This window comes from Sparus aurata, chromosome 14 (genome assembly GCF_900880675.1).
Source record: "Sparus aurata chromosome 14, fSpaAur1.1, whole genome shotgun sequence".
Lineage (NCBI taxonomy): Eukaryota > Metazoa > Chordata > Actinopteri > Spariformes > Sparidae > Sparus > Sparus aurata.
The window spans coordinates 23,318,109-23,383,148 of record NC_044200.1 but is presented as its reverse complement, the minus strand read 5'-3'; the positions used below and the strand labels follow the sequence as shown (position 1 = coordinate 23,383,148).

General features: G+C 42.0%; 3 protein-coding genes across 9 annotated transcripts; 2 read left to right on the top strand and 1 right to left on the bottom strand.

The window, feature by feature from the left end:
- Nucleotides 1-7,511: 7,511 nt before the first annotated feature.
- Nucleotides 7,512-10,849, top strand: LOC115595366 (interferon gamma 1-like). Its single transcript, XM_030439762.1, has 4 exons — nt 7,512-7,719; nt 8,945-9,019; nt 9,573-9,818; nt 10,639-10,849. The coding sequence occupies exons 1-4, from the start codon at nt 7,594-7,596 to the stop codon at nt 10,726-10,728; spliced, it is 537 nt and encodes a 178-aa protein (XP_030295622.1). The 5' UTR covers nt 7,512-7,593; the 3' UTR covers nt 10,729-10,849.
- An 11,228-nt stretch (nt 10,850-22,077) lies between these two features.
- On the top strand, nt 22,078-27,410 carry LOC115595365 (interferon gamma-like). Its single transcript, XM_030439761.1, is given in 5 exon segments — nt 22,078-22,328; nt 23,483-23,554; nt 25,590-25,706; nt 25,708-25,845; nt 26,583-27,410. Coding segments are annotated over 5 exon segments (588 nt in total). The 5' UTR covers nt 22,078-22,208; the 3' UTR covers nt 26,724-27,410.
- Nucleotides 27,411-44,668: 17,258 nt separating this feature from the next.
- dyrk2 (dual-specificity tyrosine-(Y)-phosphorylation regulated kinase 2) lies at nt 44,669-64,829 on the bottom strand. Of its 7 annotated transcripts, none has more exons than XM_030439746.1 (8): nt 63,178-63,451; nt 57,212-57,442; nt 55,181-55,284; nt 50,962-51,304; nt 50,709-50,872; nt 49,893-50,282; nt 49,711-49,801; nt 44,669-48,971 (listed from the first exon to the last, which is right to left on the bottom strand). In XM_030439746.1, exons 4-8 carry the CDS (start codon nt 51,284-51,286, stop codon nt 48,322-48,324), a joined length of 1,620 nt encoding a protein of 539 aa, XP_030295606.1. In that variant the 5' UTR covers nt 51,287-51,304; nt 55,181-55,284; nt 57,212-57,442; nt 63,178-63,451; the 3' UTR covers nt 44,669-48,321. The 7 variants fall into 7 exon arrangements, with proteins under 7 accessions (XP_030295606.1, XP_030295603.1, XP_030295604.1 ...); XM_030439743.1 differs by lacking the exon at nt 63,178-63,451 and adding an exon at nt 62,115-62,189; XM_030439744.1 differs by lacking the exon at nt 63,178-63,451 and adding an exon at nt 62,115-62,189 and having other exon boundaries at nt 57,295-57,442.
- Nucleotides 64,830-65,040: the final 211 nt, after the last annotated feature.

The window sequence follows — 65,040 nt, the reverse complement described above, 5'->3', positions numbered from 1 at the left end:
ATAATAGTTCAAACTTAGTAATAGTTAAGCTCGAATCAGCTCCAGCCATCCTGCAGCTCTTTAAAAGTCAATCAGTCCAAGTTAATGGATCCATGGACAGAGAATTTGGTATGATGCTGCAGTTTAAGGCCTTTTCTCTTTAAGCTGGTTTCTGGGTACGCTGGTAACAATGTGTCAGACATGTTGTTCCTCTTGTTGCCATGGTCACTCGAAAGCAGCGGTGAGATTTAAGAGAGGGGGGAATTCAAGAAGTCAACTCAGGAGGTCGCAGCACATTTAGATGTACAATTACATACAAACCATAAATGATAAATACTCATTACGTCTGATTTTGATTAAAGGGCAAATCAAGGTTGTTGGGTAATTCCTAGAGATCATTTTTCATACCCATACTACTGACATTTGTGCCCACAGTGATGATTCAGGTTTCATTGCTTGCCTCTGTGGTGGCGTTTCCACCAGCAGCGATGATGCAGGTAGGTGCTTCTTCCTGCTGTTACGACATTCTCACCAGCGACACTTTTACCTCCAGAATCATATTTCCACATGTAGAGAGGCATCAGTGCCCACAGAAATGAACACATTTCTTCCTCCTGCAGTGATGATTCTGCAACATTAATGCAGAAAGAAGACCAAAAGTATGTGGACACACTAAAATTATACCTGTTTGACCTTTAAAACAGATCATTCTGACCCCAAGCACATCTTTCTAGATATTGTGATAAAATCGTTATCCTGAATTTCTTTTGCTACGATAATCTTCCAGTAAAAATCTGATATTGTGACAGTCCTAGACACAAGTGACGAGAGTCAACAGTGTCACTGCTACTTTCTTTGTTTTGAAACTAAATCAAAATCAGTTTCATGGTCCACAAAACTTTTTCTGGAGCTTCACAGTGAAGCAGAGTTGAAGCTCATGCACCCAAACACTAACGTTTTAAGATTTTGGCTTAATAAGGGTGTAAAATATGTCTTTTTAATCAATTTGGGATCTCTGGACTTTAACCTACTTGTTTAGGGTTAGAAAAGTGAGAGTCTGTATCAGGACTTGTACTATTTTGGTCGCCATGATCACGGATGGAGATGGCCCAACTTCCTGTGAGAAAAAGTCAGTTTTGTCACTTTGTCGCTACAGACACGTCTTGGATCGTCTCGAGGTTTCCTTACAAATGATGCAACTTGAACTGCGGTTGATGTTTTGTCGCATTGTTGGCTGTAATAACGGCGCCACCATCCGCTCAACCTCCTGCTGCAACAGGCTGATGTGAATATATTGGGAAGTTTCGATGCTGTAAGTTCATTTAGGTTCCAGACAAATTACATACTTAATCATCAAGTTTAACTTTATTCATCTATAAAATCATGGAAATTCAAGTGTTACCGTCCAAATCAACCAACACGATTACAGAATGAACGCTAAAGAGAACCCGTGTATTAAGCCAGTGTTTAGCTTAGCTTAGCACAAAGACTGACAGCAGGGGGAAACTGCTAGCATTGCTCCATGAAAAAAAAGACAGTAAAGGCCCATTCACAATTCCAAAGCTACGTGGTTTACTTGAGAAACAGAGAGTAGGGGCTTTCTAATGACTCTGACGCAGCATGTACAGACCACAGCTTTATGGGGTCCAAACACTCTCAGGTAAAAGGTTAAAAACAGCCTCTCTGACCTTTTTTACAACATCCTGAGGCTGGTCTTTGTCTCTCCTCTTTGACCACGTGTTGTATAGAGATGACTGTTGGAATAACTTATCAAAAGGACATTATTGATGATACAACAGACTATTACGCATGATGGAGCATGTTGTGGTGAATTAGAACAGATTGGTGTGAGGAGATTAGGGCAGATTAACTGACGGGAACTAAATCAAATGAAATTTATCTCCACCGCGATCAGCTGCAACAGCAAAATGGTGCATTCAAGAACCCATAACGTTGATACATGATGATAAAATTAATACAGAAGCCGTTCAATAAGGTCTGATTACTGCTTCCAAGACGTCATTATTCGACTGCGACCATGTAGATGTTTTTAAGTTAAAGGGCAGTTCCATCAGCATTTCCTCAACGTTAATTACGTCTTGGTATGTAAGATATTGATGCTGTTCAACAGTATTTGCAATTTGTCAAACTGCTTCAAAAGTCTTGTGCTTCTTGTTGTGCTCAAACTAAAGTCCAAAAAACAAAGAACAGAAAAAGCAGCAAATCCTCACATTGAAGAACCTGAATCCAAAGATTGAGACCAGAAGTGTGAAGTTACCAAGTACACATATTGTGTTTCTGTATTTCAGTGGATGATTCAGGTTTAAGAACTTTATTTTAACTTTGGATATTTCCTCCCTTCATCTGAACACAAATATCTGAACTGATGAGGTTTTATTTAACCACTCACACACACACACACACAATGAGACACTCAGGGATCTGTATATATAGACCCACAGGTCAACAGATAACATCAGTAATTAGTCAACCAGCTCCTCAGCTTTGCTCGGAGGTTGATCTTTTCTGTGCTACATTTAAACGCAGTTCATACAGAAGTGGTCCATCATGTCTTCGTGCTGTGGTTCAGTTTCTCTACTGGTCTTACTGGGAGTTTTGTTTGCAGCTGGGAGTCCTGCCCGGTATGTCTTTGAGAAATTGAGACAAACCCATGAGTCCATCGCGGCGGTGCTGGTGAGTTTGGCTGTGGCGTACCACAAGGCTCGATACTCGATCCTCTACAGGTCTTTGTGCAGCTCGTGTTTAAAGGGTTTAAACTGCTGAATTTATCCGTCTGTGTCTTGTAAGATCACACAGTTGTTGATTTGAGCTCATAGTCAGTGTGTTTAACATGTTGAAATGATGCTGTGTACAGCGAGGCTTCTGCGACTCAATCATTCAGGAGTGACTCAGGAGTCCACATTAACCTGCCACTGTATGTTGGGCATATGTTCTGCCTGGGTCACGTCAGCTAGAAGGACGCGAATATCAGAGGTTTCATTTACATTAACGTTTGAATCGGTGTCCGTGTGTGTGTGTGTGTCTGCACAGCTAGGTTTCAATTAACCGCGAGGTCGCCTTTAAACTTAGCAAACAGGCACGCCACAAGAGAGTGTCCCCCAAAATGATCAGGGCGATGGAGAAACAAATGTACGCCATCGTGAGTGACAGCAGAGATGAGGAGTTTGCCGGGAGTGCTGGTTGGCCGAATCGTTTCCTCCGCCACAACAACTTGACTTGCAGAAGACAACTATTGCCCAGAAGGATGCCAGAGAATTCACAGAGAAGCTGGAGAAGTTTGTGACATTTTCATCCTGGATTTTTGTGAGGAAGGAATTAAACGCCTGTCCCAAATTGCCGCCTGGTCTGTTAAGTGATTGAAACAAATAAATGCCCCAGCTATTATTTGGTCATTTATGGTATGTTTGTTTGGTAATTACGTGCAGCCAGGATTTCTTAATAACGAAACGTGGACATAAGAGACTTCTTTAGAAGTCAAAGTGTAAGTTACTCAACGAAATGCATTACACCTTCACTGGCTCCCAATAAAGCAGCATATCCAATTCAAGATCCTTCTCATCGATTACAAAGCTCTCAATAATCTTGTAACGTGTCTGAGTTTTATTGAAAATGCTGATGAATAAAATGTATTATTATTATTATTATTATTATGATGATTATTATTATAACTGTAGAGCCTCAACAAGGCGAAGAGTATAAAAAAGCTTATATTTAATGCCACAGAGATACACTAATTTTCATGTATTATTTTTATTTTGGAAGGCAGCAACTGTTTAAGAAAAACACCAACAATGAAAAATTTAGGGGAAAATACAGTAAAACCTCGGATTACAAATGAGATTTTATACATCCAAACTCATTAGAATTGTGAAACTAAGTTTTTTCTTCTATAACCGTATCATCAAAATTGATGACTGTTGCACCCTAAATTGTCCCACTGTTCATGTTATGCATCAATATATTTTTGTCAGGTGACGGATAGTAGAGATGCAGAAGGAGATACAGGAGGAGAAGCTGGGGGAGGTGGAGGAGGAGAAGCTGGGGGAGGTGGAGGAGGAGAAGCTGGAGGAGATGGAGGAGGAGAAGCTGGAGGAGCTTGAGTAGGAGAAGCTGGAGGAGATGTAGGAGGAGAAGCTGGAGGAGATGTAGGAGGAGAAGCTGGAGGAGATGTAGGAGGAGAAGCTGGAGGAGATGTAGGAGGAGAAGCTGGAGGAGCTTGAGTAGGAGAAGCTGGAGGAGATGTAGGAGGAGAAGCTGGAGGAGCTTGAGTAGGAGAAGCTGGAGGAGATGTAGGAGGAGAAGCTGGAGGAGATGTAGGAGGAGAAGCTGGAGGCTCACAGGTGAGGTTGGAAGAATAAACATGTTTGTCATGAGATTAAGCATTGTGACAGATGTTGGGGTGATGATAATCTGTATCAGAGCTTTCAAAGTTCAAACACCATGTATCTATATATTTTGTCTGATTAAAAATAAAACAGATTACGATCAAAAAAATGCATGAAAATATATTTATACTTCAGTTTTTTTACTCAACCTTTCACTCAAGCACGATTAATATAAGTGACTTTGACTTTCACGAAAGTAAAGTGTAACAATAGCTAAAACCACGGCCTCTATAACCATATATTTAATCTTATGAACAACTATTTCTACACACTATTTAATCAGCCAGAGTTGTGATACTGGTCTCATGTGAATCAGCAACTAAGTATTGTTTTGTTGTTTGTTCTGTTTGATGTATAAATCCACCTTTCAAAACTAGATAATTACTAAAACAGCTGAAATACACCTGGAGTACGTCTGTATGAAAGTACAGTCCGGCTACAGACGCCTCAACATCACAGCTTGTATATGTACATGTTGTAAACTTGAATATTAATAGAAAGTAATAAAATGTTTTCTTTTATTAATCTGTGTTTCAGAGTTTGACGCAGCCGGAAATCATCACCAGTCCTCTCTTCAGTTCTGTCATCAGCAGCCTCAACACCTCCTGCCAGGTACACAACGCAACGCCCACAGAAGAGTTAACATCGTTCAGGGAAAGAGTAACTAATGATTAAGTAATTAGTCATTAATGAGTCATCACTACGTTGTAACAATCAGAATGTGGTTCATGATTAATTGAGTACAACTGAAGAAGAAAGCCGTCTGGATGTTCTTCACAGATATTTATGAATACTGAAGTAAATGACTCATTAACGATTTATTACTTAGTGTGTTTGATTAAAAATCAGAAGTCAGAAATCAGCATCGACTTAGTTTCGTTTTCCATTTTTTAACTGCAGAATATTTCAACCTCCATCTTTTCAGCTGCTTGCTGCAGTTTTCTCACAGCAAACGTCTGATATTTGCAGGTTTCAGTTGTGTTCTGGTCACAGCTGTGAAATGATAACAGTGCTGGTGAAGTCGAACTCCTGACAAAAAGTCAAAAGTATAGAAGAGTCCAAACGTCAGAGAATAGTTCTGAGTAAAAGTCAGTGATATGAACAGTTTGAGTGAATCTTGGTCGATGAACGTCAGGATGTCAGCATGATATGACAGCGTGCACTCGAGCTGGCATGGACTCCACAAGTCGCCAGGAGAAAGGAAACGTTTTCTGCAAACATCAGATGCGTCCACATGCACGCATCATCTGTACAAAACGTGTCGTATCGCGTTAACGTGTTAACCAGCCGACCTTCATCTGGAGACACGGAGGGCTGGAGGAGGAGTCGCAGGCTGAAAAACCAGCATTGCTCCATGAAAATAAAGACAGTAAAGGCCCATTCACAATTCCAAAGCTACGTGGTTTACTTGAGAAACAGAGAGAAGGGGCTTTCTAATGACTCTGACGCAGCATGTACAGACCACAGCTTTATGGGGTCCAAACACTCTCAGGTGAAAAGTTATAAACAGCCTCTCTGACCTTTTTTACAACATCCTGAGGCTGGTCTGTGTCTTTCCTCTCTGACTACGTGTTGTATAGAGATGACTGTTGAATAACTAATCAAAAGAACATAATTGATGTGATACCACAGACTATTACGCATGATGGAGCATGTTGTGGTGAATTAGAACAGATTGTTGTGAAGAGATTACGGCAGATTAACTGACGGGAAATAAATCTAATGAAATTTATCTCCACCGCGATCAGCTGTAACAGCAAAATGGTGCATTCAAGAACCCATAACGTTGATACGTGATGATAAAATGAATACAGAAGCCGTTCAATAAGGTCTGATTACTTCTTCCAAGACGTCATTATTCTAGTTCGACCACTTAGACGTTTTTAAGTTAAAGGGCAGTTCCATCAGCATTTCCTCAGCGGGAAAACATACAAAGTTCGTTGGTGCAGGTGAACTTATGTGAGGTTGCAACCAAAATAAACACTTTTCATTTTAATGCCGCAACCACCGATTATTCTCATCATCCATTAATCTTTAATCTTGGTATGTAAGCTAATCATGCTGTTCAACAATATTTGCAATTTGTCAAACTGCTTCAAAGTCTTGTGCTTCTTGTTTTGCTCGACCAAAAGTCCAAAAACCAAAAAGATTCATTTTACACAGAGAACTGAAAAAGCAGCAAATCCTCACATTGAAGAAGCTGAATCCAAACTCTGAGACCAGAAGTGTGAAGTTACCAAGTACACATATTTTGTTTCTGTACTTCAGTGGATGATTCTGGTTTCTGAACTGTATCTAACATTTGATATTTCCTCCCTTCATCTAAACACAAATATCTGACCACAAATTTAAAAAACCTTTTACTCTGATATCTGAGTACATGTCAGAGCCTGTACTCTATTACTTTTACAGGAGTAAAGAAGCTGAATCAGGACTTCTACTTTTACCAGAGTATATGCACATTACTAATATTTTGAACAATAGAAAATAAAGTTAACCACTAAAGAGTAAAACGAGGAGGTCATAGATGCATTAATGTTTCGGGCCATTTCTGCACAGCGTTGCAGCGCGCTTGCAAACATTTACATGCACAACAGCTTGCATACAAAATGCAAACAGGTCTGTTAAGTTTCAAAGCTAAGATGAGGTTTTAATGAACCACTCACTCTCTCTCTCACACACACACGCACACAGTGATGTTACTGGCACGACTGGTTCAGCTCAGGTTTGCTTGGTGTGCACTGCGACACACACAGGTTTCTAGGTAAATCTTGCTTTTAAGATGAACTGGTCTCCCTCCAGTTAAACCACTCTGACCAGGGAGTCTACTAGCTGTGTGTGTGTGTGTGTGTGTGTGTGTGTGTTCAGAGGACGGAAGTCAATGGAAACCTGACCAGGGAGTCTCCTGTGTGTGACATTTAGCAGCAGCAGAGTAAGTTTTAGAGGAAAACTGGTGTCGATGCTGCCGTTTCTGGTGCTGCACTGAAAGCCCACAGACCACAGACACACACACACACACACACACACACACACACACACACACACACACACTTATGCACACACATAATGAGACACTCAGGGATCTGTATATATAGACCCACGGGTCAACAGATAACATCAGTAATTAGTCAACCAGCTCCTCAGCTTTGCTCGGAGGTTGATCTTTCTCTGCTACAATCGAACGCAGTTCATACAGAAGTGGTCCATCATGTCTTCGTGCTGTGGTTCAGTGTCTCTACTGGTCTTACTGGGGGTTGTGTTTGCAGCTGGGAGTCCTGCCCGGTATGTCTCTGAGAACATGAGACAAACCCATGAGTCCATCGCGGCGGTGCTGGTGAGTTTGGCTGTGGCGTACCACAAGGCTCGATACTCGATCCTCTACAGGTCTTTGTGCAGCTCGTGTTTAAAGGGTTTAAACTGCTGAATTTGTCCGTCTGTGTCTTGTAAGATCACACAGTTGTTGATTTGAGCTCATAGTTAGTGTGTTTAACATGTTAAAATGATGCTGTGAACAGCGAGGCCTCTGCAACTCTCTAAAAAAAGACAGAGTCACACTAGATTACAATCACAGACGTTCTGTGCAGCGATGCAGGCTTTCACTTTCAGATATTTGCTTTTCAGTTACACTATCTTTTTCGACAGCTAATGAGATGTTGAATTGACAAACTGCATTATTTAATATCTTAACATGATGAAATGTAACTTAGTACAGTGCGAGTACAGTTTTGAGGTACTTTACTTTAGTATTTTCAATTTTCTGACACTCTTTACTTCCACTCTACATTTTGGAGGCAAATATTGTTCTTTTTATGACACAACACTTATTAGATAACTAAAAGGCAGAGAACGCGATTTTGAAGGCATTGAGTTGATTGGCAAACTCGTTACCAGGTCGTCAAATAACGACACTTGGTTAAAATTTTGGGCTGATTACCGACCAACAGAGTCGCGATATGATGATCTCAGAAAGAGACTCAACAACCGACTATCTGTCGTCAGACCTGATCATAAGCCATGCTGATAATCGGTTGACCCTTAAAACACACATACATGTAAATATGTGTATAATTTACATGTACTTTACTACGTCTATTGTAAGAAAACTACATTTAATACGTTGAATATCAGAAACTTTAACGGTCCAATTTATAAGAAAGTTGATTTTTGTGACTCCGCTTTTGGGATGGCGACCGACCGGACCTACAACGCCAATGCCTCAAATACTGACGTGTCGGGAAACATATTGTACTTTTAAATTAATTTATTGTATAATTTAATTGTTTATTTGAAGTTGAGCCCAGTCTGATTAAAAATAAAACAGATTACGATCAGAAAAATGCATGAAAATGTATTTATACATCAGTTTTTTTATTCAATCTCTTTTTTCGATTAATATAAGTGACTTTGACTTTCATGAAAGTAAAGTGTAACAATAATTAAAACCACGGCCTCTATAACCATATATTTAATCTTATGAACAACTATTTCTACACATATTTAATCAGCCAGAGTTGTGATACTGGTCTCAATGGTTTTTTTTTTATTAATCTGTGTTTCAGAGTTTGAAGCAGCCGGAAATCATCACCAATCCTCTCTTCAGTTCTGTCATCAGGAGCCTCAACACCTCCTGCCAGGTACGCAACGCAACGCAACGCCCACAGAAGCGTTAACGTCGTTCAGGGAAAGAGTAACTAATGATTAAGTAATTAGTCATTAATGAGTCATCACTACGTTGTGCCAATCAGAATGTGGTTCATGATTAATTGAGTAAAACTGAAGAAGAAAGCCGCCCGGATGTTGTTCACAGATATTTATGAATACTGAAGGAAATGACTCATTAACGATTGATTACTTAGTGTGTTTGATTAAAAATAACCTTGCAGGAATAAAATAAACCTGCAGAATCAAAGTCGTGCAAAGAGCACAGATTTGTTTAAGCTATTAAAAGACACTTTAAGTTCTGATTAAGTCGGCGTAAAACCAGACTTCTTTCCTCTCTTCATCGTCAAATCAGTCAGAATCTTTTATAATAACCGTAACTACGTAAAAGAAGATGCATTTCAGTCGTCAAAATTAAGACTGATGATTTATAAAATGCAGCAGAATGAAGACTGAAGTCCGGTTCTGCTCTCTGTTCTGTCTCATCTTCTGTTGTATGAATGTCTAAACTCCGCCGCTCCTCCACAGGGAAGAGAAGAGCTCAAGCTGATGAACGTCACTCTGGACATCTACATGCGGATCTTCTCCAGCATCCTGCACCACCAGCACAAGACCGGCACCCCGGCTCTGCTGGATCAGGTGCCCGACTCTGAGAGGTCCAAGGTAAAGGAGGATCTGAAGGTGATCCGGGGGAAGATGGAGGCACTGAAGAGACACCTGAACCATCCGAGCCACGACAGAGAGGACGTCATCAGCAAGCTGAACATGATAAAGGTGAGAGGAGCCTGTCTGCCTCCTTCAGTCACTACAGACTTTGTATCTCTGATCTCGTTCAGTCTGTGAACTTCTGGCTGATCAGTTATGTTTCTGTTCTTTCTTCTGAAGAAATGGAAACTCTCTCTTTTGTTTTTCTGGCGAGTAGGTGTTAGAGATCTGTGCAGTGTCACGTTCGTGTCGTGTTTCTCATGCATCTGTTTTAATTTGCAAAAAACTTCATATTTGACAGCTGCATAAAGTCACGTAGTGCTCAGTGGTGTTGCACAGGGTGCAAGTTAGTTTAATTGATGTTTGCTGATGACTCAGCTGCGTATACGCGGAGCTGAGAGAGAATGTGGGTGATAGTTTTTGTTTTTGTTTCTCTTGTGGCTTGTTGTAGTTGGAAGCTTCGTATGTGGTCTGTGTTTGTGTTGTAGTTGATACTACACGTCAAACAACAAACAACTTCATATTCTGATTTAATGCTCAATTTACAAGAAGGCATCAATGATTTAGAGTCTGTTGTAGCCGTTTCATAAAGTCTGTTAAGTTCAAGTGTCAATAACTCTTAAAACGAGTGATTTGTGAAGGGAGTCTGGTGATGTTGGGCATCCCGTCGCTATAACAACCATCATGTCCTGCACTGATGACGCTGATATTACAACTTTGTTTATTTTATGGAGTTGTAAAGAAAAAAATACATGTTCATTTTCAGTGTACATATCATATTCTGCCAAAAAGATGTCATTAAATCCAAATAATAAACATTTGGAGACTTTCTCTGATTTCTGGAACAGAACATTAACTGGACCTGAACTCTTTTCTTCCGTCTCTGCAGGTGGACGACCCGCTGGTTCAGAAAAAGGCTCTGGCTGAGTTCAAAGAGGTGTACCAGGCAGCGTCCGTGGTTGCGGGCCGCCGTTGTTGACCCGGCCACGCCCACTTCTCTGCTAAATGACGGCGATGACGACACACGTGATGACGATCGACTGGATCACCTGCTGGAAATTGGATTCCCCCTCTCATTAGTTTAATCTAATCTAGTTTTGTTTTGTGTTTAATTTAATGTATTTTAATTTATGATTAATTTAACGTAATTTATTTCTTTGTTGTCATTTTCATCGATTTATTTGAATAAAAGCAGAAATCAGCATCGACTTTAAGTTTCATTTTCCATTTTTTAACAGCAGAATATTTCAACCTCCATCTTTTCAGCCGCTTGCTGCAGTTTTCTCACAGCAAACAGGTTTCACACGTCTGATATTTGCAGGTTTCAGTTGTATTCTGGTCACAGTTGTGAAAATGTTAATGATGCTGGTGAGCTGAGAAGTCAAACTCCTGACAAAAAGCCAAATATAGAAGAGTCCAAACGTCAGAGACTAGTTCTGAGTCAGTGACATTAACAGTTGAACATCAGGATGTCAGCATGATATGACAGTGTGCACTCAAGCTGTCATCTGGAGGCCTGACAGACAGCTCAGGTCAGCCGGGCGCGCTCGATGGTGGACCACGATGTTTCCAGACACCAGCTGGATCTGTAGCAACAGAACTGTTCTGAACTGAGACCTCCAGACACGGATAACGGATATTTTTGATGGGAAATTGAGCAACTCCAGCCATGTTTATGCTGACAGATGGATATTTTTAGGACACTTGTGTTTTTAACTTCAGGATGCTTCCAGCCGTGTTTGTGCCGACAGAAATGGATATTTTTCACAGGAAGTCGGGCGTCTTCAGCCGTGAGTGTGGCAACAAAACCAGGTGTTTTCAATGATTCTCCAGTCGCTTCCTCCCTCATTTGTAGAAACCAAACCGTGTGTTTTAAACGAGTCGTCAGGACCATTTTAGTGGCGACAGTAAAGGGATATTTTGAAGGAGACCTGGGGACACTTCCAGCTGTGACTGTGGTGACAAAAGCAAATGTTTTCACTGAGACGTGGGCCGTCTCCAGCTGGTTCACCATCAGAAAGCTGATATTGTGTAAGTTAAATCGGGCAACTTAAGTCGCTGGTTTGTCAAACAAATCCCTCAGCAAACCTCCAGCTGTGTTTGTGGCTACCAAAACAGGTTTTTTGAGTTAAACTATGATGTTTTCTAACCGAGTGGTTTCTGTCTCTGGACCAGAACCTGAACAGCGTCACACCAAGAGAAACACTTTAACTTAAAGAAATGTAAAAACAGTTTTAACTCCACCGCTCAAACAGGAGCGACACCATCAGAAGATCAATAGATAGAAAAACAACAGAAACAGGATTTACTGAATAAACAACACGAGAGTCCAGTCAGTTCAGATCCTGTCAGAACCGGGCTGTTCTGTGTCTGCGGGTCTGAACCTCTTTCATTGCAGTGACACGTGGAGGTGGAATATGTAAATCTGGGGTTTCTCTCTTTCTGTGTGTGGAATCACTGTCGAGTCATTCCTGTGACATCACGCTGACATCACAGTGCTCCCCGGCCCCTGCACCAATCGTACAGAGGGACTTCCCCTTGCCTCATGATGTAACGAGGCGGTAACAGGATGGACCCGTGGTTACAGCTCTGGTTTGAAACATGAGTCAGAGCCGCGACCCCGACCCGTCCACACCGACCAGCTCGTTAACCAACCTCGTTAATCAATAACTCACATGAATCAGCAGTTTGTAATATCTGACTACATTATGTGTTTCTATTAAAGTGTTTGGAATCCTATCTGATGTAATTTAATTTCATCTAAGAATTAAATCTGTTGGATGTTAAAGTTATGACTTTAATAACTTTTATAAATTATTGAGTATTTCTTGTTCAGTTTCTCAATTAAAAGATAGTAAAAGATATTAAATTAATTAATTAAAATTCTTGGTCACAAGATTGTTTTTCCTTATTTTTAATATTTTTTAATGCCTTAAATGAATTTTACCACCTTTTTATCCCTAATATGCAACTTTACAGTCTAAAGATTATGTGTTTATTTGTTCCTGCTCTTAAAAGGGGCGTTATGGAGTTCTGGAGAAGAAATTAAAACTCAGTATTTTAATGTTTACAATGTAAGACAAAAATCTATTTTTCTATAAGTAAACAAACAAGCTGCCTGGAGTGAAAAATGACATGTTGTCACTTTAGACACGACATGAAGTGTTGTTATATGAAAAATGACTGAAACATTTAAAAAATACTTGCCAACTAACTGGAAGTTGATCTTTCGAGCTGCAATCGTAGAAACTGTTCGGTACCTTCATTTAGAATGAAACAAAAATTCATTTGTAATGTGTGCCGCAACCAAGGCCCTGTTGCCATGACAACTGTGTTTCCTAAAGCAGGAAAAGTTTTTTCTTCTTTCACATTTTAACTGAACTTCTGTGTTCATACGATGGAGTTGTGCACGCGGATCAGCAGACGAACTGGAGGTGCAGCGGAAGCAGAAAAGCTCGTAAAACAGAGAATTGTGTTTGTATGTGTTTTGTTGAGTTGTTACTGAGTGTGAACACGGAATATAAAAATCTAAAGCTCAAGAAAATGTTTGCTGGAGCAGAAATTACATAGATACCTTGAAGGCTTTTCACCTGCAACTTTGGGCTCGACGTGACAGTTTACATAAAGAAGGAACATGGTTTTAGAAGATATAGTTTTAAAGCCCCTAAAGCACAAAAATGAATAAAACAACACTGTCGTGTAAACAGCCTCTAGTACAGTATTTCCCTCTGACATGGACTGAAGTGGAGGGATGAAGTAACGAATAAAATACTCAGTTTCAACATTTGTAGAAGTTCTTTCTACTTATTTCACTTAAATCTGGAACCTTCACAATCATCCGGAGCTGATGAAGAGCAAACTGGCAGGTCTGAACTACATTTTAAACCACAGCTCATGTCAGGTGTCATGTGTGGAGGGGTTTCCCCTCACAGCGACTCCGAGGACGGGACTTTACTCTGTCAGAGAAAAAAGGTGACGTCACCTGAAGAAAAAGGTCCGGATCGCTCAAGTGTTTGGAAAATCTGAATCATGGTTCTGACAGACGGACATGGACAGACTGAGTTAGTTTGAATTCTCCCTTTGAGTCACTACAGACCTCAACACATCCCAAACTGTTTACACTCAAATAAACTGTGACCTAAATATAGAATGATAAAGATATTATGTGAAAGATTTCTGCATTAATATCTAAAAGCAACTGGACCTTTGTTCTACATGAGTTGGGTTCTTTACATTCTCTCAAATGTTTCCAACGATGTTCAAAATAGAGAAATCCACAAGTATACTCCAGGTAACGTTATGATCCGGCTGGTGGGAAGTCAGAGAACAAGACTTTACATAACGACGATAAACTTTGGATCTCTGAGCGCTCGTCCCGGCGCAGAGCAGTTTATTCCTCCAGAAGGCCTTTGGACATTCAGCCTGTTGCCAAGAGACACTCCAACCCGAAACGTGGTTCTGGAGGAGGAGTTTGATCCAAGTAGAGCAGCAGCCGGCTGGTCAGAAGGGACTGCGACTGTAGAAGAGGGCGATGTGTTTACTGGGGAAACAACACATCAAGATCCCGGATGTTCTGATTGTATGTGGCACAAATATTGCAGATGTTTTATAATTATTATAATTATATAATACTATAATGTTTTTTATAATCCATCAGTTCTCCTCCCATCGGTCAACCTCTCCGGGTCAGAGACTCCAGATGTTTATTCCTCCAGCAGCTCCGGCTCCACCCGACTCTCCTCCAGATCTCCCCCACAAACATCTTTTGTTTTGTTTTGATTGAGAGATCTCACAGCGGCATAAATTACGTATTGTGAGCTTAACACACCAACTTGAAACTGTTGTTGGTCAGAAATTATAATTCAACTTCAGTTTCCTGTCAGAGTTGGCTGTTTGACTGTGAGCTAAAGCGGTAAAGGTATTCTATATATATATATTTACAGCAAATACTTAAGCTGATATTGGCATGTTTTTTCATTGGTGGGCCTTTTCTAGAGGTGGCTAATGTACGCTGACTACGGATGAGAACCTCTTACAAAACCTTAATGATCTAATAATGTTAAAGAAACACAGTTTTGGACGGTTAAAGGAAGAATTCAGTTCACAATGAAACATTTTTTACAAGATCAAAAAATCCTAAAAGTTAACGCAAGACACCATGATTCCTCCAGAAGGCCTTTGGACATTCAGCCAGTCGCCAAGAGACACTCTGACCCGAAACGCCAGTTCTGGAGGAGGAGTTTGATCCAAGTAGAGCAGCAGCCGGCCGGTCAGGAGGGACTGCGACCGTGGAAGAGGGCGGTGTGTTTACTGGGGAAACAACACATCAAGATCCCGGATGTTCTGATTGTATGTGGCACAAAAACGGATTTTTAAAAAAAAACTTTTTTATAATCCATCAGCTCTCCTCCCGTCGGTCAACATCTCCGGGTCAGAGCAGAATCTGATGAGACTCCAGATGTTAATTCCTCCAGGAGCTCCGACTCTACCCGACTCTCTCCTCCAGAGCTATCACTAAATCGTCTTTTGTTTTGTTTTGATTAGAGATCTGATAGCGGCATAAATTACATATTGTGAGCTTAACACATCAACTCAGAAACTGTTTGACTGCGAGTTAAAGTGGTGAAAATATTATATACATAGCAAATACTTTTTTGGTGGACATGATGATGATTATGGATGAGTATCTCTTTACGATCTAATAATGTTAAAAAAATGAAAAATTTTGAAAAATGTTTTACGAGATCAAAAAAACTTAAAAGTTACCTCTTGTAATAACTAATATCTGCCACCATGATCACAGGTCATTATCAGAAAGGGAACTTTTTAAGTGAAGTTGTTGTTCCACTCTGAGGACTTTCACACATTTTGCAAGACTTCAGCAGAAATTCAGAAGAAAATCGTTCATGTTGATATTTGTAGAAAAAAGTCTATGAATTCCTCCAAACAGAGACGAACTTCACGGGTGAAACCTCTTCCTGTGTTTGTGTGAGTAGGGGATACCCATGTGCTCTACTCTTTAACACCTGAACATCAACACCAAAATCTACCTGTCTGCTTCCTGTTTGTCTTCCTGTTTCCTGAATGTCTACTTCCTGCTCAGTTCAACACGAACTTCAGTTTCACTTTTAAAGCTGCAGCCAAAATAAAGAGCTCAAAGGTCAGAGGACGATGGCTTGTAAGCTGTCTGTTGATCTATCTGAAGGTAAATCTAAAGGGAGGATTAGAATAATAATAATAAACATTTTACACAAAATAAAGTTAGATTTCTTTAGTTTTTTAAAGTGAAATGTGTCTTAAAAAAGTCCTTCAACATGATATCTATCAGCGTTCCCAAAACAACGAGCCTGCTGCTTAACAAAATATCATGGTTTGTTTAAAACGACGCCTTCAGGAGGTTTTATTGTTGGTGTTTCTGTCGGAATTCAACTGGATCGTTTTCTGTTTTCTTCAGAGTAACAACTACCAACGGCACAGGATCAAACATACGTTCAGTCTCTGATGGAGACGTGGAAGCAGACTGAAATTCATATTCCAAGAAGATTTCGTGCCAACACCTCAGTGAAAGTGACGCGTACAGGGAACCAAGATCAACACTGACGTTATTATGATACTTTGAAGTAAAAATAGTCCTGTCAAATGTTTGTGACCGCATCTTCCTCCTTGTGAGGAGTTTGTCTCTATCTATACGTCACCTCACTTCCCTCTCTGCTGCCGTAATAATCAGCACAGCCACTGCAAGTCACACCCGAAGAATTCATTAATATGAGCCTTAATAAGCTGCTTTCACAGCAGATCTCTATGGTTGTTTCTATGATGAGGTCAAGCTGGCCTTCCATATATACACTGAAGAAGGCTTGCTGGCAAGTTAGCGGCTTATATGCTAGCTTGATGGGAACATGCTGGTGCAATAGGTCTCTTTCTTTGTGTGATGCCTTTTAATCTCCTTTTCATGCAGTTTGTTTCTTGGGATTGTACAAAATAGTCAGTTATTAAGAAGATAAAACAAAGTGTGTGACAGGGCGGGAGTTGTCCACTTAATTACTTTATTTATTATTTATTTATTTACTTTTGTATATTTCTTTATTTTATTTTATTTTATTTTCTCTCCCAGCTATATACAATCTTATACAATCTGTTCACCGCACCTTATATTTTATCTTGCAGTACTAGTCCTGTGCTTATTTATACATTTCTATACGTATTACTGTTTTCTATTGCTATTTAATGTGTCTAGGTTGTTCCTCTTATTTCATTGTGTTGTTATTGTCTCTGTGTATAATGCTGCTGCTACACCGGAATTTCCCAGCTTGGGATCAATAAAGCATATCTATCTATCTATCTATCTATCTATCTATCTATCTATCTATCTATTGTTTTTCATGTATCACTCACCTTTTGTTATCGATGTCACAAAACAACGAAGCATTGCATGAACCAAGATGGTTGTATTTTTGATATACTGTTTGCTTCACAATAAAAATATGTGAAACAAGAAAATAGAACAAAGTTGACATTTGTACCATCAGCTGTGTGCATAGAGGAGGTTCAGTACATTTTGATGGTGCAGCAATGCTAATAAGTTGTTAGCTAAACATGGCTTGCAATTGGTTGATGACGCTAGTAGAGCATGCGAGTAAATCCACTGATTGAAATCTGTTGGTTTTGCAACAGCTTTCATTCAAATGCAGTTTTAATGTGTGACCAGACACCAGAGACCAGCACACATCAGACAGACTGAGTTTAAAAATGTTGGCAGTGAGATTGAATGATGTCAGACGTCCAGAAGGGGCCTTTGGTTAACTGGTCACATCACTACAGCCTCCTGTCATTTACAATAAAACACTTTTGTTGCCCGTTTCACTTTCCTTCTTCTTGTTTCCTTGCATTTAGCAGCAGGTTTTCCCCCACAGGTAGGCAGCGCTGTGCTGATGTGTTCAGTGTCGCTGCTGCCCAGGAGTTCGTCTGTTTCCGGACAATTATCACACTTTCTGCGTTTATATAAATAGGTGTGAGCAGCTGACAAGAAAAGCTTCAGGGTGTTTCCTCTAAGCCAGACGAGGGATTGCTTAAGGTGTGTTATTCACTAGAAACACTGCAAGACGTTATTTCCTGTTCTTCGACGGGCCTGTTAGGTCATCACTCATTCACCATTATCTGCAATATTAGAGGTTTAAGATACCAAATATGCACGTTAAGACCAGATTAACTACGAGTTGACACTGTTACAATGTTTTCATATTACCAAAAACCTTTGATCCATTTTGCTAAACTATTGTCAATATTACAATTCATCTACATGCAGCTATTTCATCAGTTTATTATAATTGTCTATGTATATGCCTAATCTTCAACTGTTTATCCATAACATTCGTAAGATTTAAGAATGTTTCAGTACTTTAAAGTATTATTTAAGTATTTTAAGTATTTCCTTTAGCTAACTGTTGATTATTCATAACAATTAGACTACATTCAACTAATTTTTTTGCTAAACATTTGTTTCACCTATTTTATCTGTTTAATTAGTTTACTTTTTGCCAATCTTTGCCTACTATAACAACTGTTTATCCAACTCCTCTAGCTCTTTATTTCAACCAACCATTTGTTTCATCTGTGTATTTCTTTTAGCTAACTTATGTTTATATATTGGCATACTTTTAGCTATAGTTTGCTAACTATTAGAACTGTTTGTTTTACTTTTAGCCAACTATTCTCTGCTAAGTTAAGTTAACATGAATCTTTTATACATTTCTTGTACATTTTTTTTTTAAAATCAAAATCACAATTTCCTCCTTTTTAATTATAAGATTGTTCATTAGATGATCAGTCTGTGAACGCTCTGGAACCAGCACCCCTACGTGGAAATAACTGTGACATACCACTGAATACCACATTTAAATGTGTAGACCAAAGTCTTGTCAGCTGTTAGCTGGCTTACCACAATGACAAGCATTATTATGAAGACGTAATCAGTGCACTGGCTAACCAAAGTGGTGCCCCACTTCTGGGCTAATGTGCGCCCCACTAAGATTAATGATTTACGTCACAGTTTCAAACAGCTTCCAGTGTGATGGGTATGTCGATGTCTGAAGTTACTGCAGATTTAGCTTCAACATCCAAACAGTTAAAACTGCTAACAGAACAAAATGAAGTATGAAACCAATTCTCACTAGATTCTTTTTATTTAGTGGTTCTTTACTAAATCAGAGCCATTATTCCACACTAAAAAAGTGACATTTTTCAAATCAAAGTATCCAAATATAAAAGTAATAATGCAGAATAAACCCAGTCAGTCTTCTCGGGATCATTATCATCAATGTGTTGCTGTAAAACTATGAATGCATCATAGCTGACCGAGTGGAGGCTCCGACCTGTCGGATAAACATGAACCTCTTTTATTTGTTCAGTCAGGTCATGACAGCTTGTTTGGAAACAGTGAGATTAAAGAATAACTGTTAATGTGCCTTTAAAACCAAAACTAGGACCTAAAAGAGGCATAAAAGCTCAACAGATTGCACATGTAACCTTTTTACATTTATTTTATTTTCTTCTTTCACAGCTGTTTGGAGACATCTGATGTTTCTTTGGTTGTTTCTTTGTTTTAAATCAAGTCAAGGTTGAGACGGGTCTCTGTACAGATGTTCTGATGTTGAGGTGGAGACGGGTCTCTGTACAGATGTTCTGATGTTGTGGTGGAGACGGGTCTCTGTACAGATGTTCTGATGTTGAGGTGGAGACGGGTCTCTGTACAGATGTTCTGATGTTGAGGTGGAGAAGGGTCTCTGTACAGATGTTCTGATGTTGTGGTGGAGACGGGTCTCTGTACAGATGTTCTGATGTTGAGGTGGAGAAGGGTCTCTGTACAGATGTTCTGATGTTGTGGTGGAGACGGGTCTCTGTACAGATGTTCTGATGTTGAGGTGGAGACGGGCCTCTGTACAGATGTTCTGGTTGTTGAGGTGGAGACGGGTCTCTGTACAGATGTTCTGATGTTGAGGTGGAGACGGGTCTCTGTACAGATGTTCTGATGTTGTGGTGGAGACGGGTCTCTGTACAGATGTTCTGATGTTGAGGTGGAGACGGGCCTCTGTACAGATGTTCTGGTTGTTGAGGTGGAGACGGGTCTCTGTACAGATGTTCTGATGTTGAGGTGGAGACGGGTCTCTGTACAGATGTTCTGATGTTGAGGTGGAGAAGGGTCTCTGTACAGATGTTCTGATGTTGAGGTGGAGACGGGTCTCTGTACAGATGTTCTGATGTTGTGGTGGAGACGGGTCTCTGTACAGATGTTCTGATGTTGAGGTGGAGACGGGCCTCTGTACAGATGTTCTGGTTGTTGAGGTGGAGACGGGTCTCTGTACAGATGTTCTGATGTTGAGGTGGAGACGGGTCTCTGTACAGATGTTCTGATGTTGAGGTGGAGACGGGTCTCTGTACAGATGTTCTGATGTTGTGGTGGAGACGGGTCTCTGTACAGATGTTCTGGATGATGAGGTGGAGACGGGTCTCTGTACAGATGTTCTGGATGTTGAGGTGGAGACGGGTCTCTGTACAGATGTTCTGGATGTTGTGGTGGAGACGGGTCTCTGTACAGATGTTCTGGATGTTGAGGTGGAGACAGGTCTCTGTACAGATGTTCTGGATGATGAGGTGGAGACGGGTCTCTGTACAGATGTTCTGGATGATGAGGTGGAGACGGGTCTCTGTACAGATGTTCTGGATGATGAGGTGGAGACGGGTCTCTGTACAGATGTTCTGGATGTTGAGGTGGAGACGGGTCTCTGTACAGATGTTCTGGATGTAGAGGTGGAGACGGGTCTCTCTACAGATGTTCTGGATGTTGAGGTGGAGACGGGTCTCTGTACAGATGTTCTGATGTTGAGGTGGAGACGGGTCTCTGTACAGATGTTCTGGATGTTGAGTTGGAGACGGGTCTCTGTACAGATGTTCTGGATGTTGAGGTGGAGACGGGTCTCTGTACAGATGTTCTGGATGTTGAGGTGGAGACGGGTCTCTGTACAGATGTTCTGGATGGTGAGGTGGAGACGGGTCTCTGTACAGATGTTCTGATGTTGAGGTGGAGACGGGTCTCTGTACAGATGTTCTGGTTGTTGAGGTGGAGACGGGTCTCTGTACAGATGTTCTGATGTTGAGGTGGAGACGGGTCTCTGTACAGATGTTCTGATGTTGAGGTGGAGACGGGTCTCTGTACAGATGTTCTGGATGTTGAGGTGGAGACGGGTCTCTGTACAGATGTTTTGGATGTTGCACCCTTTAAACCACAGGGAGGTTTATGGTTGTGCCAACATGGAGGCATTATTCTCAAACTTCACCCAACTGCCTCAAAATCAATGATTATGTGCTGATAATCAATAGGAGTTATTCACTATGTGAGATTAAAGGAGCAGTCTGTAGTTCTGGTAAAGAAATGTTCATGAGAATAAAAAAGATCTTCACTGGCTGATTTTTATGAGCTCCAACAAACAAAAAAAGATCAAACTGACTTTAAAGGACAAAACAATTAATATCTGTTTATTCACTCTCACTCATTCACTTCTCCAAAACTACATATTTCTTTGTCAGAGTGAGGTTTTAATTCTTCTGCTTTTTAAAGTTATTCACATTGAAAAATTTTCAAAGAGGAACAACAGACTTTTTTTTGCAAATTGGGTGAATTCTTGGTTGCGGGACGTCGTGGTGACGAGTGCGTCGGAGGCCTCTACAGACTGTAACACTCCCACTGATGAGGGCGAGGAGGTAATGAATGAATTTGTTATTCATTTCATTCGTTGTCATGTTGAAACATAATATTTCATTACACATAAATCAGCATCAGAAACTTCCAGAGTTCCAAATAAAACCACAGGAGCGACGGATGCGTAATGGTTTCCACCCGGTTTTCTGCAGGATCTGGTGATTCCAGCGCCGGCAGCAGAGTTCTTTCCAGTGACTTCTGCTGCAGGTGAACACACTCTGCTGGGCTGCATGCACCACCGGCCTCCATCCCACCGTCCCCAGTATGACCAGTACAACCAGTGAGAACAGTAAAACCAGTGGGTGACGTTGAATGTTTGCTGTGAGCTAATGGTTTATGTTTGAGATGCATGAGTGGGAGACCCCTCACCCACTTCTATGAACTTTGGTGATTTAAAGGAAACTGCACAACCACATTTTCACACCTAGATCATCGCAGCGTTACGCTCTCTCTCCCCTGTGTGCGTCTGTGTCTCTCTGCCCCTTTGCCTCGCTCTCTCACCGACTTATAAATGTAGGCTTCATTGACGAGTCAAACAGTTCAGGGCCAACTTCAGGGCAGAAGACACACAACTGCTGTGACAGCATCCATCGCCTGTCTCCGACCTCTCCGAACGGGAATCGAAGCCGACTGACAGGACAGGCCCGGACAGACTCGGGAATCGAACTAGCGACTCTAACAGGGTTATTACAATTAGTGATACAATGGTTTCTCCAGTAAGGGAAGCAGTCTGCCTGATTCTCATGGTGGCTCTGTGCCAGGTCAGAGGTGCATACATCCGACCCAAGATGAACCAAACCATCCAGAGCCTCCTGCGGCACTACGTGAGTACTACTGCTCGTACTTCTTCTCGATACTGCGAGTACGACGCTGCTGCTGCTGCTGCTGCTGCGTAGTATCAGTGTTCGTACTTCAAACACAGACTGTGTGTTTCCTCCTGCTTCTTTCACACACTGATCCTCTCACCACAAACACAACCACACATGCACACACACTCACAAATAGACACACAACTTTTTTCCATTTCATATTCACATTACATTCGTTTAAAGGACTATTCTGCTGTTTTGTTTTATGTTTTAGTCCATTAACTGCATGTATCATCTGTAGCAAACTTTGATATTAGACACAATTTTTCTGAGTTGATCAACAGTCATGTGGTGAAGCAGTGCACAGCAGGGGTCCTTTCCTTCTTTGATGTTGCATTCAAGGACACTAAGACTTCTGAGATTTCAGATACGGAAGTTGAAAGCAACATCTTTATTCCAAGGAACAACGTTCACCTTGTTTTTAGGGTTGATTAGTTTTAAAACAATATAAATTGTCAATGAAATGCTTTTGCAACTGAAAACACCCAAATCTCAAATGTTTTATTGTCCTTGAACGCACCAAAACGACAACTTTTAGGTAAAAGTCTCACAATTTAAGAAACTGATCAACTTTACATGATCTTTTCCACAACTGGTTTGCTTATTTTTTTATTTATTTTTTGTCTTTTTTTGATTAACAGAACTCGTAAACAAAAATGTCTCACATCTCAGATGTCAGAGCGTCTTTGAATGCACCATTAAGGACAGTCATTAAAACTATAATTGCAAGAAATGATCAAATTCACGTTATCTTTTTCGCTACATGTTCTTTTTTTCATTATGATATCAGAGCTCGTGAACAGCAAAGTCTCAAATTGCTGGTGTCCTTGAATGCACCATTACACCATTGGTCTTGTGGATATTTATTTTTTTTAATATATATAATGTTTTAAATGCTTTCCAACTGACAGCTCTGAGATATCCAATGTCTGACTGTCCCTGAATGCACCACTGATTTCAGTTTTCAAAGCCTCTCAGAAAGTTAATGTGATTTATATATTTTTGGGCTTATAGATTATAAAAACACTGATCTGCTCCCTTGAAGATAGAGAGAATCATTGTCTGCATCAAACTAACCTGAAAAAATGTTTCTTTGTGTTTCTTTGCAGAGAATTGACGACGAGAAACGATTTGACGGGAACAACGTCTTCCCTAAAGAACCACCAGCAGGCAAGATGGAGGTAAATATGAACTTCTGTGTATCAAAGATTATGATTAAGTTTCTGTAAAGTCACTTTCAGGGTTTATTTACACGATTCATTCACAAATCCAAACTCCAACTGTTCTACGTGTTGTACACGTGCTCGTTTTCTTGACTCCACTCTTGCGTGTTTCAAGAGTGGAGTAAGAAGTTAGCCTAGCTTAGCATAAAAGACTGGCTGCAGGAGGAAACAGCGGGCCTGGTTCTGGTCAGTCTAACACACACTCACACTGCTGTGTGGTTCTGAGCTTTGGAGAGAGCCAGGCTAACTGTTTCCCTCTGCTTCCAGTGTTTATGCTATGCTAGGCTAATTACCTCTTGACTCCAAAGACAGACCAGAGAAAAACTTAATATTTCACAAGGCCTGGCCCATGAAGATTATTGATTGATTGAAGGTTTCACAGTGAAGGACGATTAGTGAACTTCCAGGTCTTCTAATCCCTGAGTCAGCAGCCGGCTGGTGTTTTCCTCAGGTTTCTCTTTCGATGTTCAGTCTGGCACCGTCAACAGTTTCTGTGTTGAGGTTTTTGGGGGTTCTTATCCTGCTGGCTCTGCATTGTGCAACCTTGTCTGCAACTTCACTCAACTCCAAGTCAAACTTTCACTTTTCACCAACAATAACGCAAAGCCACTCATGGCTGGTTTCGAGTACAGAGCGCCAAAACGGAGTTGACTCACATCAGCTTCAGAATCTTTACACGTCATCGTCTGCAGCGCTTCAGTCAGTTGTTTGCTGCCTTTCTGTGTCGTGTGGCTAACAAGACAAAATCTTAGATAAGATCTATGGACTGCACTGCAAGCTAGCTGTGATGCTGTAGTATCATTGGTTCAGGCTATGATGAATAAATAAGATGGACATCAGTTCAGGTTTTGGGCTGACGACTTTAAACGTTGGCGCTAATGTGAGCAAGCGAGTCGTCTACAGGATAATGTTGTCAGTCATGATGTAAAAGCCTCTCGCATCTCTAAGAAAGTGTCAGGAATCCAGTTGGTACGGCCGATTTTATGTCGACATGATTGGCTGTGGCTCCGACACCAGAGACCCAAACATGATCCAGCTCCGGGCCAGCAAGATCTTGACTTCTTAGGCAATTTTCAGCACTAAGATCGGCTTTGGCTCATTATTTGAACTGACATCAGTGATCTGATGTCGGCTCTGAATCCTGCACATGTGGCACCGGGTTTGTCTCAGTGCAGAGACACATTCCGATGTCCGGTCATCAGGGTGTTGCCAACAGAATATCCTCATCATATTCATGTATTCAAGATGGCACATTGGAAGCAGTCTGTCAAACAGAAAGTAGAATTTTGCATAAACTTAAAGGCCACAAGCGACCACATTCCCCTCTGGGTTTTCCCATTTTGTACTTCACTCACCACAACAACACAGGTGTTACATATCAGCATCTTTAAGTTGTTTCCAGTGTAACATCGTCTTGTGACTCATCTGAGGTGAAACATTACTTTAGCCAATAATTAACACGTTAATTAAATATCTAATATGTGCCTATTGTCTCCATATGGATTAAATAAGCTTTACAACTGGACTCTGACAAAGTTTAGAGCTGAAAGCAGCTCAGCAATTGTGTCTTCACTGATTCATAAACTGTCAGACTTTGTTGAACTCTTTGAGTCTCTACATCCAAGCTTGTCACCAATTTTGGATTATGACATTCAGTTTGATTGAGTGGCTTTCCCCTTTAAGGCCTACACGAAACTTAATTTAACCTGTGTGTGGGAGACCTGACATTTCCACTGGGTGAAGGTTTCAGCACCTCCAGGGTGGTACAGAGGAAAGGGACGACTACATGTGTGTGTGCTTTCCAAAGATAGATTGAATTCCCTTTTTTTTTTTTTTTTAGCAGGCTTTGGTTTTAGTCGATTTTTCCGATAAGAAACTTCCTGTGACTTGAAATTACATTTTCGTTAATAAACACACATAAAGCATCAATGCTGTTTGGTTAAAAGCAGTTCAAATGAAAATGTATTTAATCTCATCTGTTTTTGTCCTCCAGACAAAGCTGTTGTTCATGGGCGGCATTTTGGAATCATACGAGAAGCTCCTCGGCCACATGTTGAAGCAGCTGCCCACAGCGAGTCCCCAGACCGACTCCGTCGACAGCACCGCCGGCGATGGTGGAGGCCGGACCAAGTGGAGATGTCAGGAAGGACCTGAGATACATCCTGACAAAGGTCCAGGAACTGAAGAAGAAATCTTTCCATGAGCAGGAGATGATTCTGCATGGACTGCAGGACCTCAAACATGTCCAGGTACAGTAGACTCACACTAAAGACAAAGAAAGAGCCGAGAATATATTTTAATGCACTAGATCCAAGGATGGTCTGATGCTGGTTTAAAGTAAGGATAAAAAAGGTTAATGAAGGGTTTAATGTAGGGCTTGAAACCCTAAAGAAGAGCTTTAAACCCTGAAGAAGAGCTTTCAGGCTTAACGGGCTTGAACTAAGGCATTAAAGATTCAAGTAGGACCTTTAGGAGGACTTACAGTGGGACTATATGACAGATTTTGGAGGGCGTAAGGAGAGCTCGTGTAGGACTTGAGGTAAAGCTGCTGTTTATGGATTATGCAAGACTAAAAGTAAAACTTGTGGAAAGTCCACGCTGAGCTTTTTGGTGACTATGTAGGGTGTAAACAAATCCTCAAAGTGAGGCGTTTAAATCTTTCTGTAGGGTTTGAGAAGGACGTAAAGCAAGTGGAGTAAAGGTGCTGTATGGTTTACATAGGGGGGTATGGAGGACTTAAATAAGACTTATGGAAGGTTTATTTAGGGATTTTGTGGTGCCTATGTAGACCGAACTAAGACTTAAAGTGAGGTGATTAAAAGGTTTATGTAGGAGTTAAAGGAGGACTTCTATAGGGTTAGGAGTAAAGCTGCTGAAGGTTATGTAGACCTCTTCGTTGTCGACATAAACCTTAATTGGGATTTTAAATAAAGATTTAATGTGTTACATTGCAGCAAAGTAATAATCATTTCTCTCTCTCCTCTAGATGGACAACTTTGTCGTCCAGAGCAAAGCATTGTGGGAGCTGCCATGGCTGTACGAAGAGGCGAGCTCATTGTCTGACAACAGCGAGAGGAGGAGGCGCCGCCGCCGCCGCCAAGCGAGGAAGACTCAGCTGAGAGGCTAAACAGCAAACAGGCACAACGGAGACGGCGACACTGACGGCGACAAAACTAAAATGGATAAAAGCAAAAACAGTCACAGAATAAGACCAAAAAATATTTCAATTTCAAACAATGTGCCAATTGTTGAGATTCGTATCTGTTTTTAGAGATTTCATATATATTTATAACAATCGGAGTGAACAGCCGCCTCAGTCTGACAGATTTTTGTACATTTTGATACTTGACAGCAGCGTGTTGGTTCAATAACAGTATCAATCGAACTGCCTGGAAATACTTGATCTCTTCATTTTTACTTATTTAAAAACTGCAGATGATTTAATGTTTAGAGAAGATAAAATCTTAGTTTAAGCTCTCGGATTGGATGTTTTTATTTTGTGTTAACGGTAAAATAGAACTGTCTGATGATGTTTACAGTACTAAGTACACGTTTAATGCTGACGTACTTAATCGTACTACGAGTCCTCTGAACGATCGGGTACTTTACTGCAGCACGGCTACACTGCCTCTGGAAGTACATAACTCTTCAGAGATTTTTGTATTTTTCTAACATGTTATAATAATCATATTTATTATATATTTAAAGTAATTTATTGTTAAACATACTCCTGTGAATGATTGTTGATTATTTATGTGTATTTATTGATTGGCACATGTAGACAAATAGCAACTGAATAAAAAGATGAACTTCATTTTCTGATTCTTGACTTTTTTTGAATGATAAGACTTTGTGATGATGGCGTCAAGATTTCTTTAGATTTTTGGTTTTCTTTGACAGAAAGTCATTATTAGTTGACGAGTCTTCGTTCTCACAGCAAATAAGGAAGTTCAGACACAACCAACAACCAATCATATATCATCTCAACAAACCTCAAGATCATATCACACGATCTTGAGGTTGTGACATTGTTGTGTGCAAATAAAAAAAAAACCTCTAAGCAACTCAAACGCTCAAAGTCAGAAGAGATAAAAAGTAATAAAGCTTCACGAAGTGCACAGTAAAAGTGGAAGTTGGAGAAAATCTACAGGCTGATTAGTCACTCACACTGTGAGGTATAATTATGTGTCATCTGCATAACATGCAATCTTATCGTCTGAGGTGTTAAAAGTCCGACATTCTTTACTGAAGTAGAATTTCAGATATTTGTGTGGAAGTACTGATTGACAGCTTCTTTACTCCTGTAAAGTAATCGAGTACAGGGTCTGACATGAATTCAGTATCAGAGTAAAAAGTTTCCCTCTGAAGGACATTTGTGGTCAAGGCTAACTGAAGCTCACGTCATATTAATAGAACTCAAAGACTATTAAAGTTAAAGGTAGAATCAGTAGGATTTGTCCTAGCTGTTCCTGAACGCACCACAGAGACAGTTGATTGTTGAGTGTCATTCCCAGGACGTCAAATAGACACATGTTGGGTTGGTAAAGCGTCCCGAGCAGCAACAGAGAGAGAAAATCAGAAACTCTCTGCAGATACGAGACACTAACACGCCTTTTCTCCACATTCCAGTCTCCCTCTCTGTCTGTTTACGCCTTCTTACGTCATATATTAATTAGTTATTAGACTAAATATAAACATCAACAAGTTCCTCAAATGTGCACTTGAGATAATGTGCTGGGTTACTTTGCACCTTTTTCAAAGTGCCATAATGTTCTATATAACTGAGTCCTGACGGCTGCTACAGACAGACACATGTAGACATGATGTATTTGATATTCAGGCTTTAAAAACATCAGTCAGACAAACTGTTGCGTCTCTGTGTTGTTGTGCAGCTCAGCGACCACGACCGTCTGCAGGCAGAGCGGCGGGTCGGGGTATTTCAGACCCCCGCCCTCCCTCCAACCCACAGCCACGATGTCACTTCCTGTGACATCACTTCTGCTAAATGGGAGGTGGCCTTCTTTTACTGTAACTGCAGCCCTTACCCACAATGCACCCTGACTGCTCTGTGTATTTGTGAGGTTGTGATTTCTAAGAACCCGCGCTGTGCTTCCCCAGCAGCTGAGAGCAGAGCGCTCACTTTGTGTTTGTGCGTGTGGTCAATAAACAAAAGGCTTCAAACGACTTCACGACCGTCACAGACCAACAAACAAACAAACAAACAAACTCTCAATCATTTCTTTTAAAGAGAAGTTGGTGTTCTTGTGACTCTATTTGTGTCGGGGTGTGGTGAGTTCCTTCTGTTGAGACAAGAAGAGATGCAACGATCACACAACCAAAATATCTACACTGTAAACTTTATTGAACTTATTCTGCTGTGTTGCACTATGACTCACCTTAAAGGATCAGTCTGGAGTTACTTTACATCTTATGTGCTGTTAACAGATTCCTGCACAGGAGCACAGTGGGACTATAATGTGTCGACTGATTACTGGATCCAGTATTCAACATTTATATCAGAATTCATTTATTTTAATTAATAATTGAATGCTCTACTTAGGCTCTGATGCATCATGTTGTCTGCAAAGTAACTAGTAACTAAAGTAATCAAATAAATGTGAGTACAAGGTGCAACACTTGTACTTAGTTACATTCCATCACAGGCCTTCTGCAGTGCAATAAAATATACTTTATCTGATAAAAAACACTTCTGATAATCCCAAAAAATCTGAACACTGGATCTGATAATCAGTCGACCCACAGAACAGAATATACTTACTGAAGTTCTGTTAATATCAGTTACTTTAAGACTTAAAGCGAAACTGTAACCTCGACTTTTTTTGTGAATGCACCTGAGTCAAGCCTTCGTGTAAAAGCATAATTACGACGCAAGAGGCACTTTTAAGATTTACCGTATTTTGACCAGAAAACGAAAACGAGAATACGGTAAATCTTAAGAGTGACTCCTATTATGTTTTTGCACGAAGGTTTGACTCGGGTACATTCACAAAAACAGCCTAGGTTGCATTTTGGTGAGAGTTTCACTTTAGGTGTCATATTTTAACACCACATGTGTTACTTTTACTCAAGTGAGAACACAGGACAAGTTGTTTAGAGTTGACTGAAGAATCAGTCTGCAGATAACATGCAGTTATAAACTCATGACGAGTCGATACTGTCCATGAAGGGGCGGACTGCCGCAGTGCTAAAGGGCACTACAGCAGGACAGCGATGGAAACATGACAAGACTTTCACCCCCACCTCTCTTTCTGTGGCCTGAGTGTGTGTTTCAGTGTGAGTCAGCGCTCTGCAGCAGAAAGGAAATGAGTTGATGCACATCTATAAATGACAGACAGTCTCTTGCACTGCTGCTGCAAACCGGCTGCAGAGCGTCAGCGCACAGGCAAGATGCTCTGGCTGTTTGTCGCCAGTGAGTCTGATGAAGCTCAGAGCCTGCAGAGATGCTAACAGGCTAACAGCTCAGTGAAGCTAACAGCTCACCCTGCTGGAAAAAGCAGCATAGACCAGCATATGTTGTGTTTTGGTGCTGGTATGCTGGTGACCAGCATCCCATGCTGTGTCAACAACTTATTTCATATTGCAGAGTATGAGGAGGAGTGAATTTGGCTGTGAGAATCCAATACAGGGCACAGAGTCAGTGAGGTTGTCACAGAACACCAAGTTTATTGAATACAAGCTTCAAACCTGCAAGATTTTAGGCTCATTTGAGGGCACCTGAAACAAACTGCACTATAAATGCAACACTTTGTTTGTTGCTTCCATTTCTCTCACAAGTTTATGTTAACAATTTTATAAAGTTTTTATTTTGAAAGTACACAAAATAATTTCTTCTTTCAGATGTTGAGCACACATTTGTTACAAAATCCAATAAAATAAGCCGTCCAGCTGACAGGTGTGGCAAATCAAGATGCTGATTGAACAGGACTCAGGAACAGGTGTTCCCTGCCAGCATGAGCAGGGAACTTCCCATGCTGGTGACCAGCTTCATCAGCAACATCACCAGCAAGGCTATGCTGGTAGGCCATCATAAGTAATGGGACCTAAACCAGCACCAAACCAGTACTAACCAGCATATACCAGCATGGAAATCGTGCTGGTCTTTTCAGCAGGGCAGTGAAGCTAACAGCTCTGTGATGCTACAGCTCTGTGATGCTAACAACTAAGAGAAGCTAACAGCTCAGTGAAGCTAACAGCTCAGTGACGCTAATAGCCCTGTGATGCTAATAGCTCAGTGCAGCTAACAGCTGGGTGAGGCTAACAGCCCAGTGATGCTAACAGCTCGGAGATGCTAACAGCTCTGTGACGCTGCACTCAGTCACACTGTCGCTGTGAGCTAAATGCTAACATCAGCATGCTAATGAGCTCACAAGAGCAAGTATAGTGTTCACTATTCACTTGGCTTAGCATTGTTAGCATGCTAATATGTCAATAGCGTAGGCAGGGATATTTATGATGAATTGATTAATCTTGATCAAAAGTCATCAAAGTGTATTTGACTTTGACTGTAACAGATTACAGACGCTTGTTTTTCCGATACAACCACATAAAAAAACAGAGCACTGGTGTGGGAAACTACATTCAATTAAAATGTGAGTAATTCATCATTTAAAAAATACAAAGAGACATTTCACACAGACAGTGTTGTTTAATTGATAATCGATTGTTAATGCAGCCAGCTATCAATTAAGGAAATTACTCAGAATGTTCCTTGATTTTTTTATGAAATTTCAGAACATCTCACAGATCAATCCATCAGTTATTAGGCTAATCAACACAGATGATATCCTGGTAAATGTTAAACAGTATACAACATGTTATATAGAACTTGTTGTCTATACAAATCTTCCTGGATATGAAAACAAACTTTTGACAGCATGGAGTCTATTTTTGTTTTGTGTCAAAGAGCAGAGGGCTGTAAACAAAACACCAGCAACATGTGAATTGATCAGAATCAATCCAAACAGTTTCACCTGAGTCACAGTTTCTGGTTTCTGGTTCATGTTATCAGCAGGAGACGGACGTGACTCACAGAGAGAGAGATCATTATCTAACCACTGAGAGAGGATTTCATGATGAAAGGGAGATAAGACATTCTCGAGAAATTACACTGAAACTGCACAGAAATAAACTAATTCAACTGAATGTCTGCGGTTTTAGATCTATATATATAACAGCACACGCACACAAATGTAGAAGTTACAGAAGGAGCTGGAGAGTTTCACCCTGCAGGACGACCGCTGTTCAAGACGGTTTCAATCTTTGTAAGAGTCACACCGCTGGATATTTCTTCAGGACACATCAGGAAGTTTCCAGCTGTGTTGTGGCGACTGAATCAGGTCCCTTCAGGTGAAACATTAACATATTTTTGGGCCTAAACCTAACCAGAAAAAAGCCAAAGTGAATCCTGTAGTTTATATTGTGACTGTTTTATGAAGTTTCTTTTCCCAGTTGTCAGATTATAATTTCTACTTTGTCCTTTCACGTTACCTCTACATGTTGACGAGCTGACGTTCATGTTGGAGGTCAGAGTGATGGATGATGGGAGAGAAAGCTGCGAAGCCAGAGCGAAGCCGAAGACAAACACATCTGTAGCCTGACGAGCTACAGATGTGTTTGTCCATAACTACGTGAGTGACTGAGTAAGATGAAGTTGCAGGATTTGTCAACGCAGTCGAGTCGTGTTCATGTGTTTATTACGTTGTTTCTCACTCAGCTGCTGCACGTCGGTCACAGCGCTGACGATGAAGATGAAGACGATGCATGTTAACATCATTAAATCTTGAACTGTGCAGAACATGTCAGCCAAGAGAGCCACAGAGTGAATGAGGAGGAAGGATTTGAATGTTATCAGCAGAGATAAAAACCACAACAGTTGATAGGAGAATATGAAAATAACGTATGTTAAAAGTGAACTGGCCCTTTAAGGGAACCAGAGATTCTGTAGGTGAGTAAAAAAGATGATTCATGGGTTTTTTTTTTTTTTTATGTATGTTTGTCCCCAAGTGTTTCATGGTGTTGCTGAATGTGCTGAGTGTCATTAACACACACACACACACACACACACCTCATTAACATATCAAACCGAAACGCACTGTGGCATTTCCATGAAGTTATGTCTTGTTTCCTGTTGCAAAGGAAGTTCTGAGCGGGTTCACAGCAACTACACACACACACACACACACACAAAGAGTTAAGTTTCATATCAGTGATACTAAGCAGAATAAAAAGCTGAAATAAACTCGGGGTCAGCCTGGAAGCTTCCTCTGAGCGTCAGGTCGTCACTATGGCAGCTCAGCTACATCCTCTGATAATCAATATTATCATATAATTATTCACTAATCTAAAATAAATGAGAAAAACTATTTTACTGTTACTGTTTTGATATTTTTCGCTCAAGTTTTGAGCAGATCCGTAACAGACATGAATCCCAAATCAACAGTTTTGATATTTCTTATTTCCATTTTGTTCAGTTATGTGAAACCGACCGCTGCTCTGATCCGATTGGACGGCAGAGAAACAATAAAGCTAAAGAAACGTACTCAGGATGGTTCTGCGATAAAAGACGAAGCGTCCAATCAGAGGCCGTGTTCGCTCTCACGCTGCACTTCTTCAAACTGCCACTAGGTGCTGCTCCAAGAAAACTGCTAACATGCTAACATGCTAAACTCTCTGTAGCTAATTACGCTTCTTCTGTTGATTTCCTGTGTGGATATTTTCACAATAAAATGCCAGCAGAGGAGCAGGTGGTGAGTGGTGTGTGGAGGGAAGCTGATACACAGTGATTGATCGAGTCTCTGCTGACACCTGGTGGACAAACGGTGCAACTACAGCCAGAACACAGAGGCAGGCTGAGAATGGGTGAACTAAACCTTTAATTCAAATACTTTATATCCATATATTCTCATTTATAATAATTATTCTGATTTAATTAGTTGTAGTCTGCTTAACATTGTCATTATGATCTGACAGTAGGTCAGCTGTGAGTGCAGTGTTTGTTTTCATAGTTGCACTTTTTTTTTTATATTTATTTATTTTTTATTGCTTGAATAAGTGACTGAATAGTTTTAATAGAACAGTTACTGAAGTGTTACATAGGTTGAACATTTTCCTTAATTTGGGTCGAGGCCTGTCATGAAGGGGTGATGGTGGGTCCCGAAGCCGGACCAGTTCAGAACCACTGGTTTGGCTACTTTTCAAAATAAAACACTCCGTGTTGACGCCAGCACAGAGTTGTTTATAACATCTACCTAAAGCTGCGGCCAGATGTTCTGGTTCAGTCCACTTTGTTCTCAGAACTCCAGACTGCAGCTTTAAGACAGGATGAAGCCTCAGTTGGAGGTTCTGGAGGTCGAGGTCCAATCGGTCCTGTGGTTAAACCCGAGATTTCAGCAGTACTTAGAAACTGTTGAGTAGTTTAATAAAATGCACTTTTCTACCAAAGACACTAGGATGAGTATTTCCATTTTCTGCTAAAAGTAACTAAAGTATATCAAATGCATGTGAGTAAAAAGAACTATATCTGCCTCCATAATGTAATGGAGTAGAAGTTTGTTTTGTTTTTTTTGTTGAGAGTTTCACTTTAATATGGCGACTGGGTTGCCATGCTACATGCTATATGCTACATGCTACAGAGCTTTTTTTAAAAAATTATTATTGCAAAGTGCAAAATACAATACAAATAAGCGTAATGGAGTAGAAGTTTGAAGTAGTATCTTATATTGCAGCTCTGTCACAGTGGGTGCAGTGACAGATCTGTAACATTAGGGGGCAGCAGAGTATCAATCTGATCCTTCACACTTCCACTCACCTGCAGCGTTAAAGTCATACTAGAGTAAAAGTAAAGATATCGTGTTATACTATTTACTCCACTACATGATGTGATCGCTTACTAGTTAATTTGCAGATTTCTGGTTTATTGACAGAAAACTACATTTAATATCAGAAACTTTCACTCAAGTAGTTTTCATATGTGTGACTTTCATTTGTACCAGAGTAATATCTCAGCATCAGATCTTCACTTTAACCAAGTGTGACATCGTGGTGCTGCACACATCACTGTACTCGCTGCTTGTCAGTAATTTATTACATTGGTCGTTCAGTAATTTTCACGCCGAGCAGCGAATGACAGACGGATCAGACTGAGTGTGTGTGTGTGTGTGTGTGTGTGTGTGTGTGTGAGACGGTTGTATGATGAAGAGAGACGCTGGAAATAAACTGACCTCTGGCCCGACAAATCTGACACCATCTACACACACACACACACACACACACACACACACACACACACACACACACAGTTTTCCATTTGTCCTGAACTCAGAGACCCTCAGCTGGAGTCTATATTCAATTATACAGAGAGGGAGGCAGGTAGAGAGACAGTTTCCATGACTGGTTTTATATTTAGTGTTTCAGACCGTCTGCAGGAGGTGAAACATCTGACTCAACAGACAAAGAACAAACTCTGAGCCGACAGACGGAATCAACCGTCAGTGTGTGTGAACTGATGTAGACTCAATGAAGTCAGTTAGAGTTGAGATTGAAAGTTATCTGAACAGAAGATCTTTGATTTTAAAGAATAAGTAAAGTCCTCCTCTCCTCCTCCTGATGATATAAAGTCCTCCTCTCCTCCTCCTGATGATATAAAGTCCTCCTCTCCTCCTCCTGATGATATAAAGTCCTCCTCTCCTCCTCCTGATGATATAAAGTCCTCCTCTCCTCCTCCTGATGATATAAAGTCCCTCCTCTCCTCCTCCTGATGATATAAAGTCCTCCTCTCCTCCTCCTGATGATATAAAGTCCTCCTCTCCTCCTGAGGATATAAAGTCCTCTCTCCTCCTCCTGATGATATAAAGTCCTCCTCTCCTCCTCCTGATGATATAAAGTCCTCCTCTCCTCCTCCTGATGATATAAAGTCCTCCTCTCCTCCTCCTGATGATATAAAGTCCTCCTCTCCTCCTCCTGATGATATAAAGTCCTCCTCTCCTCCTCCTGTGATATAAAGTCCTCCTCTCCTCCTCCTGATGATATAAAGTCCTCCTCTCCTCCTCCTGATGATATAAAGTCCTCCTCTCCTCCTCCTGAATGATATAAAGTCCTCCTCTCCTCCTCCTGATGATATAAAGTCCTCCTCTCCTCCTCCTGATGATATAAAGTCCTCCTCTCCTCCTCCTGATGATATAAAGTCCTCCTCTCCTCCTCCTGATGATATAAGTCCTCCTCTCCTCCTCCTGATGATATAAGTCCTCCTCTCCTCCTCCTGATGATATAAAGTCCTCCTCTCCTCCTCCTGATGATATAAAGTCCTCCTCTCCTCCTCCTGATGATATAAAGTCCTCCTCTCCTCCTCCTGATGATATAAGTCCTCCTCTCCTCCTCCTGATGATATAAAGTCCTCCTCTCCTCCTCCTGATGATATAAAGTCCTCCTCTCCTCCTCCTGATGATATAAAGTCCTCCTCTCCTCCTGATGATATAAGTCCTCCTCTCCTCCTCCTGATGATATAAAGTCCTCCTCTCCTCCTCCTGATGATATAAAGTCCTCCTCTCCTCCTCTGATGATATAAAGTCCTCCTCTCCTCCTGATGATATAAAGTCCTCCTCTCCTCCTCCTGATGATATAAAGTCCTCCTCTCCTCCTGATGATATAAAGTCCTCCTCTCCTCCTCCTGATGATATAAAGTCCTCCTCTCCTCCTCCTGATGATATAAAGTCCTCCTCTCCTCCTCCTGATGATATAAAGTCCTCCTCTCTCCTCCTGATGATATAAAGTCCTCCTCTCCTCCTCCTGATGATATAAAGTCCTCCTCTCCTCCTGATGATATAAAGTCCTCCTCTCCTCCTCCTGATGATATAAAGTCCTCCTCTCCTCCTCCTGATGATATAAAGTCCTCCTCTCCTCCTCCTGATGATATAAAGTCCTCCTCTCCTCCTCCTGATGATATAAAGTCCTCCTCTCCTCCTCCTGATGATATAAAGTCCTCCTCTCCTCCTCCTGATGATATAAAGTCCTCCTCTCCTCCTCCTGATGATATAAAGTCCTCCTCTCCTCCTGATGATATAAAGTCCTCCTCTCCTCCTCCTGATGATATAAAGTCCTCCTCTCCTCCTCCTGATGATATAAAGTCCTCCTCTCCTCCTCCTGATGATATAAAGTCCTCCTCTCCTCCTCCTGATGATATAAAGTCCTCCTCTCCTCCTCCTGATGATATAAAGTCCTCCTCTCCTCCTCCTGATGATATAAAGTCCTCCTCTCCTCCTCCTGATGATATAAAGTCCTCCTCTCCTCCTCCTGATGATATAAAGTCCTCCTCCTCCTCCTCCTGATGATATAAGTCCTCCTCTCCTCCTCCTGATGATATAACTCCTCCTCTCCTCCTCCTGATGATATAAAGTCCTCCTCTCCTCCTCCTGATGATATAAAGTCCTCCTCTCTCCTCCTGATGATATAAAGTCCTCCTCTCCTCCTCCTGATGATATAAAGTCCTCCTCTCCTCCTCCTGATGATATAAAGTCCTCCTCTCCTCCTCCTGATGATATAAAGTCCTCCTCTCCTCTCCTGAGGATATAAAGTCCTCCTCTCCTCCTCCTGATGATATAAAGTCCTCCTCTCCTCCTCCTGATGATATAAAGTCCTCCTCTCCTCCTCCTGATGATATAAAGTCCTCCTCTCTCCTCCTGATGATATAAAGTCCTCCTCTCCTCCTCCTCCTCCTGATGATATAAGTCCTCCTCTCCTCCTACTGATGATATAAAGTCCTCCTCTCCTCCTCCTGATGATATAAAGTTCTCCTCTCCTCCTCCTGATGATATAAAGTCCTCCTCTCCTCCTGATGATATAAAGTCAGGTGAAGTGTGGTAGTCCACAGAACAGTTCTGGAGCTTCACAGTAAAACAGAGTTGCAGCGTTCTGCTGAACAACTGAAGCAGCTGCAGACTTCAATCAGAGAAACAACCAAAGAAACTTCAGATGTCTCCATACAGCTCCAACTCTGTGATCACAGACCCAAACTGATCTCTGTACAGAGACCCTTCTCCACCTCAACATCTGTACAGAGACCCGTCTCCACCTCAACATCTGTACAGAGACCCTTCTCCACCTCAACATCTGTACAGAGACCCTTCTCCACCTCAACATCTGTACAGAGACCCGTCTCCACCTCAACATCCAGAACATCTGTACAGAGACCCGTCTCCACCTCAACATCAGAACATCTGTACAGAGACCCGTCTCCACCTCAACATCAGAACATCTGTACAGAGACCCATCTCCACCTCAACATCCAGAACATCTGTACAGAGACCCGTCTCCACCTCAACATCCAGAACATCTGTACAGAGACCCGTCTCCACCTCAACATCAGAACATCTGTACAGAGACCCATCTCCACCTCAACATCCAGAACATCTGTACAGAGACCCGTCTCCACCTCAACATCAGAACATCTGTACAGAGACCCTTCTCCACCTCAACATCCAGAACATCTGTACAGAACTGTCTCCACCTCAACATCCAGAACATCTGTACAGAGACCCGTCTCCACCTCAACATCCAGAACATCTGTACTGAGACCCGTCTCCACCTCAACATCCAGAACATCTGTACAGAGACCCGTCTCCACCTCAACATCAGAACATCTGTACAGAGACCCGTCTCCACCTCAACATCCAGAACATCTGTACAGAGACCCGTCTCCACCTCAACATCCAGAACATCTGTACAGAGACCCGTCTCCACCTCAACATCAGAACATCTGTACAGAGACCTTGCACTCAGCAGGTGCACCATGTTCTGATCCGAGATATTGCAGGACCACAGCTGGACTCTGTGTTTATAACATGGATGCTTGGTGCTCACACACAGTCACAGTGTTTCCCAGATGAAGACACCGACCACATTATCATCTCCATCTCGCTGCTGCTGTCCACATTCACCCAGTTTCTGTATATTTGTATATAAATAACTGTATTTGTTCTGTAACTCTCATGAAGAAGTTTGTGTCTTTGATGTTGTTATTCCAGCCTGTGTTGTGTAACGACTAACAAATGACACAATACCTTATTAAAAATGAATAAAGCCACAAGACACAGGTTGGTCAAAACATCACCGTGGCAACGTAAACAAGACCAGCCAACGGTTGCCCCGGCAACAGCCTCACAGCTGGGCAGTGGAGACAACATGGCCGCCAGTGACGAGTGTGACACCTGCTGCTGATTCATCAGTCAACTCGCTCTACCACTCTCTCTCTCTCTTCTTTATCTGGGTCTGTGGGTCAGAACCCCTCCTCCCTCCACCTGCTCAGGTGACAGTCCAGTGCATGCTGGGAGAGCTGGCGGGGGGTGAGGCGTCGGCTCGCTGTCATCAGGAAAGGATCCGTCGTCCGCTCAACTGTCGGCCTGCTGACCTTCTTCACAGCAGGAGCTCCGTCCTCAACCCGTCTGGACCTTCAAGGTTTCAGTGAACAAGATACAACGAGGAAGAAACTTCAAGGCCACTTTTCATAATGCTAGGCTAGCACTTTCCCACCACTTCCAGTCTTTGTGCTAAGCTAGGCTAAACACCTCCCGGACACAAAACTATTTGATTTGTTCTTTTAGGCATCATGTGCACATTTAATTTACTTTTAATTAAGACAACATGCCCATCTAATGAAAATACAAAAGCATAAATAATGATGTACAAAAATTACTTAAAAAGATGCTTTTACAAAATCTTCGCTGCTAAGCTAAAAGTGTTAGCGTGCTCGAGCTCATTGTTTCAAATTTGGTATCTTTATATTGTTGTTTTTTTTATATTTTATGTTAATGAGCTACTTCAGTTGTTTACAATTATAGACTCCGTAAACGATCGTGGCTGAAACACAGGATTTCTTCTGTTTTCTCATGATATTAAGTTTCATTTTCTTGAGAAAACAAACTCTGTTTATGTCATAATCAAGAGAAATCAGCTTCATAAGATTATTAAGAGCTGATCGTTACATACATTCTGCTCTGTGAGTTTCAAGGCAAACTAATGAACTTTATATGCTCTTGACAAAGATCCTCCTTCAGCCATGTTCAGAAATCACCTGCTGTACTTGTTTACATGCTGACGTGGTTCTGATGATCCACTAAACATTAGATCATATGAAGAAACGAAACTGTTCTGTCTTCTTGTGATGTGAGATTAATTTATCTCCTTATCTCAGGAAAACAACATTTGTTTCTCTGTGATAATGACACCGACTGTTGGAGCTGTGACCCTTCAGGGCTTCTGTAGATAATGACAGAATTTACATTTACTGTGTCGACAGCAGCTTGAACACAACAGATATTATACAGGATACATCGTGAACTTACAGCCGGTGTGAGTGAAGGTGGTTTGACATTTCTACAGTAAGTGGATATTAATTTGGACCCATAATCCCTTGCAGCAAGTCACACTCTATCAAGTTACCAGTGTGTATGTGTGTGTCTGCGGCCGTCATGATCTCCTGCTGAGCTCTGAGCTGCATCCACTTTTAAATAGACACACACACACACACAGCCCACAAGTTGTTTGACATCAGAGACGCAGCAGAAGGCGTCGACACTGGAAACGGCCCAAACAGAAGAGGATCCAGATTAACCTCCGTCACTGCGTCACTGCTCACTGACACGTTCACTGACTCAGCAGCGACATTCATGCTGCGTGACGGAGCGTTCAGGTCCGTCTGACTCGTCCAGACTCCAGACTGGAAACGACAACGACAGATTAAACAGTTCAACAACGTTATATCAACATTTTAATCGTCTGCGTTTAAAATGTGCAGGTGGAAAAGAGACGGGATGTAGATGAAGTGTTGTGTGTGTAAATTACGACACACACGAAATCCTGTTTTCTTGGTTGCATTTGAAAATGTACGAAAAGATGTCAGTGTTTCTGATGTTTCACTTAGCTATCTAGCTGCAGTGAGCTAACATTAGCTTGAAGTTGTGAAATTGAAAATTCAAAATGTAATTTCCCCCTCACTTTTTAATCATTCAAGCTGACTCATTTTTAAAAAAAATCAAACTTTAAAAACTAAATGAAAATCTGATAGCTAGGCTACATTAGCCTATATAATGCTAACAGGCTAAAGCTAACAGATCACAACTAGCATCCTCACCAGCTGATGATGGATGTAGAAGAAGCAACGTGGAGCTAGTTAGTTGTAGCATTTCAATACATTAAGATCACATTTTTCATTCCGTTATTTTATTCTAACATCATTTTGACCGGCTGCTTAGCTTAGCTTTAGCGTAGCTTAGCTTAAATACTTGGACAAACAGGACAAAGGTCAGATCAAACATCGCACTGTGATGCTCTAACAGTGAACCGGGATATTTAAAGTGAAACCACAGAACATAATGTACCACCGACATGTGGCTTCTGTAGCTTAGCCTGGCTTGCTAACGTTTGTAGCTTGTGTTACACACTGTTAATCACCTCATTACATGATTACTTTCGTGTTTTTAAAAACACCTTATACTACGAAATGTAAAAGTATTTCCTAAAAATAGCTACAGACGTTTTCTCTCGGTCGGCTCCCTCACACCCTGATTGGCTGACCTGGCGGAGTGGGTGGAGCTATGTGAGCAGCGTCATGGTTATTTAAGGGATAAATCCGATCACCGTCTTTGTCCAACTGTGGGACTCGATCAGAGAAACATGCGTCACTGTTGATGTTTGTTGTTGGCGGGTCTCACACTCTTTACATCGGACACAATTTATTTACAAAATGTCCTCTGCGTGGTGTCAGCGGGTACACGTTCCCTCAGCAACGTCTTCTGACCACGTAGCACATGTAAAATGACATGCAGGAAGTAACCCTGATGACATCACTATGACATCATCAGGATTATTACATTACATTAATATTATTACATTATTTTAATAAGAAGACACACTCTGGTTTTACAGGCTGATATGTGTAAATCATAACAACTGAACTTTATTAATGAATAAAGAACTTCATGTTAATAATTCTGGACTGCTGCATTATGGGTAGAATTCTCCCCAATCAACCACCTGCCCTTGAGCCAGGCAGCAGCTGCTCCTTCTCAGCTCCTCCGGGCAGTTAGCCTGTTAGCTTCATGCTAGCTTCTATAATTAGCAGCTGTGTCCTTCCAGCTAATCTCCCCGCTGCCAAATATGGAGCACAGCTGCTCCAATCACATGGCTGCGCCTCGTTACCATGGTGAATTAATTATCTTGTCAATGACAGGAGAGGAAGACAGAGAGTGTGTGTGTGAGGGAGGAGGTGTGTGTGTGTGTGTGAGAGAGAGAGCGAGCAGGTGTGCAGGGTAACTGAGTTCAGTTTTAATCACAATATCAGATCGGTTAACAAACATGTTAGCAAAGATGCTAATCTAGTAGCTAATGTTGAGATAAAGTCTGATGAAAGTTTTGTTAAAGTTGTTTAACTTTGAGCTGAAACTGTCAGTTAATTATTTGTTGATCAACTGAAAATGAATCTGAAGCTTCTTTGATCAATAAATCATCTTAATTATATTAAATGATCTTCCCCCAGACCACAAGAAGACATTCTGAAGACGTCACGTTACACACAAACACAAAAAATCAGGTTTAGTTTCCATTAAAATATCTTTAAACAATGAAATCTTTGTTGCTGTAACAATATTATGTTGTTAGCTAACAAGCTAACATAATGTAGTGATGTCATCACAACTTAAACGGTAATAATTATGGTAAAAAGTTAGTTAATTTATTTTGTGCACTTATACTGATAATACCAGTTTATCTTCATATGAGTCTGATGGAAACTATATTAATTCATCATTCAATCATTTATTTAATCAATAACAAAAAAAAGACAACATTCTCCCCAGGTACACACACACACACACACACACACACACACACACACACACACACACACACACTCACACACACAGAAAGAGTTTCCTGGATTAGATCAAGGTTACCACGGCAACACATGCCCACAGGTGCTAATTGAATGCAGTGTTGTCAATGAGGAGGAAGTGACATCACAGCCGTGTGACAAGGAGCCAGGAAACAGCGAGGCGCGTTGTCATGACAACGACCAGTAACAGCAGGGTTATTTTCAGCAGCGATGGAGAGGAGAGAGACTGTGAGCTGAGCGACGCTGCGGTCTCAGCTCATGTAGTTAATATAGTTCACTGATTATCAAAGAAGCTTCAGATTGATTTTCTGTTGATCAACTTATAAATGAATCAACTGTTCAACAACTGTCACCAGACTGTTGATCTGCAGATGAACACATTTCAGCAGGTAGCCTGGGAGCCAAAAGCATTACTGCAGTATGTTAACATAATGTTATTAGCTGACAACCAACATGTTGTAGTCATGTTATTTGTTGTTAATAAGTCATAAAGAGAGATAAAAGATGAATTAAATGTTCACATATAACAATTAAATTGTGAGTTTGCGTGATGAAAGATTTTCTACGGACCTAATAAAAAGAACAACACACAAACATGAACAATAAATCTTTTTTATTAATAATAATAATAATAATAATAATAATAATAATATTTTTCCACCACAATAAAATTTAACAAAGGCTCACTAGAAAAAGTGTCGACTTCTGTGTTCTGTACAGTAGATACAGTACGTTGTAAAACTGGCCGCGGCGTGGCACAGCAGCGCATTCACCCCCCAAATTACTCAAAAACATTTTCCACATTATTTACAGATAAAATCCACAAAAAAACCCAGCTGGCAAACGTCACAGAAATACAGCGCAGCTTCACGCTAACAGCGGCTAACCTCTGGCTGCACAGACACCCCATAGAAGCTATTCGGTTTACGAGCTAGTAGGCTAACTGGCTAGCATGGTAACGAGCTGGCAGGCTAGTTAGGCTACAGCTGCCTTCACACATGATCAGAAAAACATGCCTTGTTTTTCCTGAATGCTACCAAGAGGTCAGTGAAACCAGACGTCGTGTTTCTGTGGGAGCGCAGCCTGTCGGAACAGAGACGCCGTCACGTCCTTCGTTCCTCTTTATCGTCTGAACGTCAGCTGCTGCTTTCCCTCCGGTTTCACCTCTTTTCACTTACTGTTTGCTTTCTGTCCTACTTTCTACCCACCTATCTGTCTGTCTGTTTGAGCAGCTAGCGCTCTGCTAGCTTTGTAAAGGAATGCACTTTGGTAGATTCAACCAAATGCCCTGGGTGTTAGTCACAACAATGACAACAGTAATAATCATAATAATGATAACTGAGCAGTCTGAGGTACCAACATGAAAAAACAACGTATTAAAACCACTTTATGCTAACGCTAACAGCTCGCATGAGCACCTTCGTGAGGCGCTCAGTGCATCTGTAGCTAGCATGTACAAACGTGCTAGGTGCTACTAGCAGTCAGTAAGCAGTAGGCTAGTGTTAGCTTCACTGTAGAGAAAACATCAGTGCAGCAGCTAGCGGCTGGACGCTAGCGGTCGATCGGCTAGTGTTAGCTTAGCCCTGTCGTCAGCAGTCTGTCCTGAGGCGACAAGTGGCGACAGTTGGCTGATATGTGTCTGTACATTGTGCAGCCATGTTGTAAAACCCCCCCACGCCCCAACACACACACAAACACGTGTAGATGTGAGTGGACATCAGTTTAAAGCTACAGTCTGCGGTTGGTGCGTTGGTCTGCGCCGCCGGCTCTGTAAACACTGTGGAAGCCGATTTCTGCCAGGAAACTAAACGGACGATTAAAACAACGAGTCAGGGTGATACTCAGTCAGATATTCAGATGTTTTATTTTGACCTAAGTCAGTTTTCTTTTCGCAGTGTTAATGAGTGTCAATAAAACATTAACAAAGTGAGATATTGATCGATAGTTAAGCTAAAATCGAACTTGTAAAATTATTTTTTGACGCACTAATTCAATCTTCTTTTCCCGGCAGGACTGGGCTTCCATTAAACACTCTTATTCAGCAGCTGATATTTAAGTTGCATTCAAGACAACTGGGAGAATCAAGTATCCTCCTGCTAGAGAAGGTGCCACAGGGAGCCAAAATGGCCTCCATTTCACAGACTGGATCAGTTCCAAAGTTCTGTCTTGGCTTCAGTGTTGGCACAGTTCTGACCAACCTTCAGTTATTCACTATTTCTTTCCGTTGCCTCAAATGTTTTTTTTTTTGTTTTTTAGCTCATATTCAAATTCATATTTTTTAAAACAGAACTAGTGGTACGATTATTTAACAAGTAATTATTGAGGATGCTAACGTGGAGCTACGTCTGAGCCTCCAGACTCTTCTTGGCAACGACAAAGCTTTCATTCGTCCGCACAGCTACACCTCTGTGTCGTGGTCACACTGCTCTCAGGGCTCAGAGGTCAGAGGTCAAAGGGTTCACATGGTGTCTTTGGGCTTTTGCTGAAACGAACCAGGAGCCAATCAGCACGCAGACTTTGGCCGCTAGAACTCACCAGAGTCTCTGTGACATCATCGGGAGTCGCACCAAAAGCTGATACCGACTGATTTCTCTGACGAGTTTGATAAATATATCAGAGATTGTTGCCATGACATCACACTGTGTGTGTGTGTGTGTGTGTGTGTGTGTGTGTGTGTCGGGTGGGCGTGGCATGGCGTTGAGATACTGAAGGCACAAAGTTACGACTCTCAGCACTCGTCTCACTAAAAAAATTTTAAAAAATTAAAAAACACAATCAACCAACCAATCAAATCTTTAAAAAACAAACAAAAAAACATCAGAGAGGAGCCTCCACCCTTCCTCCTCCTCCTCATCCTCCTTCAGTTACTTCCTGTTTCCTGTCCAGGTCTAGAAGGAGGGGGGCGGAGCTTCCCCTGAGATGGGCGGAGCAGGTAGTGTCTGTGTTTTACATCATCAGTTCTTTCTGTGCATCCCGCCGTTGTCGTCCACCTCCCCGTGTGCTACATCACATCGCCGTCGCCAGATCGATGGAGCACATGACAACGACCTCCTCCTCCTCCTCCTCCTCCTCCTCCTCTTCAACATCACCATCATCATCCTCTTCATCCTCCTCGCAAACTGCTGAGTGTGTTCGGATACAGTTGGTGTGTTTATAGATATACGTGTGTGTGTGTGTGTTTGTGTTTGTGTGAGGGAACAAGCTTTAAGAAAACCTCTCGTAACGTCGACACACACACACACACACACACACTGCTACATACAACACACACACACACACTGCTACATACAACACACACACTCACACACACAAACACACACATTCAAGTATACGGCATGAACTGCACATCATAGTAAATATGTAGATTTGATTAATAAATAGTAATTAAAATTGTAGTAAATAAATAAGAATCATCTCCCCCCCCCTCCCCCCCATCACATTGATAGTTTGTTCTGTCCGTGTCACTTTCAGCTGTTTCAGGCAGAACTGTTCAGTTACTTGTTCCTGCTTCATGATAAAAGCTTTAACATATCAAGTTAACGGGGGGCTTTTATTGTGAAGAAGTGACAGGAACTGAAACGTGGGACAGCAGCGCCAACAGCTGACGAGCTGCTGCTGACGTACGTTACAGTAGCGTCTTGCTAACGTTGCACATCCTGTGTTGATGCTTCATTTTCGGCTGTTCAGTCTTTTTAAACATTTTTTTTTTATAGCCCAAAATGACAAATCACAGCTATCGACACGTCTGTCCTCTTTACTGCAGGAAGGAGAAGAGACAGCTGATCATCACTCTGCTCGTTAATCTGAATTATACGAGTTGAGCATCGAGTCCGTCGGCTCGTGTTGTTCTGACATCTATGAAATGTGAAAATATTGGCGTGTGCTTCATTCTTCACACACACTGATGTGACGGAGCCTTTTCTCCTGATAGTATGAGTTCATCTTTAACGGATATAACGTGCTAACATCCCGTTAGCTTCAGAGCCGGCTGAACGACTTCATGATATGTTCAGTTCATATAGAAATTTAAATCTCTCTCTGTTCCCAGCTACATGTGAGACTAAACCCACCGACCCAGAAGGAGACATCTCTGTACAACCAGCCGACCTCTTCTGACAGTTTGAAATATGACTGATGGCTCAGTTTCTCTGCTCCGGGCCGGAGCGTTCGCTGCAGCTGAGCTCAAGTTACATGAAACATCTTCATTGTTCAGACTGTTGATGTAACCCTTTGAGTCGGATCTCTTCTCTACGTCCATCTACACAAACACGTCTCTGCTCTGCGTCTGAACGTCTTTTTCCTTTTTGCCTGCTACAAATCAAATTATTCTTTTTTTTCATTTTCTTCTTGATCAACATCGACCTATCAAAGTATTTAAAATGCCTCTGAATGATCAGAAGCAGTCTGTCGATCAGTCTTTTAGCTTCAGGTGAGGTTACGACAGCGTTTTACATTTAAGACTGATCAAATATAACACTTAATTTAATTCAATTAGATCCTAGCGTGTCGTTGCTTGTCAACCTGCAGCCACTATTTCATTTTTCTACTTTCAAACAGGAAAGACTTTGGTTTCTAACATGAACAGCCCTTTGACTTCATCTATAAAACTGCCTTTACTCCACCTTCTTCTCCATCTTCTCAGCTCCTTCAGCTATTTTGCGTCGTCAATAATCACATTTGGTTGATTAAATAGGAAACAAAATGTCAAGTCAACACAAACGTACTTCTGGTCTCTTCGAAAACTTAAAAACACATTAAAAATCTAAATCTGTGCTTCGTAAGGCTGGGCAGTGGAGAGCTAACAGGCTATGGCTAAAAGAAGGCTAAGGCTAGCCACCAGACTGCCAAAGAAGGCAAACAGCGAGCCAGCTATAGCTAGCTGACTGATTTAAAGTTTGCTAGGCTAACTGCTAGCCAGTGAAAAGGTAAATAAAGTGACAGCTAAACAGAAACAAATAGCTGTGCACTAACCAGTGGTGATCAGCCAATTAACAGCTGACAGGCACAAAGCTAGCACGCTAACACAGGCTAGCTACATACTGCTAACTATGAAGTTAGCCAGCTAACAGGTAGATGCTTCAGTCCAGGTTGAGTTTGTTTTATTCAAGAAGTAATTTGAGTGAAACGTGACGACGAATGCGCGCCGATGTTCCCCAAACTGACTTATTTCAGATGATATGCGACAAAGATTAGCGAGCTAACCCGTGCTGTTTTGTTGCAGCTGTTACCTTCATAGTATAAAGATTAATCTGACTTGTGAATCTATTGCATGAGCCTACAGATGACTGTAGACGTCACCTCGTAAGACTAAAAGGTCATAAAAAGTAGTTTTTGGTGTCTAATCGATGAATCGATCAGCCCAGCGAGACAGATTCTGCTAAAAACATAAAAAGCCTTGTTCCCTCCATCAGCACCATGTTGTTGTTGTTGTGTGTGTGTGTGTGTGTGTGTGTTTGGAGCTACAGAGCGTTGTGTTCTGATTGTCTGAGCAGCCCCACAGTCATCTCAGACATACAGTTCGTGGTCACTTCCTGTCTTGCTGCTCACAACATAAAACAAGTATTTCAGACAGGACTGAGGATTCTGAACGCACCCCCGTCAGCTCGGCTCTCAGCCCGGCCGGCTATTCTGCACATTTTCACACCTCAACGCTGAGTTTTTGTCCTGAACGCACTCCAACAACGCTGTGAAAACCAGCGTGAAAAAAAACCAAACGCTCTTAAAAACCGGACGGACCGGCTGTATTCAGTTCCTGTTGGCTGCTCACGGCTGCTCGTGAGCGCACATTACGACTCCCACCACAGCGAGCGGGGTGCGTTCACTCTCAGCTGACCAGCTTGGGCAGAACCGTCCGTGGTTGGATGTTTCCGTTGGCATCGGTGATCGCTGCCAAGTTAGTCCTGGTTTTGGAGGAGGAGGACGTGGTGGTTGAGGAGGTGGTGGCGAGTTTGGAGATGGAGGTGATGGCGCCGTCGGTGGTGGTGGGGCCACGTTTGGAGGAGGAGGTCTTTTCTCCCGTGGTGGTTCCTGCTGGCGGCTTGGGGAGTCGCCTCCTCAGCCACGGGTGGCGCAGCGCCTGGCTGGGCGTCATCCTGAGAGCCGGGTCCCACTCCAAACACTGTTTGAGGAAGTCCAGGAACAGCGGGTCGTCGCAGCCTTTCAGCGCCGTGCTCCAGTCCTTGCTGCCCGGCGGGCCGCGGGCCTTCCCTCGCCGTGAGCGGCCGCCGTTCAGCACGGTGGTGCCGTCGGGCAGCGTGGTGACGGTGCAATACCGCGGGTAACCTTTGGACGACACAAAGTTCTTGGCTCTCTTGGAGGCGTCGAGGAGCTTCTGGCTGGGCATGCCCAGGAGCTCGATGATGCAGGAGAGCTGGTCGGCTTCATCTTCGCCCGGTAACAGCGGGTACCCGGTCAGCAGCTCAGCCAGGATGCAGCCCAGAGACCACATGTCGATAGGCATCCCGTACCTGGAGCCTGGAGGAGAGACAAAGACCGTTAAAGACTGAATTCAACCGTCAAAACAATCCGCTGATAAATACTTCACATTCCAGCTGTTCACTATCCGGAACACGCCGTCAGTTAGCAGACTGATGGATTGACTTTATTCCCTCCAGGCAGCGACTGGTTTCAATAGATTTCTGTGAAATGTAGCTCGCAGAGACTTGAAACAAGCTGCAGTCGGATCATCTGCTCCACACATTGAGGTGGTGTTCACACCTGACCCGTTTGGAGATGCTGTTCTGAAACCAGGATTGTTTTAAAGATCAGCTCGTGTGTGAGCGAATGGCTCTCGGCTGCAGGGTTAAACATTCTCGTCTCTCTTCTACTTGAAACCCTGGAGGTGTTTGTTTGTGGTGAAAGTAAATGAACCATTAACAGGATTTTATGGGAGCAGATAATTCATTGTAGCATGATTCAGTGATGCAGCTCAGTGCAGGGATGCCATTAGCCTCCTCAGATTATCTGAACCATTACAAAGTGTGATTGAACAAGGAGCCCTGAATCATATTTATAACTTGAGTCTCAGAATACTGATAAGGCTCATCATCAGCTGTTCCTTTGTGCCACCAAACAACATAAATATACACATCAGAGAAATCGAGGTCTCAGGAAATGTCCCCGCGTTACTCCTCCTGAACAGTGACTCTGGGAGGAAATGATATGAAATGCAGTGAAACCTGGTGTCGACCTCGGCTGTGCTCTGTTATCTTACCCAGGATGACCTCTGGTGCTCGGTAGAACCTGGACTGGATGTAGGTGTAAACTCTCTGATGTTCATAACAGCTGGAACCAAAGTCTATGACCTGGAGACAGATGGACGGGTGGATTAAAAAGCCTTCAGTGGTGCAGAATCAGACGTGCACAGAAAACAGAGGCAGTGTGTTTCCGCCTCACCTTGATTCCGCTGCGGCCCTGCTGCTTCAGCAAGATGTTCTCGGGCTTGAGGTCGCAGTGGATGATGCGGTTCTTGTGCAGCGAGTCCAGACACTGCAGGATGGAGTGGGCGAACTTCCTGACCAGCGGGAGGCTGAAGCCCTGGAACTTGTTCTTCTTGATGAGCTCGTACAGGTTCATGCTGAGCAGCTCGAAGGTCATGCAGATGTGGTTTCTGAAGGTGAAGTTCTCCAGCATGTGGATGACGTTCATGCTCGAGTCCTTGTCCTGCTTCCTCAGGTGCTCCAGGATGCGGATCTCTTCCGCCGCCTGCCGGTGGAAGCGCTTCTCGTTGCGGACCATCTTCAGAGCCACGTGGGTCTGAGACTTGTGGTCGAAGGCCTTCACCACCTTCAGGAGGAGAAACAGGACGCTCTGATTAATTTTACAGCTACGATCAAGCTTCAAATCCACTTTTCAGCTTTGAAAACTCGATCACGTGATATCACTTATATGTATATTCATATGAGCTTGTTCTACGTCAAATATCTGCAGTTTAATCAAGAATTCAACGTGCAGCCGTGGTTTTTACTGTTTTCCAACAATCATCAGCTCCAGTCTATCTGTTGTTGACAGGACGGATTAAACTGTGACACATGGTGGCTTTAAACCATTTAAATCAACAGACGTGACTGTTAATCTTGTATTTTTATAATCCTGACAGCATCAACAGCTTCATGATATTCGTGTTTTAATTTCACACTTTGACTCTGAGAGTAAAAACACTGTGAATGCAGCATCAGCAGTATTCGTGCTAACAGCAGCAGCAGTTGTTACCTGTCCGAAGCTGCCCTTGCCGATGACCTTGAGGACTTCGTAGCGGTACGAGATGTGGTCATGTGGAACGTGGATGTAGGATCCCTGATCGTCGTCGTAGCCGCCGTTGTTGGCTCCACCCATCACCCCCGACCTCTTCTTGGCATTCGGACCAATGAAATACACTGAGGAGAAACGAGTACATGATGATGATTTATCATTCTCATCATCATCAGTGACGATGTGTCTTTAGCAGAGCAGATTAACGTCTCACCCTCGGGGTAGTTGAACACCTCGTGGTGCTCGAATGACGACATTTTGGCCATGAACTGCTTCATGGCCTGCTCCGGGGTCAGCGAGGTGGGCTTTGGCTTGCCGTCTGTCGACTTGTTGGAGGCGGCGCTGCCCTGCCGGCAGTGGTGGGCGGGCTCTGTGGCCGAGGTCTGGCGGTCTGGCAGCGGCAGCCCCGGCCGGGTGGAGCTGAGCGGAGCCAGGCCGTTGGGCTGGGAGGTGAGGACCGGGCGCTTGTTGGTGTTCTCCTCGAACAGCTGGGTGACGTGGACCTGCGACTGCGACGAGAGCTGGACGGCGTCCGACATGGCGGCTTTAGAGCCTCCCTGAGGGTCACAGAGACGAGACAAATGGTTTCACTGATCACGTCTGCTGATCATTCTTTAAATTCAGTGTTTAGTCTATAAACTGTGAGGTGACGACAGCTCACTGAGGTCATTTAAGACCAAACTTAATCTGATCACAAGGAAACGATTTCATTAGATCATCATTATCTCTGATAAAACAATACATCTATTAAAAAAAATCAACACTTGTATTCGGCTTCTTCTTCTCTGATTTTTCCCGTCGCCATCACATCAGACTGTTTACTGATGAGATGGATTGTTTGTGTTCGACCTCTTTAAATACTTCCTGGTACATTGCGGTCCATTTCACAAGAATCTGCCTTAACCTGTAGTGGGCGGGATTAGTCCAGATTTGCTTGTTTTTTTTGTGTAAATATGACTTTTTGAAAAAATGAGGTTTTGTTATTTGGGAGGAAACAAACGATGTGTTTTCACTACTTTAATTACTGTAAACATTCTGCAGTGACTATTTAAATCTCAGCCTGATCCAGTGAAACATAGGCTGAGAATACACATAAAAGAATCAGTAATGTGATTCATATTTAGATTTTGCAAGGTCGCTATTCAAGCTGAGAATCCTCAACAAATGAGCTATAATTATCTCTACTGATGAGTTCTTCCTTTAAAGCTGCAGACTGTTTCCTCGTCTTCCTCCAATCGTTCTGTCACAGTGAGGTTACTTCTGTGTGGCGATGCGTTCCAAAGAAAATGTTATATTAAAACTCTGTTCTTGGCGAATGTTTTCGGTCTGAAAGTCAAAACCCAACAACACAGAAAAATCATTTTAAGTTCCTGAACACAACACGGGAGCCTGAAAGATATCGCGGTTAATTAAAACCACAAAGAAGAACTGACACAGTCTCATTGTGACCGATGGACAAACAGAGACACAGCTGTCTCTCTCTCTCTCATTCTGTTTCTTTGTCTCTCACTCAGTGAGTCACCTCCTGTTGCCGTGGAGACCAGCACACCTGGGCCCTTTCAGATACAGTAACACACACACACACACACACACACACACACACAGTCATTGTTATTTTGTGGTAAAGAGCAGGTCTTTGAACTGAGCTGCTGCTGGTGTGTGTGTGTGTGTGTGTGTGTGTGTGTGTGTGTGTGTGTGCGCATGCTGCTGCATAAAAACAAGGAAGTGAGCCGGGAGAGGGAAAAATCGAAACAATTACACACGTGTGTTTGGTGTTGTCAGGAGAGACGGTGACACATGAGAGCAGAGTGTTTTGATCTGTTGACTCCTCCCTCACCTGGCAACACCTTAAACACACACACACACGTCACACACACACGCGTGCACACACACACACACACAGTGTACATAAAATGACTCAGGCTGCACCTAACGCAGCTCATTAATCTAACAGATACTTTCTCAGCGGAACAATTTGTCTACAAAAGGTCAAGACATCAACCTACTGATTAAACTCTTTATTGATCGACTGATGTTCTGAAAAACAGGTTCCACTGCCAACCAACAGTCCAAAACACAAAAATATTCTAAACTCTGACCCACTGGAGAGAAGAAGTCAACACTTTTGGCTGAAATGTTAAAATGTGATCATCCAAACAGGTGTTGATTAGTTTTCTGTCGATCAACTGATCGATTCATCATCGTTGTTTCAGCTCTAATCGTGACCGAGTGACCGCGACCTCGTTTGTTTTGAGGGCGACACGTCCTTAAGATAAAATCACAATACTTTCAGTCTATATCACAACACACAATATATATTTCAAAACTTTTAAATCTCTTTAAAAGCACTTTATAAATGTAGAATGAGACTTCTGATCAATAATCATCAGTAGAGGCAATATAATGACTGAGTGGGAAGAGACCAGTACAACAGTCTGGTAAAATGACATCATCCTACTGTAAGGCTTTAAAAACAGATGTTGGATATCATGACAGAGTGTTGTGTTTCCTAAAGACCACGTAAAGTCTCACGTTACAATATCACATCGATGGAACACAATCCTGAACACTTCACCTGTGGCTCCTGCTGCTGAAATGACTGACAGTCCTCTGATATATTGGTTATCAGAGGTTATAAAATCTGCTCAGGCCAATATAATACGAGCCACGCTCATTAAATATGTGGCCGTGCTGAGTGATACGGAGCCCAGGAAGTTAATATTAAACTTCATAAAAGCCTCCATTAGCATTTGTTACAGGAAACGCTGCTAATGCTAATAGTCAAGGACATCACTCTGAAGGTAATGGAGTAAATTAATGCTGCATCAGCTCCTTCATACCATTAGTCCAGTGTGTGTGTGTGTGTGTGTGTGTGTGTGTGTGTGTGTGTCCGTCCTTCACACCAGCCTATAAACCAATCAGCTGTTTAAAGCATCCTGGAGCCGAGGGCTATTATTAGCCGGGTGGCTACAGCTGACTGTTCCAGAGGACTGCTGCTCAGGCTCATTGCTTCACAGCGCTAACAGGAAGCTAACAGGCTAACTGCAGCTCGCCATGTCAAAGTACAACCTTTTACAGCCGCCATGACTCTTACACAGCACACGATCATGTTTTATAATGTCACAGCTTTGCCACTCTGGGGGGGAAAAGACCAGAAATAAATACACATGGAAGAAGTTGTGTCTGTAAACACATGTTTTTCCCAACATAACTTGGTATTTGTAGTCCATTTATAACCAAACTTGGACGGAAAAATTAAAACAAACGGAAAGTAATGAGTGAAGTTCGTCATAAAGGAAGTTCAAAGTTTAATGAGATGTTTCAGGCAGGTTTCGTTGTCATTTTGTGAGCAGAATTTTTTGTTGTTCTTCAAGAAAATGTAATTACGATGTTCCAGTCAACATTAATCGTAATATTTTATAAACAGCACCGACCCGATGAGATCAGTCTCTGCTACAGCAGCAGGTTGGTGTCAGGCCCAGGAGGCTCCACGCTTCGTACGCAAACGAAGCTGAGAGGAAGGAAATGACGAGTACTCCAAGTAAACAACACACAACCAGCTCCTGAATGACCCAGATTTCAGAACCACACCAATGTTCTGAAATCCGTAGATTACATTACAGACACACGTGGTGAGCGCCGTCTCTGGGCCTCGACACAGCCAATCACCAGCACTGTTAGATCTTGGCACAACAACGAATGAGACATTTTTCAATACTTGACAGTAACGAGGCAATTCTGTCAGTGCCAGGAAAGTAACAAAGTCTGATATCCAGCCTTACTGGAGACTGCAACTCCACAGTTATTTAGAAAGATGGTGATTTGTTATGTTTTACGGAACAAAGTGAACCAACTGTAAACATTTAATTTCATAATTTTGGGTGAATGTGAAGGAAAAAAAAGGGCTTTCTGTTCCTACATCCTTAGTTCAGATGTGCAGATGAATCACGCTGTAAAATGATTTTAAATCACTTTGCAGTGTGATTCATGCAGAGCTGAGGTTTGTTGCTTCTTGTCCCTTTGGAAAATGTGACTGTTCTACTTTCCGCTCAGTGCTGCAGACGTGTCGCAGTGAAGCAACAAACCTCAAACTTCATTGAGCTTCAACTTTTGTGCCAAAGTTTCACGCGAACGTCAACTTACATCTCAAAACACCTTTACTGTCAAGTTTCAGGAATACAAACTAAGATACGTTTTACCTTCTTCCCCCTCAGTCGCGTCAAACTGACAAAGGCATCCATGTCAAACCAAAACGAAGTCGAAAGAGTTTCTTGACTTGATCATGTAATCAGTAAACAGACCGACTGCACTTACGGGAAGTTCTTTCGTTCCTATAGTGATTAAAGTTCACTACTTTACCCGCGGCTGTAAAATAAGATAAATTAGGGGGTTGTAAACACAGAGTACAAACAAAGATGTGAGTGTGTTCGTACCGTCAGAGGGTTGTGGTTGTTGTTGCGAAGCCGCGGCAGGGCGACAGGTGACGCCGTCTGAGAGCCACTGTGACCCGGGGAGTAGACCGGCTCGCCTACTTTGCCTGTAAACACAAAGATGCAAAGGTTAACTTTTATTGTCTTTTAATTCAGATTAGAAGATTGATATCGGTTTCATTTCAAGGTGTCCAGTATAGTCAGTCAGTGGGTTTACATGCACAGCTTAGTCAGATTACAGCCACAGTTCGACTATGCTACTCAATCAGACAACTGCAATTGTCCGAGTATACATGCCGGTGAGAAAATCGAATTACTGGCCGAAAGCATGTCATACCCCGGTACTCTAGGTGGCGCTGTACCCATTTTAACTAGTGTTAACAGAAACACCTCCGGCTGACCTCTTTACGTCACCAGCTGCCTCGGCATTCAAGAAAGATGGCGTACGAAGAGCGAGACGAAGCTACATCTTTGTGCACTTCGTATATGGTGTACATGATAATTACACAAACTAGGTGCACAATGGCGCTCTTTCTTGCGGTGATTTCGGAGGAAAGTCGCCGCCGCCGCCGTCCATCTACTTCCGGTTCACGGCCCCGGGGAAAAATCTTGCGCCTGCGCAGAACGCAAAATCCGATCCGATCCGCTGGAAACGTATACATGCAGGAGTAATGTGACTTTCAATCGAATAATCTACGTGGTGTAATTCGACTATGAGAAATCCGATCCGGTCCGATTTTAGTCAGACTAAGGTGAATACATGCATCTTAAAGATCCGATCATAGTCGGACTAACACAGTAATTCAGTTTTCTTGAGTGTCATGTAAACGCACTGAGAGATAAATCTAGTGTTTAGCCTAGCTTAGCACAAAGGGTGTAAGCAGCTAGCCGAGCATCATTCATCAGAAGTTGACGAATCGATCTTTCAACAACTTGAAGTCTCGTCTCTTCTACATGTTGCGTCCTGCACGTGTCTCCAGGAGACTCTGTGGTGTTAGCAGCAGTTAGCGACGGAGCGGTTTGCTGACCGCATCCCCACAGTCTTGTCCTCACCGTCGGGTTTCCAGGTTTGAGCTCTCTGATTACCCGGTGATGTTACACTAGAAGCTGACTACATGACAAAGTATCAACCTTTCAGAGTACAAGATGTGTCGATGCCTCCCTTCGACATACCAAATATCATATGACACGACCGCCACAGAAAGAGCTGCTTACATAACACACACATCAGGACCGCGCTCGCCAATCTCCTCAAACATTCGAGAGACAGAATTCCTCCGACCAGTGTGGAGGAGTGTCGACTTGAGGGATTTCACTGAGATCCAACCAGGGTTAGATCAGATATGTTTAGACTGAACACAGACAGATGTATACATAAACAGACAACCACATAGACGCTGACTGACGGGGACGTGGACTTTATTGCCGTCTCTATATAAAGCAGCTTTTGTTAAAGAGCACTTCAGCTGACTGGGAGCTCCGCCTCTTTCCTTTAACGCACCAGTCACAGCTAATCATTAACTCTGTCAACTTCTGTCATCTTTCTGCTGTGATGCATCCGTCAACAAGTATTTCAGTTCTGGCCAGAATCGGATAAAAGTTTAGAAACAGTGTGCTGGATCAGTTTATGAACATAATCTCAGTGAATGTAGGTTTTTGTCTGGTAAATTTACCAGTTTGATCTCAGAGAATATTGTTTCTTGGCTCTACTATTTTGTTCCTCAGAATATTACCCACAAGCCCACAAGGTGCTCAAGGTGCAAATTTATGACCGGGAATATCGGAGGTTTTTTCTTGTAAATCTCAAACTTCAATCTCTGAAATTTGGAGTTTATTTTCAGTTCCGTTATTTATTTATTTTTGTCTACAATGGTTCTTGTTTTCCCTCATAGTAACTGTGGTGGAAAGAAACACCTCTCAGTAGAAGGCCGTCTAGTTTTATAACACTGTTGATGCAAACAGAATCTAATCATTGATTGGCTGGACGTGTGTGACAGCTGTTGTGTCAGACTGCATTAGACGTCGCAGGTGTACCTAATGAAGTGGACACTGAGTGGACAGATTAATTGAGGGTAGGAAGCGGGTGTGACGTGCGCTGGAGGCTGGAGCGGACTGACCCGGGCCGCAGGGATCCGGTCTGGTCTGGAGGCTGTGGCTCCTGCAGGCTGACTCAGTCTAAGGAGGATGAAGGGTTTAATATAGCCTGATAATCCCCGATACTCTGCCTACATCTCTGTCTCTCCTCGTCTGGCTCAGCTTCACCTACTTTAACACGAGAACAGATACAACACAGCGGGGTCAGAGGTCACAGCAGAACACTATCTTCATATGACGAGTATGAAGAGTTCTGTACTATGACCGGCTTCCTTTCAGTCTTCAGTGTTTCATCTATTTTACAACCAAACAAAGTGACCCAGACATCTGGTTCATCCAGCTGTGACACTCTGCTCAACACTGTCTAACTGGGACGACTTCTTCTTCTTCACAAACACTGAGCTTGGCGGACTCGGTCCAACTAGGGCTGATGATTGTTCCTCCCAGCTGATTAGTCTGTCAATTATTGTCTCGACTAATCAATTGGTTGTCAGAAAATCTTGAAACATGTCGATCAGGATGACGTCATCAATAGTCTTGTTTTGTCCACAAACCAGAGACGTTCAGTTTCCCGTCACCAACTAGAGAAACCAGAAAATATTCACATCTAATCAATTAAATTTTGAAACATTTCGAGCACACATTAGCTTTTTAAGAACAAATGTTTGTGGGATTAAACTCAAGTGTCATTTAGAGATATTAAAGATATTAACTTATTCTAGTGCTCCAACTAAGGATTATTAAAGACAGGGTTACTTTATAAAATCAATTAATCTTCTGATTGTTTTCTTTATTAAGCTATCAGTTGATAAAGAAATATCAGAAAGTTTTGCGTCACAGAGCTTAATCGCCAAATTGTCATCAGTCCAAACAGAGAATGTGTTTCTGCAGCATTAATAGACAACTTCAGGCGAAAACATCAAACATTGTCTGGTTCCAGCTTCTTAAATGTGATTTTCTGCTTGTCCTTGTCAGTTCTGACAGCGTGGGAAGAGTTTTTGGGTTCTGGACTGTTGGTCGGACAAAAGAAGCAATATGAAAACATCTATTGAGACTCATCTGAAAACCGTCTGAAAACCAGGTGATTCTGGTCCCTGGATGGTAGATGTTTCACAATTATTTGACATTTTACAGACTAAAATATAAATCAATCAATTCAGAAATATTCAGCGATAATAAAAATGAATATTTAGTTTCAGTCGTAATGAACAGTACTGTCTGGAACAGCTGGAAACATCTGTAACAGAGTTTGCTTTATTATAAAAGGAGTAAACAGAAATCTGGGGCTTTAGATAATATTGTTGTATTTTTAGGTCACAGTACATGATGTATCTCAATGTCTAAAATCTCCTTAAGCACTTAAAAATCCAACATCACGACATGCAGCCTTTAAAACCAGGAAACGACCACATATATCACCATATAACGATCTCCAGTATCTACCATGATCATGATATCTAGCCTCATATCAGTGTTATGATATACATCAATTAAGCGTTCTGCTGCAGACCCTCACAGGCCACCGTCCGTCCAGCTCCCAGCAGCTTCCTGTGTTCGTGCCGGTCGGAGCAGACAGATGGTCTCTGCTGCTGCTCTGACTCTAATCTGAATGCTCTCTGTAATCCTGCTAATGAGGACGACTCGGATCACATTCAACCACTGCAGAACCACGCCGCAGCCCGTCTACAGGCTCTGAACCCGCTACATGACAAAGATCACAGAAACACAGCGAACAACAGCCTCCAGACTGCATCCAGAGCTGGACCCAAAGAGCCGACGCAGCACAAACACACTGCAGTAAAACAAAGAGCCTCTAATGCATCATGATGCTGCTAATGACCGCGGCCACGCCAATCAATCAATACGTTCTGATCTCTTATCAATACACAAGCACTTCAATCAGACCATCAGACCATCACAGAAGAGATTCTCTGATCAGACGAGAGGTTGACTGAAAGAAAACAACATTTTTGATAATTGACTTTCAGCAATTATTCAAGCAAATACCAAATATTTTCTGGTTCCAGCTTCTCAGAAGCAAATATTTACAGTTTTTCTCTGAATATCTTTTAGTTTCGGGCTAATAAACATGTCACCTTGGGGTTCGGCACACACGGCAGACATTTTATAGGCTACATTATTGATCACTACCAGGAAACATGCCTGCAGCTTCACTCCAGCTGCTTACAAGCTGCACATGTGCAGGTTTATGTCTCTGAAAAGAAATATGTCTGCATTGTTTTACTATTTTCAGACTTGCTATAGACTTAATGATAAAGTAAGGATCAACAGTCAGATTGAAAATTTTTATTTAACGCCAGTGTTTTGATAATTGATTTATTGTTTCAGTCTTCTTTGGGTTTTGGATTTTCAGATGTCACTTTGTACTCTGAGAGATTGTGATGAGCATTTTCTTTGGTATGTGATGGACTAAATCATTTATGGACTAGTCATTGAAATAACTGGCAGACTAATTAATAATGAATATGATTATTGGTATTCATTTATTATATATCATGTCAGATATTTCTTCTTTCATCTAATCTCCTCTCACTCGAAAAACAACCAAGATCATTAAAGAGACGTACAGATGAATATCATGACATCATCTCTGAAGGCTGGCAGTTTATTCTCATTTTACCGTATATGTTTTCATTTTGCACAAACTTAAATGTGACCCAGAGACGTTAGCGAGTCTGATACTGGATTAGACTTGACTGAATTAAAGTGTTGGTTCTCGTCCTCTCAGCCCCTCGTGAGCTCTACAGCTCTGACTAACAGGTTTTTCATGTTCCATAAATCTGTTCATTATTTCCTGATTCAGTTGTTGACCTATAAAATGTCAGAAAATGGTGAAATGCTGTTTTCTAAATCCCAAAATAACGTCTGCAAATGTCTTGTTCTGTCCACAAACCAAAAGATATTTAGTTTTCTGTCAAAGAAGCAGAAAATATTCACATTTAACAAGCTAAAAGTTGACAACTAACTGATCATTGCAGCTCTAATCAGCTCTGCAGCACACGATGCCTCTGTTGTCTGCTCGTACAGTACAAACTGAGGTCTATACTGGAAAGCACATGCAGTATTCCTCCTCCGCTGCGAGCCTGACAGATGCACGCTAACAGAGTGGAAAAGCAGCGTGCTAAAAGTGAACTTGACACCGAGCTGGAGATGCCGGAGAGCCGGCGAGCACGCTCGGCATGCTGCTCGACAGGACGAGTGGGAAAATGTGCAGCAACGTGACCGCACAGATGCAGCGCCGTGACACTCCGACAGAAACTAACAGAGGTGCAGAGTAAAAAAAACAACCTGACCTGCAGAGCACAGAAAGTGACCTGGATATTAAAGGTGAGGAGATTCCAACCACAAAGTAACTCTTGTAGCACGTCATCCTGCTGATACTTTTATTTCTGTCCCTCGTGGCGCTAGGAACTACAATAATCAGAATTCAAGGTCTTGAAGCTAGTACGAATCCTCAGTACTCTACAAATTAAGTTTGTGAAACAGCCTTTTCTCTCGTCAGTAACGAGAAAGGCTGCGCCGATTTCAAGACCCAAACAGACCGGTGATACCAAATATCACCACTAGATGTCACATGAGACTCAGCCGCTCTCGGGAGGAACATAACGAGCCAATGAATGAGAGTGTAGCAGCATCACAGTCCGTCAGGGCAACTGTTACACTTTCTATTGTAATTTCTCACAACAATGACACACCTTGTCACCTTGTCGAAATTAAATAGGACGTCAGCTGAGTGAAACTGGGGAAAGGATGACAGGTCAGAAAGTCAAGTATGTGAATCGTGCAGTTTTGCACAACACAATCCTCATAATGTTTCACAACAAAAGCCTTTCTATGAAATAAACTGGTTTCTTGAAACAGATACAGGAAATGTTGAGTTTGTATTGGGAGCGGATAAACGATGCTTTTAACTACAGGCTATAAAAACAGTGGCCGTCTCTGTCTGACACTGTGTACACGACTCCTAACTCTTGTACAGCATAATAAGACATAGGCTAAGCACAACCTGTGGAGCTGAGCTAATCAGTTATCCCAGGGCTACTTGCTAACTAGCCACATGCGGCTAGTTCTCTCAACCTGATAGTCACGTAGTAACCTGATGAGTTAGCACAAAATCAAACCAGCTAAATCTTGCACATCAGACACGACAAGCAAAACCAGAAACCTCAGGTGGTTTCTGTGTTTCGTCAGTGAGCATGAGTCTTGGTAGTTTGCAGCGAAAGCGTGATAATGGCTGTGTTGTGCAGTATGTGCCCTGCATTAATGTTAGCTAGCCATGGCAATGTTAACGTAAGCTAGTGCGAGCAACTATCAGGGTGCCATCTGTCCAATTCATACTCAACAATAGGGGGCAGCATATCACCAGAATAACTGCTACCTGCTGCTAACTGTAGCTGCTGTTAGCTCAGTTAGCAGTGCAGCTATGAGCGGGGGGAGTATTGTTGTTGTTTACATCGCTATGACAGGAGCTTCGTACCGTGAAGTTAACATTGCTCTGCTTCCCCTTCACAAAAAGCCTATGAGATTTTTTACTTGGATTTTGGATTATTGCTGAAAATAATCTGCTTCAAACACAAGTTAATGATACTTAGGTTGTGTTCATCAAGATAATCTCCACAAGGAACGCCACTTTTTATAAGTGTGAGTTAAATCTCTAGCAGTAAAAAGCTAATGTTAGGCTATAAACAGACGACATCACGATCACATGACTCTGTAGTCTCATTTAGACACTTGCCAGCAACCGCTAACTGTTTTTAGCAAACTGTGGAACATTTACTGATGGATTTTATGGCAGAACAAAACATGTACATATATTACAGACCTTATTTCAGGGAGAAGTTAAGACGAGGGAACCAGACCAACACTGCAAAATGCTAACTGAAATCTCACTACTGCAACAATCTATTGCTAAGTGACAACCGTCTCCAACCAACGAAAACATTCTATATTTACATTTAAAACATTAGACATATATCACATAGCAACACGATGCTAGAAACCCCAAAAGAACAAAGTAAATGTCTTTCTAGTGGCATAAATAGAAACATTAGCAGTGTGAAGCTAACACAAAGCTACAGGAGGAATATTAGCTCCCTATATGAGCTTTAACAGTCCTGGGGAGCCTCAGTGTGTGTTCATCAAGCTCATGTATGGTACAAAGCGTTTCGTTGTGTCATATTTTTGAGCTGAGAGCCTCAAATTATCCATTATAGAGACGTTTAAAGACCAAAGAGAGGCCAACTGACCTCTGACTGAACTGAACACAAGCTTTATTTCTGTCTGCCGAGCTGGAGGCCAGAAATTACCCAGCAACCAACAACACACACACACACACACATAGACACACACACACACACTAAACAACAGCAAATAGCATATCTAACATGACACACAACCCCAAGAAACGCGGATCATATCCAACAGTCAGCAGTGATCTGGTGCTGATCTGCAGGCTTTCACACAGCAGGAACATGTTTGTGCTGCTGCTGTCACCTCTCATCTGTTGGTTAGCTAACGCTAGCTAAAAATAAACCTCACAGACAGGGGGGGAAGACGTCTGGAGCAGCCCCCAGCTTGGTTGCTTTTACTCGGCTTGTTTTGTCCCTTCGGACCGCAGCTTGTCTTCGGTCTGTCCGTTGTAAGATTAACGTTACAGATAATTCAATGAGCAGAGACAGACAGACGAGCTGTTTCTATTCCTGGCTGTTAGCTAGCACAGCTCGCAGCCCTTCCCTACACTTGTTTTCTTCCGTTTCTAACTCATTACGGTTTCATTTACACGGGATTAAACAGAGCGAAATCACAAGCAGGGGATCAGCGGTGTGTCCCCGCAGCACTGGCCGGGCTCAGGCGCCCTGCGACCGGCTAAAAGAGGCTGTGCTCACCCGTCGGGAGGACCGAGGTTCCGGGCTTCTTGGTTAACATGGCGGCCGCTCCTCTCCTCTGGACACAGACGGACAGGACGCCTCCTCTTCCTCCATCTGCAGCTCCTCCTCTTCCTTCTCCCTACTCCTCCTCTTCTAATCCGTCTGTTCGCTAACTCCTTCAGACAACGGGAGGACTAAAATAACTCCTGCTTGGCCTTAAATTCGCTGTTTTTAACGCGCAGATCTTTTCCTTTTCTTCCTGCGCACGCACACCAGCCGTTAGTATGGAAGCCGAGAGAGGCCACAAAGAGAACATACTGATTAAACACAACATCCTCTGCTAGATTATTATTATGAGATAAAACAAAACAAACTCACTAAAATTATGAGTAAAATGAATTATTATTAGATAACATCCGATTTAATGAGATTGAAAAGTGACAATTATGAAAACATAGGGTGAAAACTATGGGATACATTGTGACTTTTGTTCTCATAATTTAAATTCTTTATTTAAAATTTATTATTTTTAATTTAATAATACTGACTTTTTGTCTCTTAATTATACTTTGCTCGCATACATTCAATTTTTCATCTGATATTGATTACTTTCTATCAGAATATTGATTGTTATCTTATCATTTCGACTTTTCATCCCCAAATTATGAATTTTCTTCTTAAAAATATGACTTTTTACCCAAAAATGATAACTTTAATCTTTGTATTTCTACTTTTCATCCAATATTATTGACATGTTATCTCATAATTCGGACTTTCTATCTCATAACTATAACTGTTTATCTCATTTTAATTTTCTTTCGTAATTTCTCATTTTTATCTGATATTGATGACTTCATGACTCATAATTATGACTTTTCATTTTTTGTTTGCCTTCTATCCTTTCTTTTTCTGTGATTTTGCCTGTTTTATGGCATTTTCTGTCAGGCAGCCTTCTTGTTTTAACTCATCACTTACAATGTATGTTGATATTTCTTAATTTATACTTTATTAATAAACTTTAATTAATAAAAAAAAAAAATCATTTTCATTTAATTGTCAGAAAAAAGCTATCTTTTAAAGAAACATTTAACTTGTATATATTTATTTGACTTTATCACACAGTTCCCTAAATAAACCTTTACCATTAATACAAATATAAGAAGCCCACAGAATGTTAATTAAGATTTTATTCTAGTCTATGCAGAAGCTTAATGTTCTAGGGGCTGTATATTTAAGTAACCCTACATTATGTTAGATTCATAGCACAGTACACCACTGCAGCAGGTAACACATGCTCATGTTTCAGGATGAAGTTGTTTTCATTTGATATATTGTCTTGTTTCATTGTGAATGTTTCCTGATGTGTTTCTGACCCCTGCAGTCTGTTTCTTGTTCTGCTCTGAAAGGAGAGTTTCCTCCTTGTTAGCAAACAGCTGTTGAAACATCTGACTGTACAGCTGCGACATGCTCCACTCTGTTCAGAGTAACATGATTACTGAACCTGCAGGAAAAACCACATCAACCAAACTGAAGCCTCACACCATGGAGCCAGACTAAGTGCTGCTAAATCAAATGATACTCACCACCTTGGTCCCAGAGAACAGTGTAAGATGCTCAAGGTGCAGCAGAGCCGGGCGGTGTTCTGCACCTCCAGCTCGTCCAGCAGCTTCCACATGAGGACATCGTCTCTCACAGTGTGTGGGTGTTTGTGTGGCTGCCTGGAGACCAACAAGTTGTTTACATCAGAGTCAGCTATAGTCCTCCTCCTGGGCAGTGTTTAGATGACAGTAAAGTTTGTTCAGTCTGTGTGTGTGTCTGTGTGTGTGTGTGTGTGTGTGTGTGTGAGTCTTATGTAAGTCTCTCTGTAATTTAACTAAAAGC

Excerpts from the sequence above, each read along its gene's own strand:
- dyrk2 (XM_030439741.1), bottom strand. The coding sequence starts at position 63,217 with ATGTTAACCAAGAAGCCCGGAACCTCGGTCCTCCCGACGG. Across the intron at positions 51,305-55,180 it reads ACAACCACAACCCTCTGACG|GGAGGCTCTAAAGCCGCCAT; the intron begins GTACGAACACAC and ends TGTGACCCTCAG. Across the intron at positions 50,283-50,708 it reads GCAAGGGCAGCTTCGGACAG|GTGGTGAAGGCCTTCGACCA; the intron begins GTAACAACTGCT and ends CTCCTCCTGAAG.
- LOC115595366 (XM_030439762.1), top strand. The coding sequence starts at position 7,594 with ATGTCTTCGTGCTGTGGTTCAGTGTCTCTACTGGTCTTACTGGGGGTT. Across the intron at positions 7,720-8,944 it reads AGTCCATCGCGGCGGTGCTG|AGTTTGAAGCAGCCGGAAAT; the intron begins GTGAGTTTGGCT and ends TCTGTGTTTCAG. Across the intron at positions 9,020-9,572 it reads GCCTCAACACCTCCTGCCAG|GGAAGAGAAGAGCTCAAGCT; the intron begins GTACGCAACGCA and ends GCTCCTCCACAG.